Source organism: Euphorbia lathyris, chromosome 6 (assembly GCF_963576675.1).
Source record: "Euphorbia lathyris chromosome 6, ddEupLath1.1, whole genome shotgun sequence".
In the NCBI taxonomy this organism is placed as follows: domain Eukaryota; kingdom Viridiplantae; phylum Streptophyta; class Magnoliopsida; order Malpighiales; family Euphorbiaceae; genus Euphorbia; species Euphorbia lathyris.
In genome coordinates this window covers 79187087-79259175 of record NC_088915.1, presented here as the reverse complement: position 1 = coordinate 79259175, position 72089 = coordinate 79187087, and the positions used below count along the sequence as shown (strand labels likewise).

Below are 72089 nucleotides of genomic sequence, written 5' to 3'. Positions count from 1 at the left end.
TACGTGGTGTACAACTTTTACACTATTTCACACTTTGGTGTACAATCTTCAATTTTGTACATAAAGGTGTACAACCTTTTAGTGACCTCCCACTAAAGTGTATAACCGGTAATTGTGACAGGTCAACCCTAAATCAACTCGCCACATCAACATTTCTATTTAAAAAAAGTTGGACTCACTCTTATGAAATTACTAAAATACCTTTATACTTAAGTAATTACTAAAATGACATTCTCTCCTTCTTCTTCCTTACCCTTTTTCTTTCTAACACTTCTCTCTAACTCCCCCCCCCCTCTCTCTCTCTCTCTAAAAAGCTATCTATCTTCCCTTCTCTCTCTAACTCACCTCTCTCTCTAGATGAAAATATGAATTAACACTGCCCAAAAAGTATACAACACCAACTTATTTGTCCAAAAGAAAAAAGATTTGCAGTCTGTGTAGAAGATAATTCCTTTTAGAAAGCTTTACATGTCTGTGTAAAAAAAAAAGAGAAAAATCGTTGACTGTGTAAAAAACGGAAGCATCAATTCACATTACATAATGTATAATGGAAAAGGAAACTTCAAAATAGAAATAAATGAACTAAATCAACCTTCATACTAACATAAAAGAAAAAGGAATCCACCACAAGATTGAAAATTGTGCGATTGCGTTAGGAATGGCGACAAAATTGAAAATCACAAATCCCCAATTCCACTCTCTGATCCTACCTCCATCGCATACAGTGGCGGATCCAGGATTTGAGGGAGGAGGGGGCAAAACTCTATGTAAAAAAAATTCGACAAAATAGCATTCATTGAAAAAAAATATACTTTAGTACATAATTGTTATTCGATACAAAATGTCTTAGAAAAAAAACTTCTAATGCTAAGTAGATCGACGATTATGAGGTGGTAATTGATATCTACGATCTGTCATAGCTTGAAAACGATCTGCTACCTCTACCTATACTGCTTCTTTAAGGTGCAAAAATACCTCTAACGTTTTGGGTTAGGAGCAATTTTACTCCTAACGTCTAAAATTGTGCAATTTTACCCCTAATGTTTGTAGCCAAAAGCAATTTTACTCCTAACGATGATAAATTGGATCAATTTCAGACACTATTATAAAATACAATCATTTTTTTCTTTATTTTGCATCAATTGCATATCAATTTGTTCTAAAAAAAGGATATAATGTTTTTTGTAATTTAATAATAAAATTGGAGATTAATATTTATAAATCCGGCAAATTTTTTGAATTTTTTTTTGTCTAATTCGTACAAAAGACAGTATACTTTTAATATTTTTTTCACATCCCAACATATTTTGTGATTTGTTACTGATAAAATAACGCATGTGTGAAGTGTATATGACAAGATTCATGACCGAGAAGACAGTTTGATAAAATATTTCTCAAATTGGCCCAATTTATCAACGTTAGGGGTAAAATTGCTCTTGGCTTCTAACATTAGGGATACAATTGCACCATTTTAGACGTTAGGGGGTAAAATTGCTGCTGACCCAAAACGTTAGGGATATTTTGTACACTTTAACCATTTTTTTTATATCAAAACCCCACAAAACGACGTCGTTTTGAGGGGAATCAAAGTTTTGGACTAAATTTTTTTTATTGGGGGGGGGGGGGGGGGGGCTCCACATTCGCCCTTGATCGCATAATGAGATGTTTAATTCATCAAAAAAATCTGCCATTAATGGTTCCACAAGGTATGAACAAATACCTCTCTCTCTCTCTCTCTCTCGGAAACTACTGGGTCCTGGAGAAAACAGCTTAAAACCTATGTTTTTGCTAGAAAGTAGTTTGATGATGTTAGCCGGTGGCATTTTCTCAGCTCTCGTGTCTTGCTGAGTGGATCGTCGAGTTTTAAAGGGGTTCACCATGATTTATGGAAATATGGTAAAGAATTCATTTATTATGTAACGGTTTTTTCTTTACTGAGATGAGAGAGACGATGTTGATATCTTAGAGAGAGAAATGGAAAGATAGAAAGAGAAAGGATTTGCATAAAAAATGGGAAGTGAAGAGGATGATGGTATTTTAGTAATTTATATAAAGGTAAAGGTATTTTAGTAATTTTATAAGGAGTGGGTCCCACTTTTTAAAATGGGTTAATGAAAAATGATGATGTGGTGAGTTGACTTAGGGTTGACCGGTCACAATTACCGACTGTACACTTTAGTGGGAGATCACTAAAAGATTGTACACTTTTGTGTGCAAAATTAAAGATCGTACACCATAGTGTAAAATAGGATAAAAGTTGTATACCACGTATGTAATTTATCCATGATTTTGCTAATAGAGCCGTTATTGAGAGACTAAATATGTATAAAAATTAAAATTCATAGGTTAATCATTAAACCCTAAAAGTTTAAAGAGTTAATTATGCTATTAATTGTATATGTGACCTCTTGCATCAAATAACATAGTGCCGAAGCTCCTAAAGTGTTCAATAATGCTCTTCGTATGAGCTCCGCCATGGATTTTTTTTCCTTGGGCTCTTCGCTGCTTACGCTACTAAATGATGCCCTTCGAGGTTTTTCCTGTTGACCTTTATAAGATCTATGAGCTAATGTTTTCTTTTTATTGTTAGGCCGTTCAACGAAATCGACCTTTTGGTTGCTTTTTTATGGCAATGGGGGGATTTAGAATCACTTGAGCTCCTTTGGATTCTGCGTTGTGCTCCAAGGCGGTAGGAGAAGGAGAATATTATACGCGCTTTTTCCTTCGGATGGAGGGTGTCACGTCCGTGACTAAATTTCGAGAATTTATATTTTGATATTAGTATATATGATAATTATTAGGGGTGTATGATTTTTATTTGGTGTTATAGAAAAAGTTTGGAGTTAATTTGAGGATTTTAGGTGTAAATTAAAAGTTTAGAATAATTTTTAAAAGATTATATAAAGATGGATGATCAAATGGGATTTTATCCAAATTTGGATATATGTTAAAACGGATTCAGAGATGATGCTCATCATCTTTATTTTCTTTTTCTTTTTTCTTTTCATTCTCTGCCTCTTCGTGTTCTTTGCCGTTCCTGAACCGTTTTTCCACCGTTTCTTTGATTTACGGAGATTCGACCATCCGAATCATTTGAAATTGGAACCATAGTATCCTTATACATAGATCTAAGTCCTAGCCGAAGAGTTTTTGAGTTTCGGCAGTGTTTGGAGGGAAATGACTTAGACAGAGTTTAGAGGCGAATTGAACGGGTTTGTGGTTTTCAATTAGTAGCCAAGGTAAGTAACTATCAACTATATTTTGAGTTTTATATATACATATATATATAATCAAAGAAGTTTCAGAAATTGATATTTTAGGGTTATGCAGGAATTTTATAAAATTAGGGTTTTTCCTGATTTTGCTTTTTATTGTGAAATTATGGTTCAAATGAAGCTATTCACTATGCTTCTATATGAATTTCGGATTTTACTTGATTATGTTGATTTAAGGCTTAATTTGGTTGATTTACATATATACATATATGTTTTGGGTTTCAATATAAATCTATATTGAACAAAATGAATTTGATGATTTCTTACGAATTGTGTTTGGATTGAGAAATTTGTTGCGGTTATTATTGTTATTATTTTGGATTGAAGTCCAAATATGATTTTTATCATATAAGAACCTTGACTTATTTATTTTCGTAAAACCTCTATAATCAAATCCTTATATAAGAAAAACCAATATAGATCATTCTTATACCCATCATCCTACATCCCATTAATAACTCCAATTAAATTTAAGTTTCTCATCAAACTATATGGATAACAAATACGATTTACTTAAATCGCAATGTGAAAGTTTTTGAAATCTCCAAGCAATATCCTCAAACACAATAAAAGTCTAAATTTTTTTTTATAATGTCATTCAATTTCTTTATTTAATCTATAACTACTCAATTTGATCTTTATGTCAATTTAGACTATAATCCTCGAAACTTCAATCTCTTCTCCAAACCATAAAACCGTATACCCAAGGAAGATAGAGTACCTAAATTACGATAATCAATGTTTTTTTCCCTCCAAACTCCAAATAATATCTTTACACCCATAAAATTCAATAAATATATAAATCATTCGATTTTCTTAAGGTGGGGAGAATTGTCACGTCCGTGACTAAATTTCGAGAATTTATATTTTGATATTAGTATATATGATAATTATTAGGGGTGTATGATTTTTATTTGGTGTTATAGAAAAAGTTTGGAGTTAATTTGAGGATTTTAGGTGTAAATTAAAAGTTTAGAATAATTTTTAAAAGATTATATAAAGATGGAGGATCAAACGGGATTTTATCCAAATTTGGATATATGTTAAAACGGATTCAGAGATGATGCTCATCATCTTTATTTTCTTTTTCTTTTTTCTTTTCATTCTCTGCCTCTTCGTGTTCTTTGCCGTTCCTGAACCGTTTTTCCACCGTTTCTTTGATTTACGGAGATTCGACCATCCGAATCATTTGAAATTGGAACCATAGTATCCTTATACATAGATCTAAGTCCTAGCCGAAGAGTTTTTGAGTTTCGGCAGTGTTTGGAGGGAAATGGCTTAGACAGAGTTTAGAGGCGAATTGAACGGGTTTGTGGTTTTCAATTAGTAGCCAAGGTAAGTAACTATCAACTATATTTTGAGTTTTATATATACATATATATATATATAATCAAAGAAGTTTCAGAAATTGATATTTTAGGGTTATGCAGAAATTTTATAAAATTAGGGTTTTTCCTGATTTTGCTTTTTATTGTGAAATTATGGTTCAAATGAAGCTATTCACTATGCTTCTATATGAATTTCAGATTTTACTTGATTATGTTGATTTAAGGCTTAATTTGGTTGATTTACATATATACATATATGTTTTGGGTTTCAATATAAATCTATATTGAACAAAATGAATTTGATGATTTCTTACGAATTGTGTTTGGATTGAGAAATCTGTTGCGGTTATTATTGTTATTATTTTGGATTGAAGTCCAAATATGATTTTGATCATATAAAAGGGCTAATTGAAGCCAAATGATTTTTGGTTATGAAATAGTTTGGAATTTGATTGTGAAAGGATATTTGAGCACGTTATGATTTTATGATTTTATGATTTTATATCCATCGAGAGCTATCCAGATCGGTGGTTCCATATTTGAAGACCATGTTCAGTGAGGGACTTGGCCTGTGTACACAGTTTGAAAGACCTATTGAGTATGGCAAAGAAGTGTCGGGTAAGACCATATGGGATAGGCAATGTTAAGAGACGTCTCGACTATATATGTGGTTATGGATTGATACTTAAGGGGAGAAACTCGAGGATGGATACAATGTTTTAAGTTCATTTGGATTATGTTTTCCATTATGATTGATTTTGATATAAGGTTTTACGTTTTATTGATTACGATTTGGGTTTGATAAAACGCTTATTTGATTATACTATTTAATAAGGTTTTGAACTCAAGAGTCGATACACGATTATATATTTTTGGTTTTTGGTTTACTACTTTGACTATATTATGAACTTTGGTTTTGAGTATATTTCATAATGTTTTGATTAACTCATTTTCTAAAGCTATATATGTAGCTATGTTAAGTAAAGTTGCTTTTTATAGCGGATAGTTTCTTACTGAGATTTTTGTCTCACGTTTTTAAATGTTTTTAGGTGAGAAAGTACAAGATATAGAGAAGGTTACCGCCCGATTAGGCGAGGTTTGGAAGTTGGCTGCTTATTGTTAGAATTATGGTTAGAACTTTGGTATTGCAATTGTAATATAATGATATGTGGATAACTTGGAGACTCCTAAGTATTGATTATTATCTTTCTATTTCACGCCCGATGCCGATTGAGGTCATTTAGGGTCGGGTGTGATAGAGGGTTCGGGTTGTTCCCCACCTTTCTAATGCAAGCGATGATAGGAGTATCCTCAAAGGGCTCCTTCCAGCTACTTTTGTTGTATGGAATTGAGAATGGCAGAGATCGATTGCTCCAGATTTTTGGAGCGGGAGGATGTGTGTTCCAGATTTCATGAGATATAATTATTCTTACTGGACGGACGTGATCCGTATTCCACCTAGTAAATAAAGTTTGAATCACATGCTTAGCGTATATATACAAAAACGATTTAATGTATAAAAAAAATAATTGATGAAGAGTTTGATATATATTCACTTAAAAAATCATGGGCTTAATAAGTAAACATTGAATTGATTAGGGGTTTAAATGTGTTTTTTTTTTGTTATAGGTAAAGACTATGCTTACTTTGTTTTTTATAAAGTAAGTCTTACTTTGTGTGTTTTCATCATTGGATTAATTTTATACTCCATCATCCAATGGTGAAAACACACCAAGTAATGGTACTTTGTAAAAAACAAAGTAACCATAGAAGGCACCTTCAATTTTGGTTTACTAAATCTTTAATTTTTTATTTAGATAAATTAAGTTTAATTTTTTTTACCACATTAAGTCATTAATGATTAAAAAAACTATTTTTAAGCATAAAACTTAGTTAACACTGTGTTATTCATTTCATTTATTGTTTGAAATTTGCATTTTTCACCGTTTGAAAGAAATTTTTTATATGTGTAATGTGGTTTTAGGAAAAATGTACAAATCTTAATTCAAACTGTAAAAAATATAATTTCAAACGTATATAAAATTAATAATGTTTTTAAACTAAATTAGATTTGGACAACTAATTAATTTGAAAAACAACGTGATGTTGATTAAATCGGGATGTGTTAGTCTTAATCGTAAACTAACAAAGATGTTTCTCTCTAGCTAAACTAGAAGGAGTTAATCCCGATTTTACAGCCTAAATTCGTAGGAAATCAAAGATCCACCATTGTTGAAAGTTAGAAAACTTAACAAGCTTCAATAAAGAAGATAGAATTTATATTTGATAAAAGTTACATATCCTTACAATAAGAGGAGCTACCTCAATAAAATAAAAGGCAAACGACTAAAAAGTCTAATTAGGGTTATTAATAAACAGGAGTGCTAAGAGGTAGGAATGGAATGTCAAAATGGCATTTATGCAAATTAAAGTAGAGTATAAACAATAGGGTTAAAATGACACAATAGTAATTAAGCGGTATAAGTAATTGTGGCAGCTTTGGTCTCCTTGTTCCCTAACCTTGGGTGTCTTTTCTTTTTGGTCTGAAAATTTGTTCGTCATCGCTAAATATTAATATTCTGTCGCTGAAAAATCAACATTCTGTTGCTGAAAAGAACCACATCGCTGCCAAAGATGAAGCTACTGCCGCAGAGAGCTCAGAACTCAGCCAATTTCGGTAGGAGCGTGCCTACACGCCGTGTCACTTAAGTGGCACATAGTGTGGGTCAGATTCTAACTTTAGGAGTGTATTTTCTTCATGCCAGCTCCTCGTGCCACTTCCCCGGATCAGACTTTACTCCACACGACATGCGGAATGATTGGCACGTCGTGTGGGGCTATTTTGGCCTCTTTCTTGCTTAAATTGGATATATTTTGTAAATGTTAAGCCTAAATTCGTATTATTTTATAAACGTTAAGCCTATATTGATGTTATTTTGTACGTGGGGCCTGAATTGATACTTTCTACAAACCTTAGGCCTAGTTCGGTACCTTATGTCACATGACGCTAAGTTGGCAGATTTAACGGATGACATGTCACGTTCTGTTAATGAGTCCTAAATTGATGCTATGTTGTACGCATTAAGCCTATATTGGTGCTATTTTGGACGTGGAGTCTAAATTGGTACTTTTCCAAAAACCTTAGGCCTATTTCGGTACATTATCTCTTATTACTAATAATAACGTATCAAGTTTTGTTATCGAGACATAAATGAATTGCTACTAGGTTTTTTTTAAATGTCAAGCATATATATTTTGCCAGGGGTGCACGTGGTCGGTTAACGAGTCCATTAAGGTTAATTCGGTCGGTTAACCATTTATTTGGTTTTTTAGAAATATTAACCATACACTATAGTCCACTAAATTCGGTTAATCATTAATCGGTTAACCAATAATTTCGATCGGTTAACCTTTTATTTCGATTTTTAACCATTACTAAATAAAAATAAAAATTAAAAAAAAATTCTAAATTTTATTGCGAGTGAGATGGTGGGCGAATTTAAGAGATTAACAATAGAGAGGGAGATGTGCATGCATTGTATGTGTGTGAACTATAAACTATGGATTGAAGACATAGGGTTTTTTTTACTCCATTTTTACCTCATGTTTAGTTAGAGAAATACTGTTTGTCTTTTATACTTGAAAAATTATTTTTTTTTCCAAAAGCATCTGCTTTTCCAACAACAACCGGAAATAACAAACTGTAACAACAAATAACAAATATCAGATAAACCAAACAGTTATTGAATTTTTCCTTTACAACAGCTCTTTACAGCATCAAAATTCTATGTTCTTTTGTTGGACTAGAATTATTATCTTTTATGCTTTACCAACTAAACCTTATTAAGGTGTATTAATTTCACTAATTATTTAATTTGTGACAAATTGGTAATATAAATTGAGACTTAGTCGCAGAAAATAACTAGTGTTTCTTATTAAATTTTTATTATTGACCCTATATTTATTTTAAGTGAGATAATATGCAATTATATATTTTATATTTTTTAAAATTTAATTGATATGCGGTCGGTTTCGGTTAACCACGGTTTTTGAAATACAAAAATCGTAACCGTAACCATTAACCACTATTTTTAAAATTAAAAACCGTACACTAGTCCATTAGTTTCGGTTAACCTTATTTTCGGTTCAGTTTCGATTTGGTTTTTCGGTTTTGCGGATTTTTGTGTACACCTTATTTGCAAGTAGAGCCTAAATGGACTTACAAAAACCTTTGGACTATTTTGTTAACGCTGAGAAAAACTGAAATAAACTTAAGGGCTAATTACAAATCTAGCTCAATTAAGAGGGGTCTTTTATATATCTAACCTACTTTGCTTCCATCTTACCAAATTAGACACTTTCAACCATTTTGGATAAAATTACCCTTAGTTCTATTCAATCGTCGATCTACTTCTTCTTCTTTTTCTTCTTCTTCTTCGTTTCAACTTCTTTTTCAGTTCATCTTCTTCAATTTTTGATACCAATCATTAGCGATTTTTGAGATTATTGACGTATTATGTTCAATTTCCATAGAAATGGTATGTTTTTAGCTTATACGCTTGCTTTTCTCGTTGGTCTTGCCTCTTTCTTCATCTGTAATGGTATCGTTTCAATTTTCTCAATTTTCGATAATTTTTCTCAATTTTCCTCCATTGATGTCCCATTTGTGACGAAATTTGTCGCATTTCGTCACAAATGCGACAAGAGTTGTCGTATTTTGTCACAAATGCGACAACAGTTTTCGCATTTCGTATCAAAAATCGTCACAAATGCGACAATATAATACGTATCACAAATGGTATGTTCAATTTCATCACATGTCGCATTTGCGACGAAATGCGACAACTCTTGTCGCATTTGTGACGAAATGCGACAAATTTCGTCACAAATGCGACATCAATGGAGGAAAATCGAGAAAATTTATGGAAAATAGAGGAAATTGAAACAATACCATTACAGATGAAGAAAGAGGCAAGACCAACGAGAAAAGCAAGCGTATAAGATAAAAACATACCATTTATATGGGAAATTGAACATAATACATCAATAATCTCAAAAATCGCTAATGATTGGTATCAGAAATTGAAGAAGATGAACCGAAGAAGAAGTTGAAATGAAGAAGAAGAAGAAAAAGAAAAACCAGAAGAAGAAGAACCAGAAGAAGAAGAAGAAGACGAAGAAGCGAAAGAAGAAGAAGAAGCGAAAGAAGTAGATCGATGATTGAATAGAACTAAGGGTAATTTTGTCCAAAATAGTTGAAAGGGTCTAATATGGTAAGATGGAAGTAAAGTGGGTTAGATATGTAAAAGGCTCCTCTTAATTGGGTTAGATTTGTAATTAGCCCTAAACTTAATTAAACTGAGCTAAATTTTACTGAAATTGAAAATGAACGGAACTAAATAATAATATAATCTTTTAAAAATAGTAATAATTAAAATAAAAAAAGAATACTTAATATATTAATACTTACAATGTATTATTAAAAGATCTGCTGTCTAACAAAAAACTTTCTCTCTCTCTCTCTCTCTGCTTGGGTTTATGGTGAAGTGTGTGAGGGATAGATCTAGGGATAGGGGGGCGGCTAGTGGCGGTGAGGAGGTGGAGTTGGCTGGGATCGGGGCGGACAGGGATGGGGGGAGTGGCGAGGATAGGGGCGGCGGCCAGGAGATCTAGGGTGCCGAGGGGCTTGTGGATGGGGGGCGTGCAGCTGGAGCAGATCTGGGCGGGAGATTAGGAGGAGCGGCAGGGGAGGCTGCGGGGGCTGGGAGGGAGATCGTATGGGCACGGAGGGAGGTGGCGCATGAAGGATCTCTACGGCTGGGGGAGATCTCGCGGCCGGCGCTTGTGACGGACGCGGGGGGCAAGGCGCCGCCTAGCGCTGGGGGCGAGAATGGGCGAGGATCGCCTGGAGCGGAGGGAGGTGCCGACAGCGCCGGGCACTGCGCTGGATCTGCCGGCGCTGGTGCTGGGCGCTGGGCTGGGAATTCCGGCGTGGTGCCTGGCGCTGGTTGTCTATTCCCGGGCAGCGCTGGGCATGATGGGGCAGCGATCGGGGGGCAAGCTACCTCGGGTCAGATCCCTTCTAGGGTTGTGAGTGATGTTCAAGGACAGGGGAACGCGGCTTCCCCCAGGACTGTAATTGGCACAAACGGGATAGGTAAAAGTTCTTGGAAAGACACGGTTATGGGGGTGGTTGAGGAGGAGCCTTGTATAGAGGAAGTGGCGATGGTAGGGGATTCTGAGGATCTGTATTCTGATTCTGACGAGGAGGAGGGTGCCTAGGATGATCCTCTTTGTCCAGTTATTAGACTGTCCTCAACAGAGAAGCATCAACTTAGAGAAAAGTGGAAGGTGTCCTTAATAGTTACGGTGCTGGGGAAGAGAATTAGCTTTAACTATTTTGCCCAAAGGATTCAAGCCCAGTGGGCTAGGAAAGGGAAAGTCAGTATTACTGACCTGAAAAATGACTACTACGTCATCAAATTTACTAAAGTTGAGGATTATAATGCTGTGATCAAGGGGGGCCCGTATATTATTTCCAACCATGTTTTGGTTTTACGGCCTTGGGTTCCAAATTTTAATCCTCATGATTGTTCTGTTAACAGGATCTTGACTTGGGTTAGGTTCCCGGGCCTTCCCATTGAGTATTACAGTGATAAGTTTCTCAGCAAAATAGGAGGTATGGTTGGGAAGGTCCACCATGTGGATAAAACTACTATAGGAGCCATTAGGGGCAAGTTTGCAAGGGTTTGTGTGGATGTTGATCTTGCGAAACCCTTATTGTCAAAATTTTGTGTTCAAAACAAGGTGTTCTTTATTGAGTATGAAGGCTTACATAACATTTGTTATGATTGTGGCATGTATGGTCATTCTTAGGAGGGATGTCCTAAAAGGGAGAGTGTTGTTAAGGAGATTGTTGAGGATAGTGTGAGTAAAACTATAGGGAGCCTGGGGAATAGAGGGAACTTTGGTCCCTGGATGGTGGCTAAAAGGACTGCTCGTCGTAGAACACAACCTCCAGTTGTGCAGAATCATCCTCCTGATATTAACAGTAAGTTGAAATCCTCTCTATCTAAGCCTATTGCTATTCCTAGTGTCAAGGAGAAGCCTATCCCCAAAGCTAGGGAGGAGGCTGGAACCAGCTCAGCCTTTAGGTCTGGATCTAGATTTGGGGCCTTGACTATTGAGGAAGCTCAAGAGCCTGACTAGGGAGATGAGCATATGGATCTTAGCATGCCAGGTCTGGAGTCTATTGAACCTTCTGAGAAGGTGGTTGAATCTGTTAATCCCCTCTTTGTTTCCAAGAATGAAGCCCAGGGGGGAACCCTGGATCTGGCTGCTCGAAGGATGAAGAAGACAAATGAGGTTAGTATTCCTACTCTTAGTGGTGATTCTGGGATTGGGAAATCAATGGGAGTTAATAAACCTAGCTTGAAAAAGCCAAAGGGTAAACAAAAAAGCATCCAGAAATCTTTGGTTCTGACAGAGAAGAGGGGACATGCGGGTACCTCGGTGAGGCTCTCAGGAGCCCCTAATAAATACCTGGCTTAGGTGGGTTGGTGCGGTCAGTTTTCCTCCTTTCGATGGATTTGTTGTGTTGGAATGTTAGGGGTGCGGCTAGCAAAGCTACCCATATCCATATTAATGATCTTATTAAACAGTTTAATCCTTCTTGTTTTGCTTTATTGGAAACTAAGATTAGTGGAGATAAAGCAGATGAGGTGGTTAAGAAGTTTAAGAACTGGAACTGTATTAGATCAGAGGCAACTGGTCGGGCTGGTGGGATTTGGCTTTTCTGGAGGCCAGATCGGATTCATTTTGATATTATTAGTATAGATAAGCAGTTTATTCACTGTAAAATGAGTATCTCCGGTAATACGCCTTTTTTGATTACCCTTGTGTATGCTGACCCTATCTTAGCTAATCGAAAACGGCTTTGGGAGGTTCTCTTTTCTATGAGTGTCAGAATTTCTGAGCCCTGTTTATAGCGGGTGACTTTAATGATATCGCCTTTATGAGTGATCAGAGAGGGGGTTCCAATCATTATGTTAATCGCTGCCTTCACCACAAGAATAGTATGGATTTATGTGGGCTTTCCGATATGGGGGCTTCTGGTCATAGATTCACTTGGAAACGTAACAATACCTTTGTTTGTTTGGATAAGGTCCACGCTAATGTTGTAGCTCAGACTTCTTTCCCTGAGAGTTCTGTGTTAAATCTCCCGTTCCATCATTCGGATCATTGTCCTATTTTGTTTAGACTTTTAAGAGGTAACCGTCCTAGGGGTAAGAGACCGTTCCGGTATCAGTTGGCTTGGGAGTCCCATCCTAAGTTCAAGGAGTTCGTTCAAGAGAATTGGAAACCTCATTCGAATGTCATGCATGCTGCTGAAGGGTTCAGGAATAATGTGCTGGGGTGGAATAGAAATGTCTTTGGGCATATTATTAGAAGAAAAAATAAGTTATTAAATAGGATGGAGGGCATTCAGCGTAGGTTGGAGGTGAGGTTTGATCACAGCTTGGATGGCCTCCTTAGAACCCTTCAGAAGGAGCTGGAAGTTGTGCTCAGGCAGGAGGAGCTTCTCTAGTTTTAGAAATCTAGAAAGTCCTGGATTAGAGATGGGGATCGTAATACCAGGTACTTCCATCTGTCTACCATGATCAGAAGGCAGAGGAATAGAATTGAGGCCATTAAGGATTCTAATGGTGATTGGGTGTATGAAGATGAGGTGATTCAGAAATTGGCCCTGGAGTTCTATAAGGATCTGTTCAAAGAGGAACCTGTCCAGCTAGAGAGGGCTCACTCTGTTGCTACCTTTCCTCTGATCAGTGAGGAAAGCAATCAGGATGCCTTTCAACCTATATCCCGAAAAGAGATAGACCAAGCCATCTTCAGCATTGGGGCGTCTAAAGCTCCTGGGATTGATGGTCTGCCTGTTGGATTTTACCATAAGCATTGGGATGTGGTGAAGGAGGGTATCTATAATTTTATCATAGGTGTGTTTAATGGTTCTAAGGATATTGAGCTGGTAAATAGAACCCCCATGGTTCTAATTCCTAAAATTGATAAGCCTTCTTCCTTTTTGCATATGAGACCTATCAGTCTTTGTAATGTTCTTTATAAGACGGTTACAAAGATTGTGGCTAATAGAATCCGGGGCATTCTTCTGGTGATCATTTGTCAGAATCAGGGTAGTTTTGTGCCTGGTAGACAAATGATGGATAATGTGGTGATTGCCCAAGAGATGGTCCACACGATGAAAGGGGAAGAAAGGCATTGTGGCTCTGAAGCTGGATTTGGAGAAGGCCTATGATCGCATCAACTGGAATTTCCTGATGGAGAGTTTGGAGAGAGCTAGAATCCCGAACAGCCGGAGAAGGTTAATTAAGGTATGTATATATTCTCCTGTGTTTCAAGTTATGGTTAATGGGGATATGTCGGAGGAGTTCTCCCCGGACCGAGGAATCCATCAGGGTGATCCTATGAGTCCCTTCCTTTTCGTTATTGCTATGGAGAGGTTATCTCACCCGATTCAAGATGCAATTGATAATGGGAGTTTCCACCCGATGGCTATCAATAGCTTCTGTCCCCAGGTGACTCACTTATTCTTTGCAGACGATGCCCTTATCTTTCTAGAAGGTAATGAGGAGCAGTTGAGTGTCATTATGGATATTCTTGATTGTTTTTGTTCGGCCTCTGGTCAGAAACTTAATATCCAGAAATCTAGGATGATGTGCTCTAAGAATATGAATCCGAGAGTTTGTAAAAGATTAAGTGATCTGTTTGGTATTCCTCTTACTGATTCTCTTGGGAAGTATCTGGGTATTCCCCTCCACAGTGAGAGAGTGTCTAAAGTTTCCTTTAAAGATACTTTGGATAAAGCCAATACGAAGTGTGCCACGTGGAAAGCCAAGACTCTTTCTCTCGCTGGCCGCCTCACGTTAATTCAATCAGTTAATTGTGTAGCTCCCAATCACATCATGCAGGCTTGTCAGCTTCCGGATCTTGTGCTTAATGATCTTGATAAGATTAACCGTAGGTTCCTATAGGGGGAAGCTGCGGAGGGAAGAAAGATCCATCTAGTGCCTTGGAGTGAGGTTTGTCAGCCGAAAGATTCTGGTGGTCTGGGCATTAGGAAAGCTAAGGAAAATAATAAAGTTTTATTAATGAAACTCCTTTGGCGTATGTTGCAACGCCCCTCCTCCCTTTGGGTTCGCCTTCTTTGTGGTAAGTATCGGAAAGACAAAATCTTCGGGGGCCCTAAGGAGAGAGTTGTCAATTGTTCCTTCCTCTGGAAAGGGCTTAGCGCCGTGTTTGCAGAGTTCTGCTTGGGGGTTGGTCTGGAGGTGGGTAATGGTAAGACCATTAGTTTCTGGTTTGACACCTAGATTGGGGATAAACCATTAGTAGATGTTTGTACTTCCCCCCCGCCTAGTGATATCCGTAACTGGAGGATTGCCGATGTGGTGGACTCTGAGGGGGACTGGATCTGGTCAAAGTTTGATACCTTCTTTAGCCTAGAGACTCTCCTTAGAATTCGGGGAGTGAAGGTTAGTAATCAAGAGGAAAACATGGATAGGCATTGCTGGACGCTGACTAATAATGGAGTTTATTCTTGCAAATCTGCCTTTGAAGCTTTTACCCTCAACAGGTCCGATCCTCCCTCGGATTTTTGGAAGTCCATTTGGGCCCTCAAAGTCCTTTACCGTATTAGGAGTTTCCTGTGGCTGGGAGTTAAGGACATGTTGCTTACTAATTCGGATAGGCACAGACGGAGTTTGGCGGACTCAAGAGCTTGCAGTAGATGCAGAGGCCATGTTGAAACTTTGTGCCATGCTCTTAGGGATTGCTCTAAAAGTAAATAGGTTTGGAAGAAAATTCTCCCACACCATATTCTCTCTTCCTTCATGGCCCATTCTGTGAATGACTGGTTCCCTGATGGTATTAGTGGAAAGTTACTGTCTTACATGGAGCATGGTGACATTTTCTTTGCTATTATCTGTCATCAAGTTTGGAAGTGGAGAAACGAGGAGATTTTTAGTAATAAAACTGTGTTTAGGCCAAACTTAGATGAGTTCTTCTCGAAAAAACTCTCCTCTATTATTGAGAGTTTCAAAGGAGAGTCCCTTGCCAGGTCTTCCCAGATTAGTGATGTCCTTCTCGTGGGATGGAGCAGGCCGAGAGAGGGGGTTGTGAAGTTGAATACAGATGGCTCCTGCCTCATCAATGGTAAGATTGCTGCCGGAGGTGTTCTTAGAGATGCGGGGGGCGCCTGGCTTTCTGGGTTCACCTAGAATTTGGGGTTGGGATCTTCCTTCTCAGCGGAGCTCTGGGTATTCTCTCTGGTATCAAACTTGCTAAAAGGCTGGGATTAAGAGGCTTTCTGTGGAGTCTGATAACATTGAGGCCATCAAAATGATTTCTGAGAATCATGATATGGGTCTTAATAGCCGCAACTTTATCAAAGCTATTAAAAGGCTTTGTTCTTCCTTTGAGATCTTAGAGTTCAGTCACATTTTCAGATAGCAGAACCGAGTTGCGGATCGCTTGGCTGCGATAGGCCATGATGGGATGTTAGGTGTTACCACCCTTTCTGATCCCCCATTTTTTCTCTTTTCTCTTCTTCTAGAGGATAGAATTGAGGTTAGCTTCCTTAGGCTAATCTCAGATTAGTTGTTTTTTTGTTTGTTTTCTCTTTTACTGTTTCTAAAAAAATAATTAAAATAAAAATTATTATAAAAATAATAATTGATGATGATGATGAAAATGATGATGATGATGATAAAATTATCCATTACAAAAAATTATAATAAAATTATAAAAAATAATTAAGCGAGAACGAAGTAACTGTAATGCGGCTTTCGCGGTTTCTATTCTAATTCGAATGACACCGGGAGCAAGAACAAGGATAGAATCAACGGAGAGGGAAGAAAACGAAGGGATTTCGGGCAAGCACGAAGCGATTGGTGCAGGATTTCTGAAATTCCAAACTGGAATCGACAATGTAAGTTTTCATTTCTCCTAGAAGTAGAAAGTTATTTACGAATTCAATCCGTAATTTTAGCGACTCACCATACTGGAAATTGTGAGTTCATTAATAGAACATGCTGCATTCTCATCTTTTATTGGTAGATTTTCTTAAAATGAATGCTGGTTGTTTTGGAGAGGGAAGAGCCTTTTCGCCCCCTAACATTAGGACTACTTCTACCATAGTTGGTCTGTCCTCTGCATTTTCTTGTACACATAAAAGCCCAGTTTGAATGCATCTCATGGCTTCATCTCTAGGATATGACCCTTCCAGTGATGAATCAACAATCTCAATTCCTCTGTCTTGTCTCCACAGTTCCCACACCTGTATGCTTTATAGCATTAGCATATAGAGAATAAAATTGAGTGATAGATGTATAGATTGGTGTCTAATGTCTATGAGTTTCCATCACTTACATGTTCTATCAAGCTCAAGGAAGGATCCTCTTCGTGAAAGCCATTGTTCTTCTTGGCACTCACAATCTCCAACATTATAACCCCAAAACTAAACACATCTGATTTTGCTGAAAATTTTCCAAATAATCCATACTCCGGAGACATATAGCCACTGAAGAACAAAATTGTTGAAAAATAAACTTTACATGTATTCCAAGCTTTATTTGTGGATGTTCACATCATAGTTATTAAAGACGCATGGCGCACTAAAGCGCTATGGGTGCCATAGCGAGACAAGATGCACTTAAAAAAACAAAAATTACAAAATTATAAAACTAACATAAAAATGAAATGGACACTAAATCATGACAATATTCTTAAGCATAAATAAGTTTTAAAATGCAAAATAAACTCCATGTTAGAAAGATAAATTTGAATACTAAATCCTAAGTTCTACTCCTGATCAAAACTCTCCAAATTCATCACTCCTGTTGAATTCGAATTCCCCCTGGCTGCTTTGTTTCTGTTTGAATTCGTTTTGTGTGTTTTGTTCTACTAAACTTCTTCTTAAAATAAGACTATGTTGCTTCCTCTTTTAAATGTCTCTTCCTCTTCTAATTAATTCAAACGTATAATCTCTCTCTTCCTTTTTAATATTTTTTTTTTTTCTCATTTGAGACGTAGAGCGCTTGATGCGCCGGTTAGGAGAACCGAAGAGTGGCAAAGGGATGTAGTGGTGAGGGGTAGGGGAAGACCTAAGCAAACTTAGAGGAGGGTGATCGAGAGTGATATGAGTTTATTGGGAATTGAGGAAAATATGGTAGTGGATAGGACGGAGTGGAGGGAGCGAATCTGTGTCGCTGACACGACTTGATTTTCACGGTTTTATATGATGGTTCATGTTAGCCGACCCCGAATCATTTCGGGACTAAGGCTTTGTTGTTGTTGTTGTTGTTGGACCCTTCAGAATACTTGTTCCGGATATGTAACTGTCAAAAAACCCATAAAACTGCCGCTATGTCACCAAGTTGCATTGGTGCGCCTATGGCAACTGCCCCTTAGTGCAAAATTACATGTGCCATGGGGTGTCATGGTGCTAAGGCCTGCTCCTGGTGTGTGATAGAAATGATGATAGGCCTAATTACAGGGATGATACTGGGCCCGATGAGATATTTACTGATCCTAATGGGAGGCCTTATGTATGGAAGGTTTATACAAGAAAAGGAAAAGGGAAAAAAAGGGGCATGGGAGTCCATTACGGGGAAGAGAACGCATGAGCTGTCCCTAATGAGACAAAAAGGGAAACCTGGCAATAGTACAATACCGTTAGTTTACTTGGATGGGTGTGTGGGTTTATTAAGGGGGTGCTGGGTAGTAGTAAGCAGGAATTATTATTTTGTTTCTGGTATTAGTCTCTTCGTAGAAGAGAAGGGGGGAGTAGGGATCGTTAGGTCTCACTCTCATTTCCTGTATTTCCTTTGTTTTCCTGTTTTTCTTATTGGAGATCCTAATTAATACAGTTCATCAGTTCTTTCCTTGTGTGTGTTCATTTCTCATATTGATATTTCTATCAGTGTGCCATGTGCCAGGTGCGCCTTTAATAACTAAGGTTCACATTGACAAAATATTGTGTAGTTCATACTTACTATGTCCCCACAACTCTGTTTGTCTTCTCTTGAATTTGATCAGTCCTGAATATTCTAGCCATGCCAAAATCTGAAATTTTTGGGTTCATGTTTGCATCTAGTAAAATGTTGCTGCATTTTAGATCCCTATGAATGATTTTCAACCTTGAATCTTGGTGAAGATATAAGATCCCACGAGCAATTCCAGTTAATATATTGAAGCGTTTCCTCCAGTCCAAGATGGATCTCCTTGTTTGATCTACAGAAAGATTTGTTACGGTTACTCTTAACAGTTTATAACTAAACAGGTAATAATACTCAGATAACTTAATACATGAAAAAGTACTTACCAAAGATAAATAAATCCAATGATTTGTTTGGCAGATATTCGTAAATCAACATATGTTCTCCTCCCTCAATGCAGCATCCTAGAAGCTTCACAAGATTCCTGTGCTGAAGCTTTGCAATCAGCATGATTTCATTTCTAAGTTCTTCTATCCCTTGACCTGAATTTGTGGATAATCGTTTTACAGCAACTTCTTTCCCATCAGATAGTTGACCCTGAACCAATTATTAGAATTTAGAAGAATCAGTTTTCTCTGTGTGATCAATTAGAACTACTTCTCATCTTGTTGCTAAAGATCACCATGAAAGAACTAGATCAAGCACATATAATGGAGTATCTAAATATTGTATGAGCAAACTACCTTGTAAACTATACCAAAACCACCCTGGCCAAGTTTGTTTGCTGGAGAAAAATTATTTGTGGCTGTGACAATGATGTTGAGGTCAAAAAATAATATATCTTGGGGATGACTTCCCTGCTCGAGCTCACTTGCCACTATTGTATTTTTGTAGTAGATCGAACCAGATGTAGGATTCAATAGTCTGTTCTCCCGTCGCTTGTTTATTGCTGTCCTTTAAAAAATTAAAAGCTAATGGTTAATCTCCGTTGTAAGTGGGTGTCATGAAACTGGAAGATCTATTAAGTTTCAGACGAACCCCCTCATCCCTATGTGCCTTAGTTCATCTTCAAAGCAATAATGATTTCCATTAAATAAGTTAATTTATAGTGTACTTTATCAGTAAAATGGATGAGCGGAGACTCATGGGTTTCTTACCTCCTTTTCTCCTCCTAATCCATAAGCAGATGAATAAGATAATTGTAACCCATGCTGAAGTAATAGGAAGTATTAGAATCTTCCAACCCTTTCTTAGAATAATATTTGAGTGTATGCTATTTTCAGCTGCATCAATTGAAATAATATTTATCAAGAGAAGTCGGAGAAAGATAAATTTGCAATTTTTGGTTAGCTTGAACAAGTAGACAATTTATGCAGCATAGACGTTTTGTTCTGTTTATGATCTGTGTTTTGAAAAAATCATAGAAAATATTTAAAATACCTAGTTCAATTGCATCAACACGAACATACAAGTCAAATCCACCATTACTATCCATTTGATCCACTGTGTCTATTAATTCCCCATACCATGTCAAACATTCATTCCCTGATTCATTATTCTCTATGCTTGCATATGCAGAGCAGGAACAATCTCTCAAGCATTTCCGTTCACATTCTGGATGGCTTATATTGATGCGTAACCGAGCTCCAGATGAAGTGTCTGGAAACTTGACATGTTCAACTTTCAAAAATCCTTCTCCGCTGTTGCACAACGAGGAAGATTCCATTCGCTTTCTGGCACATCCTCCTGATCCATCTCGTAGATGCCAATCCCTTGGCAATCTGGGTTCATAACCAGGTAAACAAGAACATTCAAATGCATCAGGATTGCTAAGAGTACACTTACCATAGGCACCGCAATGTGCATAAAAGTCACATGGATATTTAGGGGCTGACCAAAACTTTTTCCATTGGCCAATGCTCTCACTCCACCTTAACCACACATAAGTTCCTGCATTATCCACCAGTATTATGAAAGTGGAAGCCTCTTTCATGTGGAATACCACATATGCCTCTTCTTGATTCACAACATAACTAAGATTGTATACATCAGAGAATCTCCTATATGGCCATATATGTTGTCGCCAACGACGTTTTGAGCCCTCATATAGGAATATTTGTAGTATGCCCTTTGGGTCTATTTGAATAGAGAAATCTCCGGTTCCTGGGTCATCTTCTGATCTCCATGAGGTTATTCTCCAGTCTAGGCCTGTCTTCTTACTCATACCAGCTCTCATTCCCGGTAGATAGATATTAGTAGGATAATCAAAACTTTGCCATAAAAGATTTCTCTTTCTGCCATGTAGCAAAACCAAGTTCCCAGAATCCCAGAGTTGAGTAACACAAGAATCAGTTGTTTCACTTGAAACATTTGTTGACCAAAGTGTACTTGTTTGGTAATGGTCGGAATAGAGAACGAGGTTCCCATATTCGTTAATTGATAGAAACCCTGAAGGGCCATTGATAGGACTATTCCTGTTTGCTACCCACACAACAGATGATTCTGAAATTTCGAGGAAGTGGAACCATATTCCAAGATATGTATGAATTGAACTATGAAGAGTGAAGAATCCAAATGCAAACTTGCCATTCTTTGAGACAAGAAGGTCACCTTTTTTGAAGATCTGATTTGTTGTAATGCTATCAAGGGAATTGTGTGATGGAAAATGAAGAAACAGAAGCAAATAAAGGAGGAAACCTTTTATGGTCGCCATGGTAATTTATTCTATAGGTTTTCATTTATGGACTTGCATTATATGTCTGAACTTGGTTTCATTTGGAAAACGGAATACAGCTTTGACAATTTACATGAAAATTATAATTTCTGAGTGCTTTGATTTTTCATCTCCATAGAATTGACCTGTACTGTTGTCTGATATGATCTTTTCATTGAATATTATATGGGTAAATAGTTGGGTAAATTACCATGGAATTTTTTTTTTTTTTGATAAAAATTACCATGGAATTTTGAATTCGTTTGAAAAGGTCAATAAATTTTATCCTATTTTTCAGTAAAGTCCATCTTAACTTTGCATTAAAGTCCTGAACTTTTGTTTTTTATTTCTATAAAGTCCATCTTAACTTTGCAGTAAAGTCCTGAACTTTTAAGTACAACTTGAAAACTATGTGGCCATAGTTGTTAAAGGCGCTAGACGCTCGCCTGAGGAACACGATGCGCGGAAAAAGAATACTCTTTTACTAGTTAAAGCATAAAAAAAAAAAAAAAACTCACTTATGACCATACAAAGAAAACAAAATTACATAAAAAACATAATATAAATCATAAATGTAAAAAATACTAAGTTATGTTCATATTTCATAAAGACATTAACATATACTTAACGTCTTAACCTAAGTACCTAAGTAATGTTACTAAAGTAATAACCATTCATTGTCACTTGATACTCTTCTTTACATCCCCTATTGAAAACACAAAGGCACACCTTGATTCATGCTTGGAGGCCCAGGCATGTGGTTGCCGTCATAAGTAAGAGTCGTTCATTTTCAAAACATGACTTTCATACCACTTTTCAGATTTTTTCTATCTAAATTGCCAAAATGACTTGTTACAATAAAAGGAAAGTTCAGTTATTTTATTGAAACAAAATGAAGTTCAATAACTTTTTGAAACCGACCCCAAATTTTACTGTATCTTTACAATTTACCCGCGAATAGTTGTTAGGATGTCAGAGAACTTTTGTACTTATTAAGGTTGTAAACAGTTTTAAGGACAAACGATTCCATTATAGATATTCACTTTGGTAAATGGTAGGTTACCATCTATAAATTTTACTTCTCCGAGTTGTATGGTCAGTTCTGCTTTTGGGCTAATTATCTATCACTTACATTTTCCTCTAAATTAGATAGAAGTAGAAACATTGATTGGATGATGAACATGATGCTCCAATAATGATCTTTGAATGTGTTAATCTTGATCTAACTAATGGTGCATTTTGTTTGCAGATATCACACAACGTTGCCTGATATTCGTTAATTTTACATGGTTACAAAATGCTCCATCATACACAATGCAAGACAAGACTTGTAAGTAGTGTCAAATATAATATATAATACCAGATATGAAAATTGAATACCTTAGCAATGAATTAGTATACATAGTTAACGAGGTTGAAGCATAGTTTCAGTCATGGAATTGACAGAATTTGTTCCTCCCGAAGTAGTTGATCTTGATGGGTCTTCAATGTTGTAATTTGTCTTCAAAATGAATGCAGGTTGCTTAGGAGAGGCAAGAGGTGTGTCATTGCTGAGCATGAGAAGAACACCAGACATTGTTGGTCTATCAATGGCTGATTCTTGGACACATAACAGTCCTATTTGGATGCATCTTTCTATTTCTCCTTCTTGGTTTGACTCTGCACTTACTGATTCATCTACTATCTCCAATGCTCTTCCTTCTTTCCACAGCTCCCAGACCTATCATACATGTCATGGATATTCTCTAAGGTAATATAAATTTCTCGACTTTATCTATCAGTTTAAGCTTTTTTTATATGGGATAATGATGGAAATCACCCAAAGAAAGTGGAATAATAGAACAAATTAAGAGAAGAAAACCAGAAGAAGATTTGATATTAATATGGTCTAATGAAAATAAGAACAGATAGAATAAAGAAAACAGGGACTGCTAACAGCACCCTCCAGGGAAATCTCCCTCTCTCTGCTAAGAGCCAAAATAGAAGAATAATGTCATAACTACCTCCTCTCCCACTACCCCTGCCAATATAACTAATCAGCCCTATTTTCCAAATCCGCAACTAACTCTGTGCCACCTCATCAGTACATGCTGTAACTGCCTTTTGCCTTCTAGAATAAACATTAACAACCCTGGGTCCCTTAGGAAAATGGGCTAAAACCTATTCTCTATCAGTACCCTCTCCTGGAAGAATATTCTTGTCCTCAAGACGGATGTGAGGGAACTGACTAACAATGACATCTTCCCAAGTAGCTTCCTCAGCTGATTTCCCTTTCCATAAAATCAACCATTGTGGAATTGTATTGCCCGATTTAGTTATGGAACGACCGGCAAGAATAGCTTCAGGGACATAATAAGAGTTCCAATTCCAATTCAGACGGGAGTGACGCTTCGACGGTGGGAGCAAGATGAGCCTTCTTGAGTTGAGAGACGTGGAATACAGGATGGACCTTTGCAGAGTCGGGTAATTGAAGGCGATATGCAACAACACCAATCTTGTCCACAATCTGAAAAGGCCCGTAAAACTTGGCTGATAATTTCTGATTGATGCGTTGAGATACATAAATTTGTCGATAGGGACGTAACTTCAAATACACCCAATCTCCGATAGAAAAACTAACATCTCTACGACGTTGATCAGCTTGTGCTTTCATATGCTCTTGTGCCCTCTGTAAATGATACTTAAGTTGGCGTAGAGCCTCATCACGGTCCCGTAATTCTTGGCGGACAGATTCCACCTTAACTTCGCCCGGGAAGAATTGCACCACAGAAGGGGGTTGTCGACCATACACCACTTCGAAAGGAGAGATGCCGGTAGAGCTGTGAAAAGTAGAATTATACCAAAACTCAGCCCAAGGAACCCACAATGACCACATCTGAGGCTGGTCTACCGCGAAACAACGCAAATACGACTCCAAACAACGATTAATGACCTCAGTCTGCCCATCAGATTCCGGGTGGTATGATGAACTCATGTTGAGCCGAGTTCCTTGCAATTTGAACAGCTCTTTCCAAAAATTACTGACAAAAATCGGGTCCCGATCACTAAGAATAGACTTAGGAATCCCGTGTGTCGAACCACCTCACGAACAAAAATCTCAGCAATTGTCTTGGCTGAATAAGGATGTTTCAGCAAGATGAAGTGACTATACTTTGACAGTCGATCGACCACCACTAAAAGAGCATCAAAACCCCTAGATTTCGGTAATCCTAAGATGAAGTCCATGGAAACATGCTCCCATATCACTGCTGGAATATCTAAAGGTTGTAGAAGACCTCCCGGAGCTAGTGAACTAGCCTTGCAACGCTGGCAAGTATCACATGACTGAACAAATTGTTGAACTGCAGCAGCCATCCCCACCCAATACAAATTTGCAGCCAACCTCCTATACGTACGATAGTACCCCGAATGACCCCCTGTTTTGGTGGTATGGAACTCCTCAATTAACTTTGGGATCCAAGCAGATTGGCGAGAAAGAACCAATCGATTCTTATAATAAAGGATGCCATTGCGAAGAGAGTATCCAGGATGTAGATTAGAATCAAGTTGCAAGTCAGATATAATTTTCTGTAAAAAAGAATCTTGTTTCACCTCATCTAAAAGCTGAGCTCCTTGTACCCAATGAGGGACTGATGTAATGGCAGCAAATTCCCCTTCGTCACCTCGACGAGACAAAGCATCAGCAACCCGATTCTATTTTCCCGGTTTGTAGCAAATAGAGAAATTGTATCCCAGTAACTTGGCCACCCAATTCTGTTGGTCCGGAGTTATAATTCTTTGTAGCAAAAGGTGTTTGAGGCTTTTTTGATCCGTGTACACCGTAAATTCAGATCCCAATAATATAAGGACGCCAATGTTGCACTGCCAAGGCTAAAGCCATTATCTCTCGCTCGTACGCTGATTTAGCAAGGTTACGGTCCGAAAGAGCTTTGCTGAAAAATGCAATTGGGCGGTGATTTTGCATTAGAACAACACCTATACCTCGACCGGAAGCATCACATTCCAACACAAGGAATGGAAAAATCTGGCAAAGCTAAAACCGGGGCTGAAGAAACAGCCAATTTCAATTGTTCAAAAGCAGATTGAGCTCCATCAGACCATGTGAAAGCATTCTTCTTGGTGAGCTCGGTCAAAGGGCATGCAATGCTTCCATAATGGTGAATGAACTTACGGTAATAGCCCGTGAGACCCAAAAAACCGCGTATCCCCTTAACATGCTTGGGAATTGGCCATTCCCTAACTGCACTCACTTTCTTAGGATCCATGGAAACCCCCGAACCAGTAATAATGTGGCCTAAATATTCCACAAAGAACTTACCGAATTCACACTTCTTTTTGTTCGCAACAAATTGGTTGTGACTGAGTAATTGGAGGACATTAGAAAGATGAGAAAGATGATCCCCCCATTCACTACTGTAGATCAGAATATCGTCAAAGAAAACAAGCACAAAGGGCATTACTAAATACTCATAATGTCCATCATGTGTACGGAAAGATCATTCATAACAGCCTGAAACGTCGATGGGGCATTAGTAAGCCCGAAGGGCATTACTAAATACTCATAATGTCCATCATGTGTACGGAAAGCGGTCTTCTCTATGCTGTCAGCCTTCATACGAATTTGATTAAATCCCGACTTCAAATCTAGCTTGCTGAAAATTTTTGCTCCTTTCAATTCGTCAAGTAACTCATCAACCACTGGAATTGGGAATTTGTCTGGAATCGTGACTTTATTCAATGCACGATAGTCAACACACATTCGCCACGAATTATCTTTTTTCTTCACTAAAATAACCAGGCTTGAGAATGCACTTTTGCTAGGCCGTATCACTCCAATTCGCAACAACTCCTGAACTTGGCTCTGTATTTCAGTTTTCTGATGATAAGGATATCGGTAGGGGCGGACATATATGGGACCCTGACCCGGCTGATGAGAAATCCCATGGTCGTGTAATCGTCGAGGAGGCAGACCAGTAGGTTCTTGAAATAACACCCAAAATTTCTCAAGTAAAGCATCCAAATCCGCTTGGTAAGCCAGTTCCAAATTCTGCTCTCCCAACTTAGCTCACTGTTTCTCAATTCCCAACAATTGTAACGACTCAACAGGCTCATAAGAACAAGCTAACCATCCACGCAGAGAAGAATTAGTGTCTCTTGTTTCTTTAGTGATGCCCTGTAAAACAACTTCTTTGCCTTGAGAGATAAAACGCATATACTGTAAATCCCAATTGTGAGTTACATCGCCCAAAGTCTTCAACCATTCAATGCCCAAGACCATGTCTAGATTTCCCATGTCAAAAACCAAAGCCTCCACTAAACATGTAAAATTTCCCAAACTGAGAGAAAGAGAATGACATTGCTCTGAAATCGTAACACGGTGTCCATCGCCCAATTTAACGGTCATTCCAGCAAAGTTGTCAATTGGAATTCCCAATACTAAAGCCAATTTTCTAGATAGAAAATTGTGAGTTGTACCACTATCTACCAACACTTCAATGGGAATACCCAGCAACTCCCCACTCAATTTTAGTGTCTTCAATTCTCTCCCCTGGTCAGATGCCAAACCGAGTAGTTCAAGAATTTGGCATTCGTCTTCAATTACAGTAGATTCTGGTTCGTCCTCCTCAACTCGAAATATTTCCCCATCTTCGGACACTATCTCATCATCAGCAAGTAACAAAACCCTAAGCCTCCCTTCAGGGCATTTATGGTTAGGTCCATAGATCTGTCCACACCTAAAGCATAACCCTTTCTTTCGTCTCTCTTCCCATTCAGTACGAGTTAGGGATCGAAATCCCCTATTGCGGTTAGAAGAGATGTCAGAACAGTGGTCAGGACGGTCATTTTTGGTAGAATCGCGATTTGTAGGTGAAAGAAGAGGAGCACGTTGTGTAGAAGAAAGATGAGAATCACGATTAGTAAAGTTACCTGTTGAAACGGTGCGTTGAGAGGCTGATTTGAATTCTTTGGATTCGGGTCGATGGGCATTGAAATTGGGTCGGTGGACATAACCCGTTTTAGAATCGGGTCGATGATAAAAAGGAGCCCCATGAGTTTGTCGTTCTTGTTTTCGCAGTCGACGGGAAGAAAATTCCTCAGATGGATACAACATGGCTTCTACATCTTTTGCTACGTACATCGCTGCCAATCGAGATTCCGGTCGGTGAGGCCTTATCCTCCGTTTAATTTCTTCCTGCAAACCTCCCAAAAAATAACCCAACGCCTGTCGCTCTTGTAAACGAGGAACTAGAGAAAGAAGGTATTCAAAATCTTCGATGTATTCCTGAACCTAACCCGTCTGTCGAAGAGTGGAGAGTTGCTCGTAGGGATTCTGTATCTCCAATCCGCTGAACCGTTGAAGGAGTTCGACCGTAAACTGAGCCCATGTCAATGAATCGTGAATCTCTTGGACCACGGCAAACCAATGTTGCGCAACGCCAGTCATACTAAGCTTGGCCAGACGGAGCTGCATATCCGGCGGGGTTTCATGAATCTCAAAATAAGTTTCTGCTTTGGAAATCCACCCACGGGGATCATACCCATTAAATTCAGGGAGCTTGACCTTCTTCGCCGCTAGACGGAACTCTTCGTTCCCTCCCTTCAGATCGTCATTCCCAGAAGCTGTGTGTCCGGAATGGCCTTCAGCATCAATATTTGCCTTTCCTTGGGTCTTAACCCAATTTAGCATGTAAGTTCTGAATTCATCCTGTTTTGTTTTCTCTGCCTCTATCAATTGTTTAAGTTCTTGAATCTGCACGTCATGGGCATCCAAACGGGCTTGAGTTCGTGTTTCCATCGGACTGTCAATTTTTTTTTTTCCCGATTCACGTATCCGGCAGGTCGGACCAATGATGAAAGTGGAATAATAGAACAAATTAAGAGAAGAAAACCAGAAGAAGATTTGATATTAATATGGTCTAATGAAAATAAGACTAGATAGAATAAAGAAAACAGGGACTGCTAACAGCACCCTCCAGGGAAATCTCCCTCTCTCTGCTAAGAGCCAAAATAGAAGAATAATGTCATAACTACCTCCTCTCCCACTACCCCTGCCAATATAACTAATCAGCCCTATTTTCCAGATCCGTAACTAACTCTGTGCCACCTCATCAGTACCTGCTGTAACTGCCTTTTGCCTTCTAGAATAAACATTAACAACCCTGGGTCCCTTAGGCAAATGGGCTAAAACCTGTTGTCTATCAGATAAGGTATCAAAACGGTCTTTGGACAAGTGCAAATTTAATCTCAATGTACAAAATAGAATCATTTTAACCTCAACGTTTGTAAAATGATACCAATTTAATTCTGAATAACGGAACTTGACACCTTAGTGTTCATGAAATGGTACCAATTTAGTCCAAAGTTCCGTTACGAAGGGCTAAGTCGGTACCATTGCACAAACGTTAAGGCTAAAATTGTGTAATTTTGTACGTTAGGGCCAAATCGGGTACTTCTCCAAAAACTTTGAGGTCATTTGGATACCTTATCCCTTTTTATATCAATTGATTCATTAACATGATATCACAGCGCCTTAAACTAGATCGGAAAATTCAAACCTTAACAATGTTATATATTGTTGAAATTTCAACACATGCTAGAGTAGGTCTGTTTCGCAAACAAACTTTAATTCAAAAAAGTTAGAGAAAAGGGTCAGTTTTGTTAAAACAGTATAATGTTGTCTTTTTGGTGAAAATCTTAGCTCAATTTTACTCTTTTTGGGTTGGAGGTATAAACTAATCATAAGATAAAATTCTAATAAATTTATATCTAACAGTGTCCCGAATACTCTATTCAAATCAGGCAAGAAGTCGTTAGCCATTTGGATGTTCATGTTCAAACTTGAGCTAATTAAGATAATAAAATAATAAAAGAAATTTGAAGATTAATGAAAATTTGTGTTAACTTACATGTCCGGATAAATTTGAAAATATTATTTCGTTGTAGAAGCTGCTATTTTTTCTTCCACTGATGACCTCTAGCAGTAAAATCCCAAAACTGTAAACATCTGATTTTACTGAAAATTGGCCTTGCATTGCATATTCTGGCGCCATATAACCACTACATTGTCAAATTGGTTAATAGGCATGGTTAAATTTAGAGATAATAAAAAAATAAACTTTATTATTTTAAATGTATTCATAGTTTAAAAGTTTGCAAATTACGTTTGAAGTTTTCCCAATTTGCAAAGAAAAACATTTTCACTAAAACAGTACAAATTTGTCTAAATGGCTAACATTCTAAACAGAAATTTAGTGATTTTGTTTGTTGTATTTCTGTTCCTTCTAACATATAAAAGTATTTTTAAAGTAGGAATATTTTTTAATAAAATGACTCAAATTCTTCTTTTATTTTACTTACGTTTTACTAAAAAAGTCTATATTTGTAAATTGATGAAATGTTATTGTATTTAAAAACTTTTAAACTACGATATTATCTTTGCAAACACGATGTACTTACTATGTTCCAACAACACGACATGTTTCTGCTTCAATTTGGTTGGCTTCAAATAATCTAGCCATCCCAAAATCTGAAATTTTAGGTTTCATTGAAGCATCCAGCAAAATATTGCTTGCTTTGAGATCTCTATGAATAATTCTTAATCTCGAATCTTGATGAAGATATAAAATCCCTCGAGCAATTCCACAAATAATTTCATGCCTCATTGGCCAATTTAAAAGTGGTCTTTTTGCATAATCTGGATCACAAAATATTACCTTTTTATTTTAGTAAAGGAATGATAATAGTAAATCTAATAATAATAAGGATAAAATACAAATTTAGCAGTATAAATATTTGGAGAGCTCAAATCTACGTGCAAAACAATGTTATTTTAAGTTTAACATATTACCTGATAGTACAATTTCAAGCTTCATTAGCAGAATTCACAAAAGATATGTAATTGCAAACCTCGTTGGATGGCCATGATGATAAAGGTTAGAGGATGACAAGAACATGAAATTGCTCATAAAAGAACTCGTTTTATGTTAATGAAACTTCAAATTTTCAAGGAGTATCATACTCCATGAGTATTTAATTGTTTTCCGCTTTTAACCACTTAATTATGTTTTAATTAAGGAGGAAATCATGTAGAGAAATTGTATTCCTAGAGAATCTTAGAAAATTTCGATAAGAGTATTGGAAATAAAGACGTACCAAAAATAAAAGTGTTTAAGCTTTTATTTGGGAGGAATTCATAGATGAGCAACTTCTCTTGATCTTGGATGCAATAGCCAAGCATTTTCACAAGATTCCTATGTTGTAGTTTTGCAATTAATGCAACTTCATTCTTAAATTCGTCATTTCCTTGTCCAGAATATTTTGATAGTCTTTTAACTGCAATTTCCTTTCCACCGCGTAATACACCCTGATGAATGATATGAAAAAAATAAGCAATATATGTTTTATACCATTAACAAAAGTATAGAAATCGCTCATTTGGTTAGTCTTTTTTAACATGACATATTAAATTATGCGTTGATTTTATTTTAGAAAGTTGACTTCTAGGGTCTACTAATCTAACATGTTGTGTTAGTGATGCACAGATTGATTAAGAGAAAAAATATGTTGATTTTGACCCTAAATTAAGAAAGCAAGTTTACAAAATAAACTGGTAGGAATTCAAAAATCCTCAATTTGATAGGATAAACCCTAGCTTTCATTTCAAAATTTTGATTGATAATAATAAAAGTTGCACTAGAATTCATAAAGGGGTATCTATTAAGGGCGGCATGAGGATTACATTCCTCATCATGCTCCTCGAGCAATCAAGGATTTTCCTCTCATTCCCAATCCCAAAACTTAAATAGGGCAATTTTTTCCTTGTCCTTGCCTCGGGATCCTCATTTCCCCTTTAAACATAGAGGTATATATAATTAATTAATCGGGAATCAATGGGATTCCCATGGGGGATGTCGGGGATGGGTATGGTGATCCCCACGGGGTGGAGATGCCTATCCCCCTCCTCGTCTTGTTCCGCTTGCGGGGTGCAAAACAATCCCCATCCCTACCCCGTATGGATTCTGATGGAGATTCTCCGACAGGACAAGGAACCCTAACCCCGTTTACATCCCTAATATATATACTCTTAAAACCCTAGGTAGATTTTACAACTAAAACCAAATGCATAATATAAAGGGTTTAAAAGGAAAGAAAAAATCAGTGTAGAGGAAAATTCATAATTAATAGATGAGGAATAAACTGAGGCCCACAAATACGAAGAACAGGGAGGTTGGCGACTTCAATGCATTCTACCCGAATATTTGGAGTCTCAAGTCAACGACCTGAGGCTCAAAAATGGCGTTTATGTAGGCGTTTTGCTCTTTTAATGTCTCATGTTGCACTCCCGCAACTCTCAGATCCTTTAGGTCGCCTCCAATTAGGGACGACAATAAGTATTCTACCCGTGAGTACTTGGTACTATCTGACTTTAATGAGATTATCTGTATCGTGTATAAAAGGGTATGAGATGTATATGGGTTTAAAAAAATTACTCGTGACAGGTAAGTACCCGTTACCCGCCATATATTTTGATTTTTATCTATTGACTTAAATCATTAAGAGCATCTCCAACAGTCTCTTAAATTGGCTCTTAAGTTAAAATTTAAGGAAGGGGAGTCAAAAATAAACTCCAACAACCTCTTAGTGGCTTCTCAGATAACTAAGAGCCTCCGCATCCTCTCTATTAATAGTCTCTCTCCACGTCTAGTGTCTCCTTATTTCATTTTTTTTATTAATAATTTATTATTGAAGAGTCTCTCTCTTTTCACTATTGGTTAATATAACAATACTTAATAACTTTAATGATAAAATAATAAATAGAGAGTGAATATAATGAGTATTGTTGGAGGTGATACGTATTAGTCACTCTTAAATCACTAAAAGTCAATTATTTATATTATTTTTAGAAAGTGAACTAATAGTCTCTTGGGGATGCTTTAAGCCAATTTATTTTTATTGATTATGATTGATTTAAAAATTTTTAATTTGGAATATTTGTTAAATTTGTAGTTGAATTATTTATGAATGGTTTATTAAATTTATCTTTTGTTAAATTTGTAATATTTTTTTGTTTTCTATGTTAATTCTTAACGAGTAAGGGTACATGTGGTATAAATGGGATGGGCATTAAATTCATGAAGTATATATGTTAGGGTAATGAGACATTTATGAGTAATGAAAAAATAAATGGGTAAGAGTTTGAGATTGTCACTACTCGCGGGTACCATAATCTTTGTCATATCTACCTCCAATGCACACTTGGTCCTCTTGGAAGGAATTAAACAAATTTATCTCCTCATCGTCCTCCCTTTCTTGAAAAGATTTGCACCCAAAGTCTTGTGTAAAATAATCAAAAGTGTGGATTTTTCTCTGAGATGTTCTTGCAAGCTTCACTTTATCCATGTACTTAAGCGTTTCAGCACCGACTTCAAGTTTGCTACGTCTGCCTTCAACCTTCAACAACTTGTCCAAATTCAGAATTAGTGTCGAATACAACATCTCATTGGTAGGCATCAATGTAGTTTTATACTCCTCTTTCCACTTGGATCCTTTACAGTTACTCAAACCTTGAGTAAAAAAACCTATAAAATGTACATATTATACTAAGCCTTTGTTTGGGAGTTTGAAGGTTAATAGATGTGAGTGTTAAAGGAGGTAATGGAAAGGAAAGGGAAGTGATGGAAATGAAAGTTAAAAATTAACCTTATTTGGGAGTTTATAGGATGTAAATGAGGTTAAATGTTTAACTTCGTTTGAGAGTTTAAATATGGAGGGGAATGAATGTTAAATTTACTATGCAGAGACAAGAAATTTTAAAAAACTTTACGTTATCCCCATTAACCCCCAATTTGGAGGTTAGACGAAGTAAACATTTAACCCTATTAACCTCCATTTACTCTCAAAAAATAACTCCCAAACAAGCTTAATTTAATACTTAACCTTCCATTACTCCCATTTACTCTCATTAACCTCCTCCCAAACAATGGCTAAAGTTCACCATAGCTCCAATATAACTTTATGTAGATTGACCCAAATTCTGTTAGTTAATCGAGCTGAAATTTATGCTAGTACCAAATATTACCAAGGGATAATTACTAATTTGACCCAATCAAGGATCCCAATTTACATATCTATCCCACCTTGCCTCAAAGTTACCAAATTAGACATTTTCACCCATTTTGGACAAAACTAACCTTAGTTCTATTTGATGAATCGATCTTCTTCTTCTTCTTCCTCCTCCCCCTTCTCCTCCGCTTCATCCGTTTCTTCTTCTTCTTCTTCTTCTTCTTCTTGTTCTTCTTCTTCTTCTTCTCTGTTTCAACTTCTTCTTCAGTTCATTTTCTTTAATTTCTGATACCAATCGTTAGCGATTTTTGAGATTTTTGACATATTATGTTCAATTTCCCGTACAAATGGTATATTTTTTTGCTTATACGCCTGCTTTTCTCGTTGGTTTTCCCTCTTTCATCATCTGTAATGGTATCGTTTCAATTTCCTCTATTTTTCCATAATTTTTTCCATTTTCCTCCATTGTTGTCGTATTTGTGACGAAATTATCGCATTTCGTCACAAATGCGACAAGAACTGTCGCATTAACAAATGCAACAGTTCTTGTCGCATTTGCGATGAAATGCGACAATTTCGTCACAAATGCGACAACAATGGACGAAAATGAAAATAAAATTATGGAAAATAGAGGAAATTGAAACGATACCATTAAAGATGAAGAAAGAGGCAAAACCATTGAGAAAAGCAAGCGTATAAGCAAAAAATATACCATTTGTACGGGAAATTGAACATAATATGTCAAAAATCGTTAACGATTGGTATAAGAAATTGAAGAAGTTGAAACGAAGAACAAGAAGCGGAGGAGGAGGAAGAAGAAGAAGATCGATCGATTCATCAAATAGAACTAAGGTTAGTTTTGTCCAAAATGGGTGAAAGTGTCTAATTTGGTAACTTTGAGGTAAGGTGTGTTAGATATGTAAATTGGGGTCCTTGATTAGGTCAGATTAGTAATTATCCCTATTACCAAACGGTTATCAATCAAATAACTAAAAATCCATAAATTTCTAGCTTAAATGTTTAAAATGACTTTTATAAAAGAGAAATTTATTTATTTTATAAAAGCAAAATTCATCATACTAATGAAGAGTCTTGAATGAGCCAATTTTATGGATTGATATTTATAATGCATGGGCATTATTTTACTTTCCTGAATATAAAAACAAAATTATAATTTTTTTATGGGTTAATGTGCAAAAATACCCCTAATGTTTTGGGTCAGGAGCAATTTTACTTCTAAGGTCTAAAATGATGCAATTTTATCCCTAATGTTGGAAGCCAATAGCAGTTTTACCCCTAACGTTGATAAATTGGGTCAATTTGAGAAATAATTCATAAAATTGTCTTCTCGGTCATGAATTTGTCATCTACAACACATGCGTTATTTTATCAGTAACAAATCACAAACATATGTTGGGATGTGAAAAAAATATTAAAAATATACTTTTTTTTTGTACGAATTAGACAAAAAAAAATTCAAAAAATTCACCGAATTTATAAATATTAATCTCCAATTTTATTATTAAATTACTAAAAACATCATATCCTTTTTTTAGAACAAATTGATATGCAATTGATGCAAAATAAAGAAAAAAATTATTGTATTTTATAATAGTATCTGAAATTGATCCAATTTATCAACGTTAGAGGTAAAATTGCTCTTAGCTACAAACATTAGGGGTAAAATTGCACCATTTTAGATAGTAGGGATAAAATTGCTCCTGACCCAAAACGTCAGGAGTATTTTTGCACTTTAACCCTTTTTTTTATTTATATATAAATCTCAATTTTATTTTGATTAAACCAAATTTTTTATTGGATAATCGAACCATTAATCGATTACTAAAGTCAATGTAATTAAAAACGAACAGAAATAGAGTATAAAAAAAATAACCATACCAAACTAAAATTTTGCTTTAGTTATCGGTCAAACGAGTCTTTTTTATATATAACAAAAAATGCAACATTTCTCCGCTTGCAAATAGATAAAACTACGATAATAGTCTAGATTAAACATCTACCTTGTAAACTGATCCGAAACCTCCCTTTCCAAGCTTGTTATCATCGGAAAAATTATTTGTGGCTGCAGCTATAGAACTTAAATGAAAGAATGGTACGTTTGAAATTTCACCTTCATCATCATTTCTCTTTTCATTTTCAGAGGCTTGGTTGATGAAACTAAATAAATAGTTGCCACGTTGTCTTCCGTCTCTAGCTGTTTGTAAAAATGAGCATCGTAATTAAATTGTTTTAATTGTATATATAATTAAATTTGAAGTAATTAAAAAAATATACTAATATATATTACTTTCAAATATTTTAATAATCAAATAATTTAAAAAAAAAACATCTTTAAGTCCTGATCTTTTCAAATTTGTATTAATTAATTCTTTGAATTTCAAATATAAAATCAATAAAATCAGAAATGTTTTTTTTTCCTAATATATAAAACTTATTATAAAGCAATTTGGTTACCTTTTCTCCATTTCTTTATTAAATAATATATGCCGAAAATGGAAAGAAATGAAAGTACAACAGTAGAAACTATTAGTATTGCTTTCAATCTGTTGGTAAGAGCTCCTTTGGACTTCATATATTTACCTGTCACATTATTAGTGAAATAGAAACATAGATTCATTATTAATTAAAATAATAATTCGAAATTTAATTTATATATATATATACATATATATGCTATTTTAGTATGTCCTAATAAAAATATGGCTAAATACATTATTTGTCTTATGAACTTGTCCACAAAACTTGATTGGTTCTCTGAATTTGCATAAAATGTTCAGTTAGCCCACTGTACTTGCGTAAAATGTAATCAATTTATTACTCGGTCGCTAAAAAGTAAGTTAAATGTGAAAGATGTATTCCATCCATCTTAAAATATTATTACATAGTTCAAAAATAGATTAAAAATGAAGTTATTACTTATCCAATTATGAAACTTGTCTTTTCTAATATTAAAACCGTATAGCCGATCTTGGTCGTTTTACTCTTTTTTTAAATGCGTGTAATACATCTTCCGCATTTAACTTACCAACCGAGTAATCAATTTATTATATTTTATGCAAATTTAGGGTGCTGACTGAACATTTTATGCAAGTTGGAGAAGTTATTGAGACACTTTAAAAATTCAGGAGCAAATAATGTATTTAGCCTAAAAATATTATAAGAGTTTTAAAGTCAACTTAACATGGCACATTATGAAAAGTGAATATCGTATCATCATCAAAATTAATAAATCAATATATAACTAGTTTTTGACCCGTGCGATGCACGGATTCATCTTAATATATAAATATTAACAAAAATATAATTAATAATTATAATTAATGATATAAAAAAGGAGAAAGTGACACCTCAGCTCCATCGTTACTGTTTTATATTATATATAGATATGCAAAGAAATAGAGAGATTTTAGGGACTAATTTAAATTATGTAGAACTTTTAGATATAGATATGCAGAGAATTAGAGAGATTTTAGAGATTAATTTAAATTTTGTAGAACTCTTAGATATAGTACGGATAAAATAATCTTTTTATAAATAAATATAATAATATAACTAAAGTTAATATATTATATTTTTTATTAGTAAAAAAGGAGGAAGTGACACCTCAGCTCCATCGTTACTGTTTTATATTATATATAGAATATAGATATGCAGAGAATTTGAGGGATTTTATGGATTAATTTAAATTATGCAGAACTTTTAGATATAGATATACAGAAAATTAGAGAGATTTTAGGGATTAATTTAAATTATGTAGAACTTTTAGATATAGATATGCAGAGAATTAGAGAGATTTTAGGAATTAATTTAAATTCTGTAGAACTCTTAAATATAGTACAGATAAAATAATCTTTTTATAAATAAATATAATAATATAACTCAAGTTAATATATTATATTTTATATTATATTTTTTATCAGTAAAAAATGAGGGAGTGACACCTCAGCTCCATCGTTACTGTTTTATATTATATATAGATATGCAGAGAATTAGAGAGATTTTAGGGATTAATTTAAATTCTGTAGAACTCTTAGATATAATACGGATAAAATAATCTTTTTATAAATAAATATAATAATATAACTAAAGTTAATATATTATATTTTTTATCAGTAAAAAAGAAGGAAGTGACACCTCGGCTCAATCGTTACTGTTTTATATAGAATATAGATATGCAGAGAATTAGAGGGATTTTAGGGATTAATTTAAATTATGTAACTTTTAGATATAGATATGCAGGGAATTAGAGATATTTTAGGGATTAATTTAAATTATATATAACTTTTAGATATAGATATGCAGAGAATTAGAGAGATTTTAGGGATTAATTAAAATTATGTAGATCTCTTAGATATAGTACAAATAAAATAATCTTTTTATAAATAAATATAATAATATAACTAAAGTTAATATATTATATTTTTTATCAGTAAAAAAGGAGGAAGTGACACCTCAGCTCCATCGTTACTGTTTTATATTATATATAGATATCATTAAAGTCAAAATATCATGTTATCAAATACTAAAATTAGGAGTCAATTTCTTTTATTTTTTAGATAGAATCTTAAAGGGGTCTCTCGACCAGTCAATTTCTTTTATTAATTGTGTAAAACACGTCTCCTCTTTTGAAAAATTAAATAAATATCAGATTCATCTACTTGTAACTCAATAAAGCCATATTTCCTTTATTTAATTTTGATATTAATAAAATTATTTATAACTAAATTTAAAAAAAAATTGAAAAATTGACGTGGCAAGGAAACCTAAAATTATACTTTTCAGGTTATCGTCCCGGAAATTCTTCATCAATATTTCTACTATATGTGTCCCCACCATGTATTTTCCATCGTAGTATTAACATTCTTACATTTGGTAAGTTTTATTTACTGGTACTTTAAACTTTTAAAATAATATGCCACATATATATAGTTGACTTTAAAAACATATCATACATCTATAGTTGACTTTAAAAACATATCATACATCTATAGTTGACTTTAAAAACCTATCACACACTTACAGTTGGCTCATTCGGACATCTTGCACACAAAATCGCTAATCCATCATCTTTTACAAATGAGGTGGCATATGCATGCTATAGAAAAAAAACGCTTAAATTCATTCTGGATGTTGCCTCATCTGTCAAAGATGACAGATCAACGATTTTGTATGCAGGATGTTCAAATGAGCTCACTATAAGTATGCAATATGTTTTAAACTCAACTATAGGTGTGTGATGAGTTTTTAAGCCAACTATAAATGTGTGATAGGTTATTTAAAAGTTTAGAGTGTTAATAATTCAAATGTGTCAAGTTTAAAAGTATAAATATGCATTAAGCCTATAAATTATAAGTATTAAACATGATGTCATTAAAGTAATTTCTTTTTGTTCATTTTCATTCTACCATATGCCAGAAATATTGATGAAAAATGAGTTGACAAATAGGATTTTCGATTCACTTATCATGTCAATTTTTTGTTTGGTCTTTTCTTTAATTTTGAAGTAATTTTAGTGATCATCTATACATTTAATCATTGAGTTTACTTCTTTTAGAATCACTTTTGACTCAAATTTAGGTGATGTTTGGTAAAACTGGAAATTAAGTGGTGAGAAAATAAGGGCTAATTAAAAATCTAGTCAATTAAGATGAGTCATTTACATATCTAATACACTTTGCTTCCATCTTACCAAATTAGACCATTTCATCCATTTTGGACAAAATTACCCTTAATTCTATTGATCGATGGATCTGCTTCTTCTTCTTCTTCTTCTTCTTCTTCTGGTTCTGGTTCTTTTTCTTCTTCTTCGGTTCATCTTCTTCGATTTCTGATATCAATCGTTAGCGATTTTTGAGATTTTTGAAGTATTATATTCAATTTCCCGTAGAAATGGTATGTTTTTAGCTTATACGTCTGCTTTTCTCGTTGGTCTTGCCTCTTTCTTCATCTGTAATGGTATCGTTTCAATTTTCTATATTTTCCACCATTTTCCTCCATTGTTGTCGCATTTGTGACGAAATTTATCGCATTTCATCACAAATGTGATAATAGTTGTAGCATTTCGTCGCAAATGCGACAACACTTGTCGTAGATGCGACAATTCTTATAGCATTTGCGATGAAATACGACAACTATTGTCGCATTTGTGACGAAATGCAACAACTGTTGTCGTATTTGCTACGAAATACGATAAATTTCGTCACAAATGTAGCAACAATGGAGGAAAATGGTGGAAAATTGAGAAAATTAAAACGATACCATTATATATGAAGAAAGAGGCAAAACCAGCGAGAAAAACTAGCATATAAGCTAAAAACATACCATTTCTACGGAAATTAAACATAATACTTCAAAAATCTCAAAAATCGCTAACAATTGATATCAGAAATCGATCAATAGAACTAAGGGTAATTTTGTCCAAAGTGGATGAAATGGTCTAATTTGGTAAAATAGAAGCAAAGTGGGTTAGATATGTAAATGATCCCTCTTAGTTGGGTTAGATTTGTAAGTAGCCCACAAAATAAATACTGAATTTTAAGTGCTGAATATTATAAATGCTATAATTTTTATAAAAATATTAGTTGATAATGTTTAACTTAAAATGTTAAGTTAAATATTTGGGTAAATTCCAAAAACAATCCCTGTGGTTTGATGTTGTTCCAAAAAAACCCTTGTGGTTTGTTATTACAAAAAAAAAGGACTGTGGTTTGCGCCGTTACCCGAAAAACGGAAATGGGCTTAACACCGTTAATTTGCTGACGTGGCACAAGGGTAAAACAGGAAATTCGAATTTTTTTTTATTTTTTTTATTTTTTCCCTCTTCTCTCTCCTCCTCCTTCTTCCTTCTTCCTTCTCTCCTCCTCCTTCTTCTTCTTCTTCCTTTTTCTTCTTCCTCATTCTTCTTCTTTTTTTCTATTCTTTTTTTAAAAAAAAATTCCACCACTCGAAGAAATTCTGGATTCCAGAAATTCTGGAAATTTTGAAAATAAAAATGGAGTTGAATTACATAGTTGTACTAATTAGCATAAATTATTTTGAAAACCTACCAAGCATGAGGCATAGCTCTACTTCCGTTTCCGGCGAGGCTTGAATCAATCCCTCCGTAGGTTTTAGTAGTCCCAAGAGAATAAAATACAGCCTGAAATTCCATCTGATGATCGGAGAATAATTCAGTATGAGGAGGAGATTGATGATCTTCTTGTCTAGGTATGGAATTTTTATCTCCTTCAGTCTCTCTGTAGTTGTTAAGATAGAGCTTTAAGGGGGAAACATAATTCTCAAATCCAAGTGTAGTCATGGCCCATAAAAGATCATCACCGTTAATAGTCTTCCTCTTCTCTCTTTGGCACTTATCGGAGGCTTCGCCGGTGATGAAGCTAATGAACTCCGAAACACATTCTTGAACGGTTTCTTTAGCTTCTTTAGATATTTTAGCATTAGCAGGGAGTGATTTCTTCATTATACGACTCACGTTTGCAATAGGGAGGAAACAGTCTTGCTCTGAGATGTTACCGGAGCTAGGGCTTCCAACTGGGCTGCCGCCTTGCTTCTTTTTTCCGGCCATTAATTACAGAGAATAAATTACCAGAGGTTTTGGTGGTGTCTATAAGGGCTGGATTCCAGAAATTCTGGAAATTTTCCAGAATTCCGGAAAATTTCAGAATTCTGGAAATTAAAAAAAAAAGAAAAAAAGATGAAGAAAAAAAGAAGAAGAGAGAGGGGGGAAAAAGAAGAAGAAAAAAGAAGAAAAAGAAGAAGGAAGAAGAAGGAGGAGGAGAGAAGGAAGAAGGAGGAGGAGAGAAGAGATCATGAAGGAGAAGGAAGAAGAAGAGAGAGGAGAGAGAAGAGAGAAAAAAATAAGAAAAAAATTTGATTTTCCCGTTTTGCCCTTGTGCCACGTCAGCAAATTAACGGTGTTAAGCCCATTTCCGTTTTTCGGGTAACGGCGCAAACCACAGTCCTTTTTTTTTTGTAATAACAAACCACAAGGATTTTTTTGGAACAACATCAAACCACATGGGTTTTTTTTTGGAATTTACCCTAAATATTTTGACTTATCAAAATAAGTGATTTTTAACTTAATTAACTAATTTAAGTAGTAGATAAACAACCGTTATCAAACACACTTAAATTAAATAAGTACTTAATATTTTAATTTAAGTGATTACGTACCTTATCAAATAAGACCTCAGACACAATTAGATAATAAAAGAAAACAATTATAGATGATTAGGACAAATTACCTAACTCAGTTGCATCCACTCTTACGTACAATTCCTGACCTACGTCAGAAAAATTCCTTGTATCAATCAAATCTCCAAACCAATTCAAGCATCCAATTCCCTTCTCATATGCACTTGTGTAAGCTGTGCAAGAACAGTTCTTTAAGAACTCTTTCTCACATTCTTTGAGCTTCATGCTCATATTCGCACGTGCTATTGAAGTGTCAGGCAATTTGAGACCTGTCGATAGAATTTTCAATTTCTGATATGATAATACGATTTATAGAGATAATCTATTTGATACGACCCGTTAGTCACAATTATCATAGTTATTGTATTAATATTATATATAATCACACGTAAAATATATAAATAGAGTTGCAAACAAGACAAAGACAACAATTCCGCCCCAGTATGGAATATATAAATCTCATGATATTATTATGATACTGAAATCATTTTGACACGCCTACCTGTGAGCCTTATGAATCCTTCCTTGCTTTGACACGTGGATGCACCGGTGTTTCTTATACACCCATCAGACTCGTTTTTTGGCGACTTTGGTTTGAATCCTGGCAAGCACTTGCACTTGAATTTACCCGAATTGTATTGCTCGCAGTTACTATTTGCCCCGCATTTAACATATTTATCACACGGATCTTTCGGTGCAAACCATAACTCGATCCAGTTAGGTTCACTCCATATGGATTGCTGCAAAATTCTAGATTCATCCACTGTTCTTCCAGTGAGGATTCTAGTGAGGATTAACAAGTCAATACTGTTGAAGCTGTAAGTAATGGAAACCTCATCCTTGTTGTTCACAAATGTAGGATTAAGGAACCTAACTCGAGCCATTTCGGGTACTCCGCTCCATCTTTGTCCGGTCCATGGTCCGCTCCGCCATAGTGGAACTGAACCGTTGTAAAGCAACAACTAGACAATGACAAAGTTAGGATAACTTGTGAGTGCGAATATTTGAATTTTGTGAAGAGATAATAAAGTACAAATTTAATCATATGGTTAAGTGAGAGCGAATTTTGCATCCATATAGAAAACATGCAACCTTAAACCTAATGTTTTACACTTAGTGTAATTGCAAGCCTAATTAATGAAAATTAGTTTTTTTTCCATATGTAATTTCATGTTCTAACCACCCTCCAACCTCTAACATTCTAACCACTCAATTAGACTTGAAACTACACTTTTTTTTACCGAAAAAAAAACCCATATTTGGTTAGTTAGTTTTGAAATTTTACCAAAATGTTAAACATTAGATTCAAGATTGCAATGTTTTCTATTAAGAGATGCTAAATTTGTTTCCTCTAATAACCATAAAACTAAATTTTTAGGCTTAATGTATATTTACACCCTTAAATTTAGCAAGTTTTGCCTATTGACACCATTAACTTTTTAAATAACTTATCACACATTTATAATTGGCTTTAAAAACCTATCATACACCTATAGTTGGCTTTAAAAACTTATCGCACACCTAAAGTTGGCTCATTCGGACCTCTTGCACACAAAATCGTTGATCTGTCATTTTTGATAGACGAGGTCGCATTTGCATGTTATAGATAAAAACAAAGTGTATTAGTTCGTTCTGTATGTCACCTCATATGTTAAAGATGACAGATTAACGATTTTGTATGCAAGAGGTCCGAATGAGCTAACTTTAGGTGTGTGATAGGTTTATAATGTCAACAACTATAAGTATGTGACAGGTTTTTAAAGCTAACTATAAGTGTGTGATAGGTTATTTAAAAAGTTAAAGGTGCCAATAGACAAAACTTACCAAATTTAAGCCAAATTTTTATTTAAAAATATATATAAAGCCTTAATACATGAGGAGCTTCTTCAACTTATACAACTTACATAGTATTTTGTTAGTCTTCTAAACTTGCTTAAAGTGAAGTATTGACCACCTGAATTATTTAAGATATCTTATCGAACTCCTCAAACTGCTTAGAGTGATATATTTAATTCCAGCACATACATAAAAGGAGTATACTTTTCAATTTGTCAAATCGTTCTTGTTCCGTAAATTAAAACTTCAAAGTCAATTAGAACTCTAAATTATCAAAATCATCAATCAGATCCTTGAACTAACAAAAAATTATCAATTGAGTCCCCATTTTAAACAAAAATGATTAGAGGCCTTATAAAAAAGCATTCGGTTGAACAGTTTCAGACATTTTTCGCCAAATCCATTTTGAACCAATACATATAGAGATTATTACAGTCTATATTAAATAGTCATAGTTTCTGATTTTAGGTTAGGATGTGACTCAATTGATGATTTTTACTTAGTTCGGGGACTTGATTGATGATTTTGATAGTTTAGGACCTTAATTGACTTTGAAGCTTTAGTTTAGGGACCCAAATGGGTGTAATGCCAAATCAAAAGGATAGTATTAAATAAAAGGGTTAAGGTGCAAAAATAGCCCTAACGTTTTGGGTCAGGAGCAATTTTACCCCTAACGTCTAAAATGGTGCAATTTTACCCCTAATGTTTGTAGCCAATAGCAATTTTACCTCTAACGTTGATAAATTGGATCAATTTCAGACACTATTATAAAATACAGTCATTTTTTTTTTTTATTTTGCACCAATTGCATATCAATTTGTTCTAAAAAAATGATATAATGTTTTTTGTAATTCAATAATAAAATTGGAGATTAATATTTATAAGTTCAGTGGATTTTTTGAATTTTTTTATCTAATTCGTACAAAAGACAGTATAAAATAACGCATTTGTAAAGTGTAGATGACAAGATTCATGACCGAGAAGACAGTTTGATGAATTATTTCTCAAATTGACCCAATTTATCAATGTTAGGGGTAAAATTGCTCTTGGCTTCCAATATTAGGGTTAAAATAGCACAATTTTAGACTTTAAAGTAAAATTACTCCTGACTCAAAATGTTAGAGTTTTTTTGTACCTTAACCCTCAATAAAATTAATGGAGTCAATTTTTATTTTTTGAAATTTTAAATGAAGTAATAGAACACACTATCATCCACCAATTGACTCCGTTACTGACCTGAGGAAACCCTGCCGGATTAATTCTCAGGAAAACGTTACCAGTTCCGGGATCATCTATTGATTTCCAGGATGATAGGAACCATTGCTCGCCTGTTTTTCTGTTCAGACCAAGCTTCATGTCCGGAATTATGGTGTCGGTCGGAAAATCAAAGCTTTCCCATATCCTGTTACTGCTATTTTTCTGATCAACCAAAACGAGATTTCCCGAATCAAGAAGCTGAGCTTTAAACGACGTCGTAGAAGAAACATTAACCATGGAAGACCAACGGGGAACACGAGTTTTGTTGTTCTCGTACAGGACAAGGTTGCCTCGGTTGTCGACGGTGAGAATTCCGGCGGTACCATTTATTGGATTGTCTCTGTTTGCGACCCAAACAACCGTTTCTTCTGAAACTTTGTTGTACCAAATTCCGACGAAACGGCGAGTCGAAACGCCGGGGTAAAGAATCCAAGTGCGAACACTTGGTTTTTGGAAACTAAAATGTTTCCATCATCTCTGAGAGGTTGGGTTGAATTTATGGTGTCAAATTCCATTGAAGAAACCTTGAAAATCAGGAAGAGAATCAACCAAAGTAGACATTTTTTTTCTAGTTCATTCATGATTGTTTTTTAAACTATTCCGTGGCTCCAATGTGCTACCTAACTATATATAATCAAACCAATGGAAGGCATGGTTCACGACGGTTGGGCCCGTGCCTTCTGCTACTGTCTATATATATATATAGTGATAAATCCTCTTGGCGATTAACCTTGCGATCGTCGTTCGGTCTCCCAATGGAGACCCTTCAGCCGCCCGTCTCCGGCCGGCCGCCGGCTGACCCCCCGAATCCGTTTTCTTCTGATCCATATGGGCCTTTGTGGTCGAGATTGAATCCCGGTACGGAGACACCATGCAGGAACTGGAGAGACTTATTGCTGAATAAAGAAGTGCTACGGGATTCTAAGGTTCGTGAAAACCTTCGTGAGAATGGGAAAGTGGTGATTACTGTTGATGAGGCGAATCCTTTATACCCAAAGGTATCGTTTGACTCATCCCTGAAACAACAATTAACAACTCAATGGAATAGTGCCCTAATCATTAAGCTGCTTGAGAGAAAGTTGGGCTATATTGCCTTGCACAAGAAGGTTTCAGATTTGTGGAAGCCGATTGCCAACTTTAAGATGATGGAAGTTGGGAATGGTTTTTATGTTATTAAATTTGATGACCCCCTGGACAAAGAGCATGTAATACTGGATGGACCTTGGATTGTTCAAGGAAATTATCTGACAGTTCGTACCTGGTCCCCCACGTTTTCTCCTTTAGACTCCCTGATTGAATCTATCCTTGTGTGGCTTAGGTTCCCTCAAATACCATTGTTCTATTATAATCAAGATGTTCTTTTGGCTATTGCCGAAGCTATTGAAAAGCCTATTAAGGTCGACGATAACACGGTTTTTGCTGATCGTGGTCAGTTTGCAAGGGTCTGTGTTGAGATTAACCTGCTGAAACCCCTTATTACTTGTTTTGATCTTTATGGGATGGAGCAGAGAGTAGAATGTGAAGGTTTACATACCATATGTACTGGTTGCGGTCGTTATGGTCATCTTAGACAGGTTTTCTCCTGGCCAAGTGTCAATGAAGTTTTGTGCACAAAGAGTGACACGAGCTGAGAGTGATACAATGGAGCAGACTAAGAAGCCTATAATGGATCCTATGATTGAAGGAAATAATAGTGAGTCAATTCCGATTCCCGCTGCTACTATTTCAAGTCGGGAGGAGCATGCGTATGGACCTTGGATGGCTGTGCCCCGAAGGAAGCAAGCTTCTCGTGTCAGAGTCCCTTCTAAGCCGCTTGTTGTTGACCCTGGGAATGTTGATATGAATCCCTTTGAGGGAGTCCATTCGGATTGGGGCAAGAGTAAGGAAATTGGTAGCAAGGTCTTTGCTAGCTCGGGGCTAAATGAGGCTGTTGCGAGTCGAAACAAGAAAGGGAAGAGGTTGAATGTGGTTACAAGTAGTAGCTCTTTTGTGAGCAAGAACTCTTTTGGGGACTTGGCTGGTCCTGAGTCGAATAAGGCTAACAAGGCCTTGAAGTTGGCTCCAACTGGCTTTGATGCAAGGAAAAATAAAGGTAAACAGATTCGGTTGCAGTCGGATGCTGGGGGATAGTCTAGCGGCTTCCATCCTAGTCAAAGTGAATGTTTGGCTACTGGTAGGATATCTGAGGAGTTAGAGAACATGGAAGGAGTTGTTGAAGAGAGGTTGCACCTCCCTATATAAGCGTCATTGGTGTTCTTTGCTTCTCTTTTTGTTATTCTTTTAATGCATTTTGTCATTTGGAATTGCTTTGGCACTGGAGGAAGGGTCTTTCAGAGGTCGCTGTTGTTGAAACACCTTTCTACATAATTTTGATTTGACAAAATTGTTTAAGTATAATTCAAAGATACATATTCTTAACACACTAAGTTTAAATGCTTTGATTTATTCTACTAATGTGTTTGTTCAATGTTGAGTTAAAACTGTTATAAGACATAAGGATTAAAAGGTCCAAGCCCAATACGGAAGCCAAGGCCCAAGTCAAAAAACTCAGTATACTCGGCCCGCGTATGTCAAGACGCTGCCGTTTTGAACAAAACGCAACTCAGCAAACGGAAGGATCTAGAAGACCTTCGAGAACAACTTCAAGATGAAGCTGCTGAGTAGTCTCGACAAAGCGTACAAGACAGCAGCTGGCAAAGCAAAACTTCCAGACAAAGTATTTCCCCTTTTGGCAAAGTTCAGACGACACAGTATGCTGTCCAGTTGACTTTACCATAAAAGGAGAGACCATCTGCTGAGCTGACCGAGGATAAAAGATACACAATTCTGATTGGCCGAGAGCTCTGAGCAAGTCAGGATGACAACGACATGTAGCCGTTTCCCTCCAACGGTTATTTCGAAATTCGAAATGACCGATGCCCAGACGTCTCTATAAATAGTGCCATCACAAGCTTCACTCAATACAGAACTTGATCAAGCCATTACGCTGACCAAATTTCTACAAGTTCTGCAAGCAAAGAAGCAAAGAAAAATCTTACACTACAATTCTTATATCTGTGTAAAAGTCTAGAGTGATTGTTTCAATCGTCTAAAGTGTTTTAGCAAATCTTTGTATATGACAAAACACTTATCATTTCTAGAGATAGAAAGGAGAGGCTGAGTACTCGGTTTTAGTATTCAGCGAGAGATTAGGATTGGGTAGAAGTATAGAGGAAGGTACTCTTGTCATACTCAGTTGCTGATATTGTAAAAGGTTTGAGGCTCTACCTTTAAAGAGCTCAGTAGAGGATTTGAAATCTCGGAACGTGTTCCGGGGACAGGACGTAGGCTTAGAAGAAGCCGAACCTGGATAAATCTACTGAGTAAAGTATTTCTTACCTTTAACTCCTTATTTATATTGCTTGCTTAAAATAACCAAAAACTGACCAAGTAAAGAGGTCAAGTTGAGTTGTGCGCGTTGAACGTCTGAGCTCAGGAATAGACTCTAAGTGATATCTCCTGACTCAAGCTAAGAAACTGACCTAGTCACCAGTTGACTAAGCCAGTATCTTGCTGTTTACTCAGCGCCGCTGTTTAAAACCTTTTTCCTTAGAAAAAGAAGTCTGCCCTAATTGCAAAAAGTTTAAATAGTTCCTAACCCCCCCCCCCCCCTTGGAACTATACTTGCAACCCTACAAGGGACCAACAAGTGGTATCAGAGCTTAAAAGCTCACTCTAAAAGGTCTAACAACCTTGAGCTGATCCCTACCATGGGCAAAAACAGCACTCGGTTTCTCCCTGGAAACCAAACAACTCAAATACTGCCTGAGGGGCTGTCCATTACTAGGCCTCCCATATTCTTCGGGTCAAACTATACCTTCTGGAAGAATAGGATGAAAAACTTCATTCAGGCTACAAACATGAGTGCCTGGCTGTCTATAGTCCAAGGCCCATTTGTACCTGTCGAGGTTGTGGCTGGCCAAACAGTTGTAAAAGCTGAGGCCAAATGGACAGCGGATGATCTTAAGAAGCTCCAAAACCATGCTTCGGCTATCAATATGCTTCATTGTGCGCTCGATGCTGCAGAATATAATAAAATCTCAGGTTGTGAGTCGGCACAAGAGATCTGGAGAAAGCTGGAAGTCACCTATGAGGGAACCAATAAAGTAAAGGAATCCAAGGTGAATCAGCAGATGAGACAGTACGAGCTGTTCGAGATGAACAATGATAAGGGCATTTCAGACATGAATGCAAGGTTCACCAACATCATTAATGAGCTCAAGAGACTTCGAAAAATCTTCACTGAGGAAGAACAAGTCAAAAAGATACTCAGGAGTCTTCCTAAAGATTGGCAAGCAAAGAAGACAGCAGTTGAGGAAGCTCAGGATTTAACCACCTACAAATATGACGAACTCATCGGTTCGTTGCTGACCCATGAGATATCCATGAAAAACTTTGAGGTGAAGGAAAAATCTGAAGACAATAAGCAGAAGTCACTTGTCATGAAAGCTGACTCCACTGACGGGAGCTCAACTGATGATGAGGAGATGGCTATGTTCACAAGGAAGATGAAAAGGCTGTTCAGGAAGAACGACAAATATTCTAAAAAGCCTTACAAAAAGTTTGATAAGTATAAGGCTGACTCAAGCGACTGCAAATATAGAAAGGACAGCTCAAAGCCCATTACATGCTTTGAGTGCCATTAAACTGGACATATTAAGTCAAACTGCCCCACGCTGAGGAAAGACAAGAAAAGTGGGAAGAAAGCAATGGTGGCTACTTGGAGCGACAGCGATGAGTCTTCATCTACAGAAACTGAGGCCACCGAGTCAGCAAAGATATGCTTCATGGCTGACGAACTTGTTGAGCCATGCGTCTCTGAGCATGCTGACCCATCCATCGCATCAGATGATGAAGAGCAATCAAATGAGGTAATTTCTCTTCCCCAGCTCAGAAACGATATGGTTAATGCCCTGAGTGATCTCTACACACTTGTTAAGAACTGTAATAAGAAAGTTAGAGCACTCAGCAGGCGCTGTGACGAAGTGGAAGAGGTCAAACTGAGTGACCTCAGATTCCTTCTTCAGGACAGTTCATCTCTGCATGATAATATGAAAATCATACATGAGTCTGTCTCTGAAGTCCAGTCAGTTTTAAAGAAACTGAGGAAGGACGTCACAACCATCCAGAACCAACTAAAGGTTCCAAATAAAAATAACATTCCTCTGAGAACTCAGTACCAAGGTACTCAGCAGAGATGGAATCCCCAGCGAAAAGTCCAGTTTGACTTTTGTGGGAAGTTAGGACACACCACTAAGGTGTGCTGGCACGCTCAGCACTGGGGTGCTGACAAGTCAGTAAAAAATCCTAAACAGAAGGTCAGTTGTGACTTCTGTGGAAAGAATGGCCATACTGTCCATGTATGTCGCCATAAAATAAAATATGATGCTATACCTGTTGCACCTAACAAGCCAGGACCCAAAAAGAATTGGGTACCTAAAAGTAACTAGTTACAAGTCAAATATGTGGTATATTGACAGAGCATGCTCAAGGCATATGACGGGTGATGAAACTCAATTCATCACGTTTGAACGTAAACGAGGAGGGAGCGTAAGTTTTGGAGACAACAAGAAGGGTAAGATAGTAGGGTCAGGAACCATCGGAGGTAATCCTACTATTGAATCTGTCTCCCTAGTCAGCGGACTCAAATATAACTTACTCAGCGTAGCTCAGCTATGTGACAATGGGAGAAAAGTTATATTTGATGCTACTGGATGTAAAATATACGAGGGTAAAACAAATGAGTTAATTTTAACTGCCCCTCGGATAGATAATGTCTTTATGCTAGACTTAGAGAAAAAGTTTTCAAAAACTGTGTGCTTAGTATCAAAGGAAGAAAATTCATGGCTATGGCACAGGAGACTTGGTCATGTAAGCATGGACCTCCTGGCCAAACTAGCATGAAAGCAATTGGTTGAGGGACTGCCTGAACTTAAATTTCAAAAAGATCAATTATGCCACGCTTGCCAAGCTGGAAAACAAACCAAGCAATCTTTTCATAGCAAAAATATTGTCTCAACTAAACGTCCTTTAGAGTTGTTACACTTAGATCTCTTTGGTCCAGTCCAGCCGCTGAGTCTGGGTGGAAGAAGATTTTCCTTGGTCATTGCAGATGACTTCTCTCGGTATACGTGGGTTATCTTGCTGACCAACAAAGATGAGACCTTTGAGACATTTTCAAATTTGGTTAGAAAAATTGAAAATGAAAAGGACCTAAAATTATCTCACATCCGTAGTGATAACGGTGGAGAATTCAAAAACCAAAAGTTTGTTGAATTCTGTGAAGCCAGCGGCATTGACCACAATTTTTCTGCTCCTAGAACACCTCAGCAAAATGGGGTTGTGGAAAGGAAGAACAGAACTCTAGTTGAAATAGCCAGGACAATGCTGGATGAGCATAGGCTTCCAAAGTATTTTTGGGGAGAGGCTGTTAACACAGCATGTTATATTCTTAATAGGGCTCTAGTTAGACCTATACTCAAAAAAAACCCCTATGAACTTTGGAAAGGACGAAAGCCCAATATTGGATACTTTTGTGCCTTTGGCTGTAGATGTTTTATTTTAAATACCAAAGATAGCTTAGCAAAGTTTGATTCAAAAGCTGATGAGGCAATCTTTTTGGGCTACTCAACAAACAGCAAAGCATACAGAGTTTTTAATAAACGAACTCAAGTTTTAGAAGAGTCTATATATGTAGAGTTCGACGAAACTGACCCTGCAGGTAGATATCAGCCGCTGACCGAAGATGATCCACACTCAGTAACCACCGCTGACCTAGAACCAGCTACTGAGTCATTCACGAAAAGGCTGACCAAGAGTAAGAGTGAACCTAAGATTACTTTTACTGACCTATCTACTTCTGCAGAGATTGTTGAAACAGAAACAGCACAAGACATAAATCTACCTAAAGAGATAAGGATCCCAAGAGGGCACTCAGAGAGTACGATCCTTGATTCTGCTGGGAATACCCTGATGACGAGTAATCAACTCAGGAAGTACCTCAGCAATGTTGCTTTCGTCTCAGTATAAGAACTGAAGAATTTCGCTGAAGCTGAGTACGATGAATTCTGGATGATCGCAATGCAAGAGGAGCTCGATCAATTTAGAAGAAACGACGTATGGGAGTTAGTGCCTCATCCAAAGAGTAAAAAGACCATCGGAACAAGATGGGTCTTCAGGAACAAGATGGATGAACAAGGAAACGTAGTCAGGAACAAGGCAAGGCTTGTAGCTCAGGGCTACAGTCAGCAAGAAGGTATTGACTACGGTGAGACCTGTGCCCCAGTGGCAAGGCTAGAGGCAATTAGAATTCTATGTGCATATGCATCTTACATGAACTTTAAATTATTCCAAATGGATGTCAAAAGTGCATTTCTTAATGGAGTTATAAACGATGAGGTTTATGTTAATCAACCTCCAGGTTTTGAGGACCCAAAATTCCCAAACCATGTTTATAAACTCAAAAAGGCTCTGTACGGCCTCAAGCAAGCACCACGTGCTTGGTATGAGGGCTGACTAGAAATTACGTCAGGGGCAAAGCTGATACAACCTTATTCATTAAGAAAAAGGGTAAAGATACCCTACTGGCCCAAATTTATGTTGATGATATAATATTTGGTGCAACTAACGAATCAATGTGCAAGGAGTTTAGCCAACAAATGCAGACTGGGTTTGAAATGTCCATGATGGGAGAACTCAACTTCTTCCTCGGTCTTCAAATTAAACAAGGAAAGAATGACATCTTCATCAGTCAAGCCAAATATGCCAAGGAGATATTAAAGAAATATGACTTGGAGAATTGCAAGCCAATATCCACTCCTATAGGCACTGACACTGTCCTCTGCGCTGATGAGAATGGTAAGTCGGTAGACAGCAAATTATATCGAGGTATGATAGGCTCTCTACTTTACTTAACAGCCAGTAGACCGGACATTCAGTTTTCAGTATGCTACTGTGCTAGATATCAATCTAACCCTAAGGAATCTCATTACATTGCTGTAAAAAGAATCCTTAGATATTTGCAAAGCTCAGTGAACGCAGGTTTGTGGTATCCAAATACTCATGATTTTACACTCATCGGATACACTGACGCTGACTATGGACGGGATAAGCTGGAACGAAAAAGCACCTCTGGAGGATGCCACTTCTTAGGAAGTTGTCTTGTATCCTGGTTCAGCAAAAAGCAGGCGTCAGTAGCCTTGTCTACCACTGAAGCTGAGTACATTGCTGCTGGTCATTGTGTTGCTCAAGTCCTATGGATTAAGCAACAGCTTGAAGACTATGGTGTTCAAACGAAGACAATTGAAGTCAAATGTGACAACAAAAGTGCAATTGATCTTTCCAAGAACCCAATTCCACACAACAGAATGAAGCATGTCAGTATCAGACATCACTTCATTAGAGACCATGTACTCAAAGGGGAGATCAAGCTGACCTTTGTCCCAACGGACGAATAGCTTGCGGATATCTTCACGAAGCCACTGGCTCGTGAGCAGTTCAGCATACTGAGAGAAGCTATTGGTATGTTCAATCCTCTTCAGTAAATTCCTGAACTAAATGAATATGCATGCTGAGTGAATTATTATGCTGAATGATTGTCTTTACTGTGTACTCATTAAAATTTATTAAACAGCAAATACTGAGTAACCTTTGCACACTGAGTAAGTTAGCTTTTTGAACTTAGAAATCAAATCATCCATAAATATAATACTGACCACTCAGAATATCAAACGTTTGACATTCTAAAAACTGAGTGTTAGATCCGTTAGCATAAATGCAAAGCACGCGTATAGCCCTAGGATGACGTATTCGCCGTATGTGTCATAAATGCCAGGATCTTTGTCGGTACACAATCCCAAGGAAAAACTGACACATGGAATTTGATTAAATCCACACCGCTCATTCTGTCTATAAATTATGGGAATTTCCCCATCTTTTATTCTTTACGCTTAATCAAATCCTAAGGCATAGAAACTGTTTCAAACTCTTTCTCTCTCAAATCCTTCTAAAATTTTCCCCATCTTCGAAGAATGACTAAGGTATCCTACAATACCTCCGGTGTCGGCCAACAAAAGACCAGCTCCGATGAACCTACTCGAAATCCTCCTACGCCGAGCAAGGGAAAAACTGGCCAGAACTCTGGTCAAGGAAAAACTGTGAAGGTCCGAACCTACTCTAAGGTTTTTGAGAACGTACGAGAATGGAAGGTTGAGCCCTCCAGATGGGTTTCGGAACACTTCGTACAGAATGAACAGCCGTTTTGCGAATGGATTTCACAAAATGGATGGACTGGGCTGTTCTCGGTCAGGGATGAAACCTATCCTGACCTAGTGAGGGAATTTTACCACAACCTCAAGGTCGCAAATGACACCACCGACTACCTATGCACTGAGGTAAAAGGCAAAACCATCTTCATCAACCCTCTCTACATATAAAATCTTCTCCAGCTGAAAACTGATGGAGCAAGGCTGAGAAGATCAGGACAAAACTGACTACATACACTCCTTCTGCAAACCTGATGGCTACTCAGGAGAAGTCTCAGCCTCATCAATGGGTCAGCACCAGAAAATGGCTCACTACTTGCTGACCTATTTTATCTACCCAAAGATCAACTACACTACATCAGCAACCAATTTTGAGCAGTGCTTTATATGGCACATGCTGACGTACACCCCCATCAACATGCCGGTCTTTCTCGTTGCTGGGTTCCTTCGAAGCACTGGCACGATGCGGCTTGGGTCAATCATAACTAGAATCCTCATTGACCATAAGATTGACCTCGAAGGTGAGGAGTCTTTCCGAGGATCTGAGATAACAGCTGCCTCACTGAGGGCACTGAAGTTTGGACAGCCTTTGAAGAAAGGTAAATCTGCTGCTGCTGCTGGCCAAACTGAGGGGACTGCTGAGCCTAAGAAAGGGCACAGGACTAAGGCCCCAGCTTCTCGCAAGAGGAAAACCGCTGAGACTCCTTCTAAAAACGTCGAGTCTCTAGCGAAGAGGCAGAAGTCAGCTGGCAAGTCAGCTGAGAAAAGAACCAGGCAAGGTGAGCCTGGAACTGAGGAAGCCGCTGAGCAACCTCAGAAGAAGCAGAAGCCTTCTACATTGACTCCTCTAGATGCCATACTGACCAACTTCATTTTACCGGGTGACTCTCACTTCACCCAGTATCAAGGTACTGTTGCTGAGTCTGAGGAGCATGAGGTCCAACTAGATGACCACTTCATCTCTCAAGTTGAGGAAGAACTTGATGGTGATAGTACTGAGGAGGATGAAGATGAAGAAGCCAGCGGTCAGGATGACACTGAGGATTCTGAGGAAACTGCCAGCGAGCATGAAGCTGAGGATGCCGATACTGGAGTAGCTGCTGGTAATGAGCATGACACTGAGCTAGCTGTTGGAGTTGAGCAAGTCCTTGACCAACACATTGTTGATCAAGTTGCACAGCAGGCTGACCAGACTCATACTGAGCAACAAGAATCCTCTCCTACTCACTCAGGAGAACCTGCTCATACTACCACTCCACCTCGTAGATGGCGAAAGTTGGTTAAGGCCAGTGAGAAGATAGTCAGTGAACCTCCTGTGCAACCACCGACTCTTCCTGACCTTGTCCTGTCAAAGACAACTAAGGACCCTTCTACTGTCAAACTCACATTTTTCAAACGGCAATCCACTTCCACTACTTCGACGCCATTGGAAAAACAAGCCTTTGTTTCTTCTCAACGGGAGCATGCCGACCCTAACACTTCTGCCACATCAACCAGTCAGGTTGAACCGTCTACTGTTCATGCTATTTCCTCAAGCATGGTGCTGACTCCACATCCTTCTGCCGTCAGCACAGACAGTATTCGGGTTATAACTTCCACAACTCAACTCTCTACCGATCAATCAACATTTCCTCCAACTCAAGTGCAGATTGAGCATACTCTTTCAATCACTGACCAGGGTACTCCTTTCACTCCACTTCCTTCTGGTCATACTGATGTCCATCTGAATGCCACTGAGTCCGGCAAAAAGATCATCGACTCAGTGCAAGCATTACTCAGAGATCTTCAACATTCCACTCCTCCTGCTGATGGTTCTTTAATTCTCGAGACTACCCAGCTTTCTCAGGTCACTCAGCTTCTCAACGAAGTTAAGGGACTCAAGGATCTGCTGAATGTTGTCTTATCCTTCCAAGCTCAGCAAGCTAAGCAGGATTCCATTGCCAAGTTGGCAGAGATACAGCTGACAACAGTTCAACACTTGAACTCTCTCCATCACCAAGTCCAGAAGTTGTCCGCTGTGAACACTGACTATGCCACTTCCTCTGAACTCAAAATGCTCTTTGCTCAGATTCACACTGAGCAACTTAAGACCAACAAGCAAATGGTGTCATACAGTCAGTGCTCAGTAGAGCAAATCAGTGAGGCTATAAGGCTGCTTAATCTGAATAAGCAAGAGATGGATACTGACACGTTGAAGCAAAATGAGTTGCTGTCTCTCGCACAACAATCTTTCAACCACATCCGTCATAACAATACCCAACGTCATCATTATGACTCAACTCTCTTAAAGACATTCCACTAAGTCTTTGCTGGCCTTACTGACGCTCTTATCTAGCAAGCTAAAGCTCAAGCTTATAGTGTCAATATGCTCAGTGCTGCTGATCTTCGAATACCCGAAGAGGTATCAGCTGATGGAGTTGCCATTTTTGATGGCGTAAATGAAAGCGCTGAGAAGCTTAAAGAGCTTTCTCAGGAACTGACTCACGCTGTCTTAACCGATGCATTCAAGCTCCCTGAAGTTGACAAAACGGGGGAGAAAGCGCAAGCAGCTAGAGCTCATCATGAGCGAAGTCAGTATGAGCAAAGTCAGTCGTCGCAACACAAGAAAAGAAATAGATAGGCTAGATCAGTATAGGCTAAGACAGTTGTAATCTTTTTTTGCCTTATCTATATATGTGTTGCTATGTAATTACTGACTTCTATCTAAATATCATATCTATCTTTTTCATCGATATTCAAATCATGAGTTATGATATATATTTCTAAATACTGAGTTATTATGTATCTTCAATTAAATCAGCTATGTTTAACATTTGTAAAATTATTTGACTAAATCAAATGCTGATAACATGTTTGACATTGACCTATGTGTTTGTAAAACATTGTCTGTTAATAACTCATTGAACAACAAATTACTCAGCGCACTCTATATGACTAAACCTTCCGCTTTATACTGAGTAAATAGAATATGTTGAAATAGTTGACCTATATCTGAAAACTGACCTTAGACTTACTCATTTAAACCTTTAAATGTTTTAAGTAAAACTAAGTCAGTAGCTCAACCCTTACGGGGGAGTTTGCTAAATTATACTAGGTCAATTATCATGGGGGAGCTCATACTGAGTTCCTTGCTGAATAGTTTTGCCAACATCAAAATGGGGGAGTTTGTTGAAACACCTTTCTACATAATTTTGATTTGACAAAATTGTTTAAGTATAATTCAAAGATACATATTCTTAACACACTAAGTTTAAATGCTTTGATTTATTCTACTAATGTGTTTGTTCAATGTTGAGTTAAAACTGTTATAAGACATAAGGATTAAAAGGCCCGAGCCCAATACGGAAGCCAAGGCCCAAGTCAAACAACTTAGTATACTCGGCCCGCGTATGTCAAGACGTTGCCGTTTTGAACAAAACGCAACTCAGCAAACGGAAGGATCTAGAAGACATTCGAGAACAACTTCAAGATGAAGCTGCTGAGTAGTCTCGACAAAGCGTACAAAACAGCAGCTGGTAAAGCAAAACTTCCAGACAAAGTATTTCCCCTTTTGGCAAAGTTCAGACGACACAGTATGCTGTCCAGTTGACTTTACCATAAAAGGAGAGACCATCTGCTGAGCTGACCGAGGACAGAAGATACACAATTCTGATTGGCCGAGAGCTCTGAGCAAGTCAGGATGACAACGACATGTAGCCGTTTCCCTCCAACGGTTATTTCGAAATTCGAAATGACCGATGCCCAAACGTCTCTATAAATAGTGCCATCACAAGCTTCACTCAATACAGAACTTGATCAAGCCATTATGCTGACCAAATTTCTACAAGTTCTGCAAGCAAAGAAGCAAAGCAAAATCTTACACTACAATTCTTATATCTGTGTAAAAGTCTAGAGTGATTGTTTCAATCGTCTAAAGTGTCTTAGCAAATCTTTGTATAGGACAAAACACTTATCATTTCTAGAGATAGAAAGGAGAGGCTGAGTACTCGGTTTTAGTACTCAGCGAGAGATTAGGATTGGGTAGAAGTATAGAGGAATGTACTCTTGTCATACTCAGTTGCTGATATTGTAAAAGGTTTGAGGCTCTACCTTTAAAGAGCTCAGTAGAGGATTTGAAATCTCAGAACGTGTTCCCGGGACAGGACGTAGGCTTAAAAGAAGCCGAACCTGGATAAATCTGCTGAGTAAAGTATTTCTTACCTTTAACTCCTTATTTATATTGCTTGCTTAAAATAACCAAAAACTGACCAAGTAAAGAGGTCAAGTTGAGTTGTGCGTGTTGAACGTCTGAGCTTGGGAATAGACTCTAAGTGCTATCTCTTGACTCAAGCTAAGAAACTGACCTAGTCACCAGTTGACTAAGCCAGTATCTTGCTGTTTACTCAGCGCCGCTGTTTAAAACCTTTTTCCTTAGAAAAAGAAGTCTGCCCTAATTGCAAAAAGTTTAAATAGTTCCTAACCCCCCCCCTTGGAACTATACTTGCAACCCTACAAGGGACCAACAGCTGTTTCATCTTATAAGGGCCCATCGTCCTTCTATTGTTGTTCTTCTTGAACATAGGATTCCTGGCTCCTGTGTTGACCAAATTTGGAAAGGTTGGGGTTTAGTTCTATGGAGATTGTGGAAAATGATGGCTTCAGGGGAGGGATTTGGATGTTCTGGGACACTACTGGTGTGCTAGTTGATGTTCAGTACAAAAATTACCAGTTTATTCATGCATGTGTCACTATCCTGGTTGGTAGCTCAAAGGGAGTTAAGTTTGAGCTTACTGTTGTTTATGTAAGACCCTAGGGCACTGCTAAGAGTCAGTTTATGGCTGATATGGTGAGTGTGAAGTCCTATGTCAGACTTCCCTGGGTTATTGCAGGAGACTTCAATTGTATTAAATCCACCAAGGAAAAATTAGGAGGCTCAAGTGTTTTTGCTTCTCGTTGTGCTTCTTTTTCTAATTGGATTAACTCTCTCCAGCTCATTGATATGGGGTTTGTTGGCCCCCCTTTTACTTGGTTTCGCGGGTGCTCCCCTCGCACTCGTGTTGCCTGTAGGTTGGATCGGGCTCTGTGTGATTCTGGCTAGAGGCATTTGTTTCCTAATGGGATTGTTCGGCATCTCCCGAGAAACAACTCTGACCACACGCCTATTTTGATTGATGTAATGGATGGTAGCCCGAGGCGTAGCTGCACTCCGTTTAAATTTCAGGCTGCTTGGGCTGAACACCCTAGTTTTGTTGCTGTCCTTAGAGATAACTAGGATGCATCGAATGGGTTGGTTAAGGGCCTCCAGCATCTGGAAGTAATCAAGAAAATACTTGCGCCCAAAACAGTCAAGGATATTTGAAGCTTCTTGAGACACGCTGGTTTCTACAGAAGATTCATCAAGGACTTTTCAAAAATTGCACATCCACTCTTCGCATTGTTACACAAAGAAGATGATTTCAATTTCACCGACGAGTGCAACTAGGCATTCGAACATATCAAAAATCTGCTGACACATGCACCTATACTCACTGCAACAGACTGGGACGCACCATTCGAACTCATGTGCGATGCTAGTGATCTCAGTGTAGGGGTTGTTCTTGGACAACGAATTCACAAGCATTTTAAGCCCATACACTATGCCAGCAAAACTCTGAATGAAGCTCAACAGAATTACACAACCACAGAAAAAGAGCCGATGGCTGTAGTCTATGCATTCGTAAATTTCGCCCTTATCTTGTGCTTTCCAGAGTAACTGTTTACACTGACCATTCTGCATTGAAATACTTGTTTTCCAGGAAGGACGCCAAAACCAAGACTAATACGATGGTTGCTCCTCTTACAAGAGTTCGACTTAGAGATCAAGGATAAAAAGGGATCGGAAAATCTAGCAGCTGATCACCTATCCAGAATCCAAGTCACTACTGAAATTGAACAACTAGACATTCTCGACCAGTTCCCTGACGAGCAACTGTTTGCGATTTCCACGATTCCCTGGTTCGCCGATATCGCCAATTTCTTGGCTTGAAAAATAAATCCCTTTCGATACTCCGCTAATAAAAAACAAAAGTTTTATTCTGATCTAAAATATTACATTTGGGAGGAACCTTATCTGTTTAAATTATGTGCAGACCAGCTCCTATGAAGATGCGTAACCAAAGAAGAAGGAATGGAAATCTTGCAAAAATGTCACGCCGCGAAATCAGGTGGCCACTTTGGGACTAACCGAACAGCTGCAAAAGTGTTTCAAGCCGGTTTCTTCTGGCCCACCATATACAAGGATGCGCAACAGTATGTTCAACGATGTGATGACTGTCAACGAACAGGCAATATCTCTACCCAAAACGCCATGCCTTTAAACAACATTGTTGTTTGCGAGATCTTTGATGTATAGGGCATCGACTTCATGGGAACGTTCCCCATATCTTTTGGAAATCAATACATCCTGGTCGTTGTAGATTATGTGAGTAAGTGGGTGGAGGCCTGTGTATGTCCCTCGAATGATGCCAAGGTAGTGCTAAAATTTTTGAAACAATTGTTTACAAGATTCGGAGTACCAAGGGCAATTATAAGCGATCAAGGTACTCACTTTTGTAACAAAGTATTTGAGAAACTACTTCAGAAATATGGCATCACGCATCATATAGCTACACCATACCACCCTCAAACGAGTGGTCAAGTGGAATTGTCCAACAGAAAGCTGAAGCGAATTTTAGAGAAAACAGTCAATTCTTTAAGAAAAGACTGGTCCTCGACAATGCACTGTGGGCATACCGAACAGCCTATAAAACACCTATAGGAATGTCTCCTTTCCGGCTCCTGTTCGGAAAAGCATGCCACCTCCCTGTTGAATTAGAACATAGAGCATACTGGGCACTAACATTTCTAAATTTTGATGATCAGGATGTCAAGCTAAACAGGTGCGCCCAGTTAAATAAAATGGATGAATTCCGCTTATTCGCCTATGAGAATGCCATCAAATACAAGGAAAAAACCAAACTGTGGCATGATTCGCGCATTCAGTCCAAAAACTTTAAAGAAGGTGATCATGTACTCATGTATAACTCATGCCTACACCTGTTCCCTGGTAAACTTCGCTCACGCTGGTCTGGCCCATTCACGGTATACCGAATCTTCCCTCATGGGGCAATCGAAATTCAGAACACCAAAGGAGACATATTCAAAGTTAATGGGCAATGTCTGTGATAACATTGAGATATTATCCTAAGGACCAAAAGGATATTCACCTAGAGAACGCCGCGTATTAATGCCCAAAGGAGATCCGGCTGGCGGATCTCCACGATCCCGCTCAAAGAGATCCGCTGGCGAACCTATAAGGCGAATCTCCTCATTCACTTGATTCGCCACTGTAACGGCTAAAGCCGACTCGGCCATAAAGGCCATTAAAGAGCTATCAATTAGCTAACCGCTAGTTTAAAGGTAACTTGTAACCGCCATTAATGGAACATTAATGGAGATTTTCTAGTTACTGAAGGTTACGACTTCCTAGCTATATATAGCCTACATCCTTAGGCTATCAAGGTACACATTCTCACACCCTTTGTCAATTCAGTTTGCTCTCTTGATCTTCCTTACTGACTTTGGCATCGGAGCTTCCCCCCGTCGAACCCAACGATGCCCCCACAAGGACGGAAGTTGATCAGAAATTCTCCACAAGTCATCAGTCTGAAACCGTATTTGGCCTATGAACCCCCCGACACTGTGGGCACAACCCACCATTTAATCAACCCACAATGATTCCACAGTTGGGGGTCAATAAATTTCAATTTTTTTCTTTTCTCTTTTCTGCTTTTAATTTTGCAATTTAATTAGTTTCATTTTTATTTACCACGTTCACTTTTATCTACTAAGTCTATTTTATTTAACTTCCTCAATTTCTCCTATGCTATTTTCTTTTGTTTTGCATAGAAGGGTGTCAAAGTCCATAGAAATGTGCGAACAATCATTTCTCTCACCACGTACGAGACACTCACCGCATCTGTCATCTTATCCTTTAATGCCACATTGTCAGACGGCAGACCTACGCCTACAACGGTCACAAGAATTGATGTGGTTACCTCCTTTCCCAAACACAGCAAATTCATACCCTATTCTTGTGGTGGAATAAGGAATTTGATTGGTTCAAACGGTTACTCTCATCTCCGACGGTTCAGTTGGCTGCCATCTTGTATAAAGGAGTCACATTTCCCTCATCACGCACAGTTCTTCATTTCTGAAACCTCCTTTCATCCCTTCAGCATGGCGAGAAAGAATACAAGGTCGGCTACTGTGACCAAGAGCAAAGAAAAGAAAACCGATGTGAGCTCTAGCACCCACACATCTAGTGCCATTTCCAAACACCTCATGACCTTCTCCGATGAAACAGAGCAAAATAACTACGAAACCTTCCAAAATACGGAACTGTGCGCCACAAGGCAAATATGATGGGATAGTTTACAAGAAGTTGGTTTGGATGCGGAGGTCAAGCAAATGATAGCCGGTGCCAATCTGGAGAAATTTCTGGCCATTGATGAGTGCACTTATCATGAACTCACAATGGAGTTCATCTCCACATTCAAAAGGGATGCAAAGTACACGACCCCAACCACCACAAGCGCTACCAATTTCGTCTTATGGGTAACCACATGAACTGCTCTATCAACAAAATGAACATCTTCCTTATCTTGGTTGACCAAACCAAACTCGAAGAGGAACCCTACCTGTCGGCCCACCGGGAGATTCCTGAGGAATTTGACGCCGACGCTTTCTAGCATGCCATCACAGGTCATCTCGAGTATAATCCTAGTTCCTCTAAGGCCTCAGGTATCGAGAGCTATTCCTTGAAATATTTACACCGTATTTTGGCTGGCTCACTCTTTGGCAGGGTCCATCAAGCCACGGTTCCATCCGCTGATCTATTTGCCCTGGCGTGTTTGCGTGATCAGAAACCATTACATGTTGGGTACTATTTTGCCGAATATATTGCCTCCCTACAACAGAAGAAGAATGGCCTGTTCTGTGGCCCGTTCATCACCACCGTTGCTCAGAATTTAGGATTTTTCGATCCTAAAATAACTACATCACTCACCCTTGGTCCAGCAATGGATCCTTTGAATTTGCAGGTAATGAAGCGGATTGAAATATGTTGCGATATCAAAGGAGTTTGGTATCTCTAGCGGGAGGCAGAACACCTGCGAAAAAAGGACAAAGACCAAGTTGGCCCCTCCAAGCGACGCAGAAGCGAAGAGCCTATTCCAGAACCTGTTCATATCACACCTATTCACTCCGTCCCAGAACAATCACCACCAGCTGATGATGAACAAATCCACCGCCTTGCCGCTAGAATGAGCATGGAGACCATCTTTCGCAATATGCGTGCCATGGAGCAACGAATCAATACATGTGAGCAAGAAATGGAGATTCTACGTGCCAGAATAGCTATTCTAGAAGGAAACACCCGGTCTGCAGCCAAACCCCATCAATCAGATGCATCCCAGAAGTCGCAAAAGAGCCCCGTCCATAATGAACCAGTTGAAACAGACACCACTGCCTCTGTTCCAAAACCAGCTGCCAAAGTGGAGGCGGAGTCCTCCCAATCCCCTACAGTGTAAATGTGTATCTCTCTTTCTCTCTATCCTTTGTTCGTCCTGCTGCTGCTGTTTTGCTTGTTTCTGTTAACGTCTGGTTCTTACCCCATTATTTTCCATTGAGGACAATGTGTTTGTTAAGTTGGGGGTAGGAAACTAGCGTCTTAACACACTGTTAGGCTGTTCACTACTGCTTTAACATGCTCATTCATTTTATCCCCACTATAAGTTTTGCCTAGTCCTCGCTTCACCTCAGCACCACCCCACAAAAAGAAAAACAAAGCACAAACACCACAATCACCCTGTGCGCTTCACCCGCAACTCAACCATCCATTCTCACATTAGGATGTTTCTACTAAACTTAGCATAGCTGAGTCACCATGCTTTTGTTGTATTCTTGTGGGTGAATTGATGATTTGTTGATGAGAAGTTTAGGTTGGTCAATTAATTTGTGATATCCCTGATTAGGTCAAGTATTGCCCTAAGTACAAACAACTGGTGAGGCTTGTGCTGAAATTATGCATAACTGTATGCAATTTTTTTTATGAGTGAGCTTTGTATACGATAGTTAAGTGAGACTTTGCCTCGTCTATCCTTCAGTTGAAAGAAATGAATCTTGACACATTAGGATGAACATTCACATGCTCAACACCAATAACCGAGAGCTGGTATCAAAAGAAAAAGGCCATGTTTCCTCATAATATATCAAGAAGGACATTATCAAATAGAAAATCTATCCAATTTTATCCAAAAAATATATATAAAGAGCAGAAAACAGAAGCAAACAGGAAAGCCCATCTAAAAATGACCAGCTCTTCAAAAGCTAAATCATCCGCTAAACACAAAACAACTACTCTAACCTTACACCCCAAATCAAACCACCCCTCACCCTTGTAAGGATTTCGAGGTGTCGAGAGTTCTTTTCAAGTATCTATTGGACTAGGAGGCAGGTCAAAACTTAATCTTGGTGTACATAGCTGTCGAGTGACTTAAACACCCTAAATAGAGAGCAAACACTGTGAAAGGTGAGAGAAATCCCAGAAGTACTAAGGAAATAATCGATCTCTTATCAGGGGAGTCATTAATGAGATGTATCAGCTTAACTTTTAATCATCTGAATTTCTTTCATGACTAGATACATTAAATGCACGATCTCAGCTGTTCTTTTGTTATGTAATCTCATCTTGTTCCTCCATTTAATTTTGATGTGTTGCTTGAGGACAAGCAAAAGCTTAAGTTGGGGGTAATTTGATGCGAGTGAAAAGAGCAGACTTTTGAAGACAACCTTTCATGGAAAAGAGCCTTAAAGTACCAGTTTTCAACCAGTAATGGAAGAAACAGCCAGAAATTACAGTTCAAGTAGGAATCTTCAAGAACAGCCTCTCAGTAGAACAAAACAGCTTAAAATGCAGCTTTATCGGGTCAGTTGGAAGAAAACGGATAATAGCGCGGGTCGAGCAAGTCACAGAAGAGAGAAAGGGAGAAAGACGTGGAAGGCAATACAATCTTCCATCTCGCGCCAAGTGTATGAAGATCACATTGTCCTTGTTTTGTACCTTTTGTGACTCTTTGCCCTTGTAATTAGGGTTGATGTAAGAGTATAAATAGGAAGAATGTTTTAGGAAGAAGGATCTCTCGGCTTTAGCGCCACCCTTAGCTTTTAATTTCTCTATTTTTTATTTGGAACGATGATGCTTTTGGGAAGAAGTTGTTCACTCATAGTAATGGGTGAGTAGTTCTTCAGCAGGCCTAGCCATCCATTTAAACGGCGACTATAAGTATCCTTATCTAAATGAATGAAGTGTTTTATCCATGATTGAGTGTTATTAACTTGCTTTAAGAATAGATTATGATCGAGTCTATTTGATAGTTATTGAGGATGACATGAGAGTGCTCCGATATGATGGAAACAGTTAATCGGCATATGTTGTGGTGGACGAAGATGAAAACCACCACATATTGGGGTTTCTTTACAAATGTTCCCCTAGGCCTAATGCTTGTTCTTGAGTTAGCACAAGGAGACTTGGTTAATATCATTTACTTAGGAACTTTGGAAATGGGATACCTGACCTTAGTGACCAATGAGGGAAAGACCCAACTTAGGAATATTGATTCACTTCTTCATATAATAAGGATAGGCACAGTTGTTCGTTAGGCGCATGGTTAGGCATGTGTTTGTTTATTTTGATTGCACATTTTACCTTCCTGTTTGATATTTGTTATGATTTAAGTCACTATCACTCTTCAGAATTTACATCTAACACTTAAGGTAACTTATTCTTCATGTTTAAGTTCAATCCCTGTGGAATACGACACTTGGTCTTGCCAATATTACACACGACCTAGTACACTTGCTAGCGTCCTTATTCCATACACCAGTGGACTTGATTATGACTTGTGTTTCCACTCCGCGTATGTCAGTTCTGTGGAATGGAGAAGAGTCTTAGGAGTTCAGCCCGAACCGTGGTCTTTGTCAAGGGGATCCTCTGTCCCCTTATTTGTTTGTGCTTTGTATTGAGCGGCTGAGCCATCTTATTGGTGATGCCATTGGGAATGAGAGCTGGAAGCCGATATAGGTGTCTAGAAGAGGACATAAACTCTCTCCTTTGATGTTTGCTGATGATATTGTGCTGATGGTGCAGGCATCGGTAGATCAGGCCATCACGATGAAAGGCGTCCTGGACAGTTTTTGTTTTGCTTCAGGGCAGTGTGTTAGCTTCTCCAAATCGAGGGTCTCCTTCTCCTCTAATTTTCCGGAGTGGGTTGCTTCTAGGATTTACGCGGTGTTGCAAGTGGCACAAACTATGAACCTGGGTAAGTATCTAGGAGTTTTTCTCTTCCATAAACGTCTGGATCGCAGTGACTTTCAGCATGTAGTGGATAGAATGCAGAACAAGCTGAATGGATGGAAGAGTCATTGCCTATCCCTTGTTGGTAGAACCACCCTGATTCGCTTTGTTGCCTCCTTTATTCCTTCTTACATTATACAGACGACGATTATACCGATAAATATATGTCGCCTTTTGGATCATTTGAATCGTCAATTTTTGTGGGGTAGTGTGGGTAGCCGGCGTAAAATTCACTTTGTCCGATGGGACATTGTGTGTTAGCCAAGATGTTGGGGTGGCCTGGGAATTCGCCCTACGTGGGAGTTTAATTTGGCTATGGTGGAGAAGCTTGGTTGGAGGTTGATCACTGAAGGTTCGACCCTTTGGGTTCAAGCTTTGAGGAACATGTATATGAGAGGTACGTCTGATCTTAAGGAGATTCGTGCTAAGCAAAATTCTAGTCATGTTTGGAAAAGCATTGTGCAGGGTTCAGTTTTATTGAATCATAGGCTTGAAAGGCTCGTCGGGAATGGTACATCAACAAAATTCTGGACTGATAGATGGGTGGGGGATAGCACTCTTGAGGAAAATTGTATTTAGTGATTCCTGAGACTGTTAGAGGTAGATCTATAGCTTCCTATTGGAGGAGGGAAAGGGGCTGGGATTGGGAGATGCTTCATGTTCTAATTCCGAGCTCTACTTTTCTTCATCTGGCATCAAAGGTCGTTTTTCCTAGCGACGAGCAGCAATATTCCTGGAGGCGGCGGGTCACTAGTTCAGGTATATTTAGCGTCAAATCTGCGTTTAGTTTAACCCAAGTCCAGGGGAGGGATTTGATGCATACTAAGAATTGGAAGATGATTTAGAATTTGCAAATCTCGGAGAGATTGAAATACTTTATTTGGTTACTAATATATGAAGCTGTTTTGGTTAATGCAGTTCGGATGGTGAGACATCTGAGCGAGTCTAATGTGTGCTTAGCGTGCGGTTTTTCGGAGTCATTTTTGCACGTTTTGAGGGACTACAGTGAGGCTGTGGGGCTTTGGCGGATCCTAATACCTGTTGCGGATTGGATTGAGTTTTGTCGCGCTGATCTTAGTTCTTGGCTATTAGCTGGTCTCAGTAAAAAGGGGAATTGGCATGGTATAGGCTGGAGTACCGTGTTTGTCTACACCATCTGGTGGCTGTGGCGGTGGAGATGCTCGGCGGTGTTCGATCCGAATACTGCTGTTTGTCAAAATAAGTTGGAATTTGTATATGGTAAAGTTGGGGAATGTCAGAAAGCCCTTTTAGATGAGCAGTGCATGATAAATATAAGTAGAAAGACGATTATGGTTAGTTGGAAGCCCCCGTCGAAGGGCTGCATCAAGGTGAATAGTGATGGCGCTTGTAAGGGAGCCCCGGGTCCGGCGGCTGTAGGGGACGTTGCTCGGAATGACAATGGAGTTTGGGTAGGAGGGTCCGCTGTTAACTTAGGTATTTGCAGTGCTGTGCTTGCGGAGCTATGGGGTCTATACTTCGGGTTAAAGTTTGCTTGGGATAGACATTTCCGTAAAGTTGTATTTGAAGGACTCGCTTGTGGTTGTGGATTTGGTGAAGAATGGTAAGGATCATAGGCATAGGTTCTTTTGGATGATTGATGAGTGTCAAAGATTGTTAAGACATGGTTGGGAAGAGGTTAGGTTGATTCATGTTCTCCGCGAAGGTAACTGTGCCACAGACTGGACGGCGAATTACACAGGAAGTTTACCCATGGGTCTTCACGAGTGTGAAGTGCCCCCTGCAGGCATTCTGGATATCTTATTTTCTGATATTTGTGGTACTTGTCTTCCTAGGATAACTAGTATCACTTAACTTGTTCTTTGTTGTGCTCCGGGGTTTCGTCCCCTCCATTAAGATAAAAAAAAAACTGTCTCTAATTCAAGTTCTTATAATTTTTTACGTTAAAGATATATCCTTGAGGTATTAAAGGATTGTCAAAATTTATATTTCTTCTTCACTATTTTTTTTATTAATGTTAATATGTTACGAGGAAAAATAGACCGCATTCGATAATTTCTCTCTTCTTTGCAACGATTTCTTCGTTGAAAGTAGGGGTGAGCATGGTCCGGTTTGGTCCAAAAACCGAACCAAACTGAATTGGACCGAACAAAATTACCTTTATTTTTTAAGACCAAACCAAACCAAATTATAATTTGGTTTGGTCTGGACCGAACCGAATTATTTCGGTCCGGTTCGGTTTGGTTCATGTTAGGACTAAAGAAAACACTAGAAACCTACAACTACTTGTGTCTTGACTAACTAAATAATTATATAAAGACAATAATCATATAATTAGTTTTTCTTTTGTATATATAATTAGTTGAGAGAAAAAAAAAACATATTTAATTGTTTTTTCTTTTCTATATATAATTAGTTAATTAATTTAAAACCTTAAAACTAGAAGTAGTATATATTGTATTTTGGTTTGGTTTTGTTTGGTTTTGTTCGGTTTTGGACCAGACCAAACCAAACCGGACCGAAAACCAAACTAGCTTAAAAATTAGGACCGAACCAAACCAAATTATAATTCGGTCCGGTTTGGTTCGGTTTTTTCGGTCCGGTTTTTTCGGTCTTTGAGTTTTCAGTTCGGTTCTACTCACCCCTAGTTGAAAGACCATTTGGATTGCAAATCGAAGATGAAAAACTGCTTGGGTTTAATGGAAATTCAGACTGTTCTGAATTTGAAGATGAAGATTATCCTGTTGGACATGTGATTAGTAGCTCATTATCTGCTGCGCTGTCTATTCTTGCTCTTGGTTAAGATGGCAGACGGGGAAATGATTTTGGAATTCTAAAAAATACTAGAATTTTAAAAATTTGGAATTTCAAAAAATATAGAAATTTTAGAAATATGGTATTCTAGATTTTGGAATTCTAGAAAGTACTATAATTTTAGAAATTTGAAATTCCAAACAATACTGAAATTCAAGAATTTTGGAATTCTAGATTCTAGGAATTCTAGAATCTAGGATTCAAGATTTTTGGAATTTTAGTATTTTCTGAAGAAAAAAAAATAGAAAGAAGAAGAAAAGAAAAAACTCAATCAAATCCAATTAATAGTAATACGAGATTATTTCACTTTTTTCCATTTTTATTTTTTATTTATTTTTCGTTTTTTATGTTTCTGTTTTTCACGTTTTTATTTTCCTTGTTTTTCATGTTCTTTTTTGTTCGGTTTTCACAAATTATTAATTGAGTTGATGGATTGATCCAACTAGTTCTGGACTCACCCTATTTATTATATGAACCAAGCTGTTTATAACCCAACTTATAAATGGGTCAACCCAATCCGTCTATTCTAGGATCAAATACATGAATATCATAATTAAGTATAAAATTACAACTAAGTCATATATAATCAAATTTAATTCTTAATATGTCATTATTCTCTATATATTATGATTTTGCACCATAATTTAAAAATTCTACACTCCAATTCATAAATCATAAACCCTAAAAAATATATTATAGACTTCTAATTTATAAATTCTAATCCTTAAAATATATTAAAAATAATGATTTTACTAGTTTGATATAATCTAAAATTATAACTTGATATAGTTGTAAAAAGTTTTTAAAAGATAAATTTTTGTGTAATTTTCCCTTTATTTTTTATGGATTAAATGGGTCATGGTCCATTTTGACAGCAGCCCTATCGAATGGTAATCGAGACAAAAATGAAATTAATAGCATATGAAAAATTAGTATTGAAATTAGACCGTTGCAATTAGTATCTAACCGATTTATGCATACAATGTATTATTTTATACTTAATTAAAAATATTAATTTTCACACTTGTGCGTTTTTCTTTTTAAAGAAAGTTTGAACAAAGAAAAACAAGCATTTTATTTTACTTTATTAGAAAATACAGTGGGTAGGATTTTTGTGATACACTGTAATATACATTTTACTAATAGAAGAATACAATAATAGCCCGTATTGGATTTGGAGTTTTTTCGATTTAAACTAAGCAATCCGTATTAAATTAAAACTGAGAGTTGATACTTTGGTTTTCTAGTTAACCTATGATTGTATTATACGAATTAGACAATAATTTATCTCTTTGGTATAGTCGACCATTTACTTTTTTTTTTTTTTTTTTTTTAATCAAAGAATGAATTTAATTAATTGAATAAGTATCCTTACAAAACGCTTTTAATAACTAATCAGGGATATTAAATGAAAGAAACTCACTAGCATTGGAAAGGGCATGTCGTGCGACGACATGTGACACCCCGTTCACTAGTCGAGGGATAAAAGACACTTTGAAATCGTGCCTGTTTCTCAAAATCAACCGACAATCTTCTATAATGCTGCCGAAATCGGATAAGTCCTCAGCTGAGGAATTAACCTTAGCCACTACTTCTAATGCATCACATTCAAAATCCACATTTGAGCAATTAAGCGAGATTGACCAATTCATAGCTTCACGAAGGGCCAAAGCTTCGACTAACCTCGGGTCTGCTATAAACGGAAAAAGTAGACTTCGGCATGCCATAAACGACCCATCTGAACTTCGTAGTACTGCCCCTGAACCACACGCATTCCCCTCCTGGAATACTGCGCCATCCGAATTACACTTCACCCGCCCTGCCACAGGCGGCTACCATCTTATCTGACCCGAACGCTGGATGTTGCTGTTCGTCGTCTTCCGATGTTGTTGAACTCGCCATTCATCAAGGAACCGTCGTGCTCCGTCCATTGCAGGTACGGGCAGCAAGAATTTCTGCTCCCAAATCAACAGGTTCCGTTGGTTCCATATGGTCCACATGGTGAGAGCAACACGGCTGGCGACGTCCGGGGATCCCGTAAGACAGGCCTGCAAAATTGAATCAGACAAAAATTCGAACCGGAAGAGGTTCAAATCAATTCGCATCACATTCCAGCACTCTTGTGCGTAAACGCATCCTACGAACAGGTGGTAATCGTTTTCTGCTTCATTATGGCAAAACGGACAGTGCGTCGAAATTGGAATCCTCCGAGAAGCAAGCCGGCTTCTAGTCGCTAGACAGCCCGAAACCACTTTCCACAGAAACGTCTTAATCTTTAGCGGCAGAAATAGGGCCCAAAGCTTAGACCACCCCGGAATACTCGGGGTGTTCCTCTCCGCCTCCAATAGCGCCTGGTAGCCTGATTTGCTAGAGTACTGACCGTTCCGTGTATAATTCCAGATCACCCAATCCTCAACTGATCGAACCGGGGGAATAATTTTGAGAACAGCCTCTGCTTCATTAATACCCATACAGCTCAACACCTTCCCTCTATCCCATATTTTTGAATTTGGGATAAACAGCTCCGCCACCACCATCTCGCTATCCACCCTCTCGTTAGCCGGTTGGACCTTAAAATTATTAATACCATTTACCCAGGGATCCTTCCAAACCTTTATAGATTCTCCATCCCCCACTCTCCACCGAATACCCCGGTTGAGGACAGACATAGCCCTCCACACACTCCCCCAAACGAAGCTGGGATTATTTCCCAGTTTAGAGGAAAGGAAAGATACATTCGGAAAATACTTAGCTTTATAGAGTTTACTAACCATAGTGTGTGGACTATTAATCATCTTCCAAGTCTGTTTACCCAACAGTGCCAAATTAAAACAACGAAGATCTCGGAAGCCCAACCCTCCTTTATCTTTGCACAATGTTAGCT

The 72089-nt window shown here is 37.7% G+C and overlaps 1 protein-coding gene, 1 long non-coding RNA gene and 1 pseudogene across 2 annotated transcripts; 1 reads left to right on the top strand and 2 right to left on the bottom strand.

Annotated features, from left to right (window-relative positions):
* Positions 1-16352: 16352 nt before the first annotated feature.
* LOC136232154 (uncharacterized) lies at positions 16353-22986 on the top strand. The gene is made up of 3 exons (XR_010690340.1): positions 16353-16607; positions 22578-22658; positions 22847-22986. It is a non-coding gene; the product is annotated as an uncharacterized lncRNA (long non-coding RNA).
* On the bottom strand, positions 16591-21365 carry LOC136232142 (G-type lectin S-receptor-like serine/threonine-protein kinase At1g11410). The gene is made up of 7 exons (XM_066021187.1): positions 20056-21365; positions 19773-19898; positions 19359-19564; positions 19002-19212; positions 18673-18910; positions 17048-17198; positions 16591-16955 (listed from the first exon to the last, which is right to left on the bottom strand). The coding sequence occupies exons 1-7, from the start codon at positions 21326-21328 to the stop codon at positions 16719-16721; spliced, it is 2442 nt and encodes an 813-aa protein (XP_065877259.1). The 5' UTR covers positions 21329-21365; the 3' UTR covers positions 16591-16718.
* LOC136232150 (G-type lectin S-receptor-like serine/threonine-protein kinase At1g11410) lies at positions 22621-45268 on the bottom strand (annotated as a pseudogene).
* Positions 45269-72089: the final 26821 nt, after the last annotated feature.

Bases quoted from the DNA above. Each gene is read 5' to 3' on its own strand.
- LOC136232142 (XM_066021187.1), bottom strand. From the start codon at position 21,328: ATGGCGACCATAAAAGGTTTCCTCCTTTATTTGCTTCTGTTTCTTCAT. The intron at 17,199-18,672 runs GTAAGTATGAAC...TTTGTTCTTCAG, and splicing joins AACAGAGTTGTGGGGACATA to TGGCTATATGTCTCCGGAGT. The intron at 16,956-17,047 runs GTAAGTGATGGA...TAAAGCATACAG, and splicing joins CCTTGAGCTTGATAGAACAT to GTGTGGGAACTGTGGAGACA.